Source organism: Heptranchias perlo, unplaced genomic scaffold (genome assembly GCF_035084215.1).
Source record: "Heptranchias perlo isolate sHepPer1 unplaced genomic scaffold, sHepPer1.hap1 HAP1_SCAFFOLD_129, whole genome shotgun sequence".
In the NCBI taxonomy this organism is placed as follows: Eukaryota; Metazoa; Chordata; class Chondrichthyes; order Hexanchiformes; family Hexanchidae; genus Heptranchias; species Heptranchias perlo.
This window is the reverse complement of record NW_027138527.1, coordinates 1,005,490-1,077,578: the sequence shown is the minus strand read 5'-3', so window position 1 is coordinate 1,077,578 and position 72,089 is coordinate 1,005,490. Positions and strand designations below refer to the sequence as shown.

At 44.8% G+C, this 72,089-nt stretch overlaps 10 non-coding genes across 10 annotated transcripts; 5 read left to right on the top strand and 5 right to left on the bottom strand.

The window, feature by feature from the left end:
- The first annotated feature begins 4,488 nt into the window (after window positions 1-4,488).
- On the top strand, window positions 4,489-4,571 carry trnal-cag (transfer RNA leucine (anticodon CAG)). The gene has a single exon. It is a non-coding gene; the product is annotated as a tRNA-Leu (tRNA).
- Window positions 4,572-6,987: 2,416 nt separating this feature from the next.
- On the bottom strand, window positions 6,988-7,060 carry trnai-uau (transfer RNA isoleucine (anticodon UAU)). Its single transcript has one exon. It is a non-coding gene; the product is annotated as a tRNA-Ile (tRNA).
- A 440-nt stretch (window positions 7,061-7,500) lies between these two features.
- Window positions 7,501-7,574, bottom strand: trnan-guu (transfer RNA asparagine (anticodon GUU)). The gene has a single exon. It is a non-coding gene; the product is annotated as a tRNA-Asn (tRNA).
- A 5,998-nt stretch (window positions 7,575-13,572) lies between these two features.
- On the top strand, window positions 13,573-13,645 carry trnav-cac (transfer RNA valine (anticodon CAC)). Its single transcript has one exon. It is a non-coding gene; the product is annotated as a tRNA-Val (tRNA).
- Window positions 13,646-16,047: 2,402 nt separating this feature from the next.
- On the bottom strand, window positions 16,048-16,130 carry trnal-cag (transfer RNA leucine (anticodon CAG)). Its single transcript has one exon. It is a non-coding gene; the product is annotated as a tRNA-Leu (tRNA).
- Window positions 16,131-17,395: 1,265 nt separating this feature from the next.
- Window positions 17,396-17,468, top strand: trnam-cau (transfer RNA methionine (anticodon CAU)). The gene has a single exon. It is a non-coding gene; the product is annotated as a tRNA-Met (tRNA).
- Window positions 17,469-22,909: 5,441 nt separating this feature from the next.
- Window positions 22,910-22,992, bottom strand: trnal-cag (transfer RNA leucine (anticodon CAG)). The gene has a single exon. It is a non-coding gene; the product is annotated as a tRNA-Leu (tRNA).
- Window positions 22,993-23,255: 263 nt separating this feature from the next.
- On the top strand, window positions 23,256-23,327 carry trnae-cuc (transfer RNA glutamic acid (anticodon CUC)). The gene has a single exon. It is a non-coding gene; the product is annotated as a tRNA-Glu (tRNA).
- A 17,712-nt stretch (window positions 23,328-41,039) lies between these two features.
- Window positions 41,040-41,112, bottom strand: trnam-cau (transfer RNA methionine (anticodon CAU)). Its single transcript has one exon. It is a non-coding gene; the product is annotated as a tRNA-Met (tRNA).
- A 22,789-nt stretch (window positions 41,113-63,901) lies between these two features.
- On the top strand, window positions 63,902-63,974 carry trnav-cac (transfer RNA valine (anticodon CAC)). Its single transcript has one exon. It is a non-coding gene; the product is annotated as a tRNA-Val (tRNA).
- The last annotated feature ends 8,115 nt before the right edge of the window (window positions 63,975-72,089 follow it).

The window sequence follows — 72,089 nt, the reverse complement described above, 5'->3', positions numbered from 1 at the left end:
ATAGCAGTATCCACCTTCATATACAGCACCAGAGAGAGAGAGGGAGGCAGACATGGTGAGAGAGACAGAGAGCGGTGAGACACAGTGACAGACAGACGTTAACAGTATTAGATCCAGACTGACCGGGAAAGTGCCGTTTTATCCAGAAAGATCGCGTTGGAGAGACAGAAGATGCAATCTCATCTCTCACTGATATTGTACAAGGGTCAGACACACTATTAATCCCACACTCAGGGACAGTACAGAGAGGGACAGAAACAATGGGTCACATTTAACCCTCTAATGCCTGTTGTACTATCTGCAGTTTTACAGCTCAGGGCTGTTCGATATTACTCTCAGTGACCTACAGTCTCACTCCGGTTAAATTAATCTGCGACTGTTGCTGCCTGATATTAACCCTACACGGTCCCAGCAAATACACCGACTTCCACTTTCCTCCCATGTTTCTCCAGGATTGGTTTGAGAAATCCTCTCTCAGTCACACATTATAGGGACCATTAATGAAGAGAATCCATTGGCTGATTTCACAGCCGCTCACTTTATCTCTGAAAGGCTCTTTACCATCAAAAGACCCCGAGAGAAACAGCAGGGATGGAAACATCTAGTTTAATAGTTGGAGATTGTAAAGTCAGTCTAGATTCCAGCGTTAGGCACTGGTGGAATCCCATCTGTTTCCCATTCTGGTGCCTGTTCCTGCACTGCCTGTGGACCCCATTCCCTCTGAGCTTTCCCCCAGACCCACTTCCTTTGCTCAGACTCGGAAAAATTCCAATTGGGGAAAGTTTCCATCGATTTTTGGATTGGGAATTGTGGGCGCCATTCCCTCAGTGAGCGGAAGAAGATGGTTTAAAACAGCCGGGAATGGAGAGATCACGGCCCCCGGGGGAAGGGAGCAAAGAGCAGCCTCGTTACAGCAGATCATCGCTTCGGGACCGTGTCCGCAGATGGGCTCAGAGATCGGCATTGAGTCCGGGGGAAGTTCAGCGGGAGTCCGGGGGGCTGTTTGTAAGAGGCGGAGTGGATCAGGAACTGGTCCCGGAACATGGAGTGTGAGGGGGAAGGGAGAGGTCATTCTCGGGCTGTGTGTGTACAGGGTGTGTCCAGGGGAAGGGAGAGAGAATGGGAAGAACCTGCTATTAAAATCATTGCTGCTTTCTCTCCCCAAACCAGTAATGAATGGCCCTGGTTTAGTTCCAGCCTCACCCTATTTATTGTGATTGGATAGTGAAGAGTGGAAACAGAGCCGGACAGTAAGGATGTGGGGAGTTATACAAAGAGCATCTATTGCAGGCTTTAGCTGAGAAGTGTGAAGGACACATTTTAAACAGCGGCTGTTTGGTTTCCGTTGAACGGTTAGTCCCATGGGAGAGGAGATTAGAAACCTGACCTGGACAAAGGTCCCTGCCCCATCGGGTCGTCCCATTCATGGATCGGTGCAGGGGTTGGGCCGTGTCTGGATGTCATTAAATTGTTGTAAAACAGCTCAACACACCTGGTATGCTGAAGCTGAGTGCTGCAGTACTGCAGTGGAGTCAGACACTGACACTGTTTGTATCACTGGATTTCATTTGTGGATATTCAAAATGATCATTAACAGAGATATTAAACTGATCACTTCTGTATTTTCTACCTCACGTGTTCCTGAGTAACAAGAGATAGTTTTCTTTCTCCAGGCAAACACTGGAACGATCCAGAATAAATGTGATGCTTCCTCCATCCGAGGCAGAAGGAACAATGCAGCCAGCTCCTTCTCACACACAGTAGGTATATTATCACTCACAGAGCACAGAGACACAGACAGGTCATCAGTTCCACAGTCTCAGACAGCAGAAGTAGTCAGTCCCACACTGATCACAATTTCCAGAGACACATTTTCAATCCAACAGTCAAGCAGAGTAGGTGAGGCTGGCACTGTTCCATTCCCCCTAACTCAGTCCCGCTGACAGGTAGATACAAAAATCCCAGTCCAAAATCACACTCTCAGAGTGAAAGGCACTGTGTCAATCTCACAATAGAGCAAAATTAGCTACGAATTAAATACCAGATAGAAATCACACATGGTACCCGATTCAAAGGTACAGAATGAATCCCAATAATGTACCCCGAGATTCAAATTGAATACTAGCCCAGAACTCTCACACATGACTTTAATACATGCAATATCCATTCGAAAAGTGTATCATATGATACACATTGCACACAAGTCCAAAACTCAGGTAGAGTATCAGATTGAGAAATATTGAAAGATAGTAAACCTGAGAAACAAATTAGATACTTGTTCAGAATGTACTCGTAGAATGAGATTTAAAGATAGATTGTCAATTCTATTAGTGCAGACTGAGATACACATTACATACCAGTCCAAAAATCTCATACAAGATTAGATTGAAAGATACGGTGTCAATTCTATTTCTACAGACTGATCTACACATTACATACCAATTCAAAAATGTCACCTTATCAGTTTGAAAGATACATTAATATCCACAACAGTACTCACAGAGATACAGATTTAATAGTACTCCAAAAAGCACACAAATTATCGGATTAAAACCTCCAGCATCATATCCTAAAGTATGTCCATATTTACCAATTAAACAATGAGTAAAACTATTTTAACATCGAGATATTAAAGCTACAATATTGAACGCCATAATGTAATCTGTACAGAATAATTACGTACAGATACAGAATGAATCTCACATTCAGAGACAGTACCAGAGACACAGAGACACAGAATGACTCCAACTCTCACAGATGCAGAAGGAATCCCAAACTCACATACAGTACAAGAGACTGACAGACACACAGTTAATCCCACACTCACACACAGTGCCAGAGACTGACAGGTACAGTATGAATCCCACACTAACATGCATTATGAGTAACTGCATATTTAGGATGAATTCAACTCCCACATACAGTACTGGAGACTGTATATACAGAATGAATCCCACAATCACATGCAGTATGAGTAACTGCATATCTAGGATGAATTCAACTCCCACATACAGTACTGGAGACTGTATATACAGAATGAATCCCACACACACATGGAGTACCAGAGACTGACAGATACCGAAAGATTCCCACACTAACACACAGTTTTATGTAAGGAATTAATCACAAACTCTCACACACACTGCTGACAAGATACAGAATCAATTCCAAACTCACACACAGTATCAGAGAGTGACAGATACAGATGAATCCCACACTTCACACACAGTACCTGAGACTGACAGATACAGAATGAATCCCACACTCACACACAGTACCAGAGACTGACAGATACAGAATGAATCCCACACTCACACACAGTACCAGAGACTGACAGATACAGAATGAATCCCACACTCACACACAGTACCAGAGACTGACAGATACAGAATGAATCCCACACTCACACACAGTACCAGAGACTGACAGATACAGAATGAATCCCACACTCACACACAGTACCAGAGACTGTCGCAGCATGAAATGGTCCTTATCAAAGTCACAATTGATACCCTATGTGACTACCACCATGATAAACTGTCCCTCCTCATCCTTCCCAAATACAATATCTCACCGTGCTGTTTTGCTGTTAGACTAGTTTCCTCTCTCTGCTTTTATTTGGAATGTGTTGCTTTTCCATCTGATAACACTTGGTATCATCGTATTATGTTAGTCCACAAGAGGAGATCATTCGGCCCATCGTGCCTGTGCCGGGTCAAACACACGTATTCGTTCAAGATTCGTTCAGCGATAGATTGAGTGCTTTGTTATCAGAAAAATGCCTGAACCCCCACAGTCTACAGCTTTCCTCCTCGCTATCAACCACACGGCCTATTTTTGTGTCACCCGCAAATGTCTTTATCATGCCTCCGACGTTTAAGTCCAAATCGTTCATGGATACCACAAAAATCAAAGGACCAAGTACCGAGCCCTGCGGCACCCCACTGGAAACAGCCTTCCAGCCGCAAAAACACCCGTCGGCCATTAACTTCCTGCCACTGAGCCAATTTTGGATCCAACAAGCCGCATTCCCTTGTATCCCATGGGCCTTTACTTTTTTGACCAATCTGCCATGTGGGAACTTTTCAAAAGGCTTGCTAAAATCCACGTCGACTACATCAATTGCGCTACCCTCATTGATCCTCCTTGTCACCTCCTCGAAAAATTCAATCAGGTTAGTCAGACACGACCTCCCCTTGACAAATCCATGTTGACTGTCCTTGATTAATCCGTGACTTTCGAAGTGACAGTTCATCCGATCCCTCAGAATTGATTGCAATAATTCGAAATGGAGTCTTTCTCCTGCTTGCTGCAATGACAGATCAGGCGGTGAACAATACTCAGGCCCGGCGAGCTCAGTCGGACAGAGCACTAAGCTCTTAATCGTGGGTTCGAGCCCGACTTTAGGCGAGTGCCATTTTAAACTTTTATGATGCTTTCACTGGCCAACAGTGCAGAAATGATGCAGAATGAAACATGAAATCGGTCGTCAGGATGGCCGAGCGGTCTAAGGCGCTGCGTTCAGGTCGCAGTCTCTTCTGGAGGCGTGGGTTCGAATCCCACTTCTGACATTTGTTATCTTTACTGTTACGTGGAAATATTTTATTTGTGGATTGGGCTGCAGCTGATTTTACTGCCAAGTCGATTTGCTCCTCCCACAAAAGCAACTGGCTTTGTCATGGATGTGTGACTTGAGAAGTTTCGAACGGTGAAATGGTTGACATATTAATGACCTGGACAAAGAAATAGAACAGCAGTGGGAAACATTTAAAACGGTGATCAATAGAGTCCAGGAGAAATATATCCCACTAAAAAGTAAGAACAAACTAGCCAGAAATGACACACCAGGGATGAATAAAGAAATAAGGGCAAAATTGAAACGAAAGAAAAAGGCCCACACTGGACAATAAAGGAGAGGGGGAACGTGAAAAGACTGGGAAAGAAGTCTAAAGAACCATTAGAAAGGCAAAAAGGAATATCAAAAAAAGCAAAGTATTCTGGACACATCAACAGCCAAAGAAAGTTTAGGATCGGAATAGGGTCACTAAGGGATACACACGACAAACTCACAGGCAATGACAGCGAAATGGCAGAAATATTAAATAATCACTTTTCTTCAGTATTTACCAGGGAGACCAGCATTGAGTGCATGACAGTGGAAGAAGAGATCAAAAAAATATAAAGACATTTAAGATCGAAAGGGGGGGAGATAATTGATAATCTCATCAAACTGAGAGGGGAAATTTCCTGTTAGGTGCCTAACCAGAGTTTCAAACCGCTCACCCACGCTAATTTCCGTATTACTGTTCAGATTCATTTCACAGGGACACGATTACTGTGCACCATATAGGGAGGCTCAGTGAAAGGCGGAAATTGACCTATTAATGGAATCATGGAATAGGACAGCGCCATTCGAATGCCATTCGTCCCATCGTGCCTGTGCCAGCTCTCTGAAAGAGCTGTCCAGTTAGTCCCACTCACCTGCTGTTTCCCCATAGCCCTGAAAATGTTTCCATTCAAGCGTTTATCCTATTCCCTTTTGAAAACTGTGAGTTAAAAAAACAATATTGAAAGGGGTGCTGGGGCCTCTGCAGCATCAATGTAGAGTGTGCGATGATTGAAGTTATCAAGATGTTTCTTTACACATGGTATGTTGTGCAATCATCCTGAAATATCTTCAATATCCAACACAAATTGAATTGCAAACCTGACGGACCAACACTGGAAAACAAGTCACGAGTGAACGCAAATCATCTGGGACCCGTTTTCAGCCTCACGGCACTTTAAGTAAAGTGAAATAACTTTGCATTGAAAAGATTTGGAACTTGCATCTGTGCCTTTATCTGTTCCATTTCTTAAAGTTGCTGGCGTCTGATGATGTACACGCCTCTGCTCCCTCTATTAGACAAGAAAGGAGGTGTTTGACGTTGACGGGACCTGTTAGTTATGAGCTCATCCTTTACATTGAGTGGGTTCGCGTCTTTTGAACGGCGTCAACTTTAGCCCAGCGGTGAACTTCACAACAAACAAGTTCATCACCGTCTCACCGCGGGCGCTGACTGACATGTTTATTGTTATTTCTTTCAGACCTAAATAAATAGTAACCGTGATTTGAAATTTGCACTAAGTGATTTTTAGGTAGTCGCCTTTAAATGTTTCAAAGGCGACTCCTAATTTATGATCGTCCGCCATTTCTCCAGCCGTTTTGAAAACAAAACATGTCTCTGCTTTTCGCGTCTTTTTTCGAAAGGGAAAAAAATATATTTCCCGTGACCTCTGAAGGATGGACAAGTACATTTCAGAAAGCAGAAGCAAGTTCACCGAGCTTAAATCGTCTGACCACGTTAAAGGCGCTATATACATATATATATATGTAATATATGCAAGTCGTTGCTGTCTGTTTCTGTGGCTGTCTTTTTTCTATGTGTGTCCATCTGCAGGTCAATTTTGAATCAATACCAGTGTTCGTGTCAGTTTGTTGCATGAAATAAATGAGAGTATCAGGCGCTCCCCTCCCTGCCATTGGGTCGGTACTGAGTCAGGGTTTAGACCAAACTTCTGGTTTTTTTTGTGAAAAAGCAATTAAAACCTTCATTCGGGAATTATCCAGTCTCATGTGAGCGGTGAAAGAAACAGTGACCCCGATGTGATGTGAACACGCAGCCTTTTGATCTGGAGTCAGACCTTTGCACCATGCGCTCTGAAGACATGATCCTGGATGTTATCATTTATATGAATGTTTCTCAAACACCGTTTCATTTCTCCCACCTTGGTTGAATCGATGGGGCTTATCAAATCTCCGCCAGATCCCACCAGGAATGAGACAGTATTGGAAGCAGCCTTCACCCCCACGATCACGCTGGCTTTCATCGCCTGCTCTCAGCGGACTGCATTAACAGGGCTGGGAGATATGGACTTTGTTCATATTATTCAGCAATGTGAATCGTTAAATATTTACTAATTTTTAATGGGAACAAGGTTTTAAAATGTTTCCGCCTGGTTTCGAACCGGGGACTTTTCGCGTATAAGGCGAACGTGATAACCACTACACTACGGAAACCTGATGCTGCCAACTCCGTGTTAGGGATATAACCCCTCAGCCAAACTAATTTCCGTATTACTGTCCAGGAGCTCATTTCACAGGGATACATTTACAGCGCTGTATTTCGGAAGGCTGCAGAGAAGGACAGGTGGTGATGGTCAGGCAGGGAATCTCAGAGCATCGCGCCGACACAAACATTTCACTGTTTTTTTTCATGTGCCTGATATCCGACCGCAGTGTAAATTATGGCGAATCAGGCATGCTCAGATCACATTGTTCACAGAATGCTTTCTTGCAGCCAAATCACACATTAGAAAACGTGAAATGAGATGAAGAGATCGGAGCCATTTAAAGTGCGGCCAGTGACTGCAGATCAGGAATGAAAAGCTGGCACCGGCTTCAGGGCGATCAGAATGAGGCAATGAATCCGAAAGTGGGAAGAAAAAAAGCGCAATTTGCGTCCCTGGGTGGGCTCGAACCACCAACCTTTCGGTTAACAGCCGAACGCGCTAATCGATTGCGCCACAGAAACCGCCCGGTGCTTTTTCTTGCTAGATACACTAAAGCAGCGTGTCACCGAGCCAAAGTTACATGTTGCAGCCACAGAAATGCAATTGTCCACTATCAGTCTTACTTTTCCAGAAATAAAGGATGGGACATTGTTTATGGAAACGGTCTGGTCTGGCTCACAGCATCGATATCACCGTCAACCAGCTCTCCTGCAACCGGCGCGCCCACTGGTGCTTTGTCTGTTATTGAGTCGGACTGTGGGAGAACCTTCGCCACACGGACTCCAGCGATTCGAGAAGGCGGCTCACCACCACCTTCTCAAGGGCAATCAGGGATGGGCAATAAATGCCGGCCTCGCCAGTGACGCCCACATCCCATGAACGAATGAAGAAAAAGTATTCTGAGCGTCCTGACGCTGTTATCAGGTTTTGATGCCTGATCTGCAGTAACTGGGAGCGCTTTAAATGGCTCCGACCTCTTAATTTCACCCACAACATCAGAGTAACTGTTCCAGGGCGACATGCCGACTCAACTGCGTCTTGGCCGCCTGTCTGCTCAGTCCTTTATTCGTCTCCAATTCCGTTTCCCAAAGCGTATCTACAGATACACAAAGCTCTTTGTCATTTCGGTTCCTTTCGATTTGTCCAGCTCCCGATTGGCAATAATTTGCAAACCTGGTTGCAGCCCTCCGCCTTCCATCGTGTCCAGGGATGGGTTATGTGGAGAGACTGGAGAAGCTGGGATTGTTCTCCTTCGAGCAAAAAAAAAGGTTATGGTGAGATTTAATAGACGTGTTCAAAATTATGAGGGATTTTGATAGAATGGATGGGGAGAAGCTATTTCCATTGGCAGGAGGGTCGATAACCAGAGGACACAACCTGCATTTATATAGCACCTTTAATGCAGTAAAACCTCACAAAGTGCTTCACAGGAAGAGTTTTTGAACAAAACTTGACACTAAGCCACATAAGGAGATATTGGGACAGGTGACCAAAAGCTTAGTCGAAGAGTTAGGTTTTAAGGTATGTGTTAAAGGAGAGAGAGGCGGAGAGGTTTAAGGATGGAATTCCAGAGCTTAGGGCCGAGGCAGCTGAAGACACAGCCGCAAATGGTGGAGCGATTAAAATCGGGGATGCGCAAGAGGCAAGAATTGGAGGAGCACAGAGATTTTTTTTATTCGTTCATGGGATGTGGGCGTCGCTGGCGAGGCCGGCATTTATTACCCATCCCTAATTGCCCTTGAGAAGGTGGTGGTGAGCCGCCTTCTTGAAACGCTGCAGTCCGTGTGGTGAAGGTTCTCCCACAGTGCCGTTAGGAAGGGAGTTCCAGGATTTTGACCCAGCGACGATGAAGGAACGGCAATATATTTCCAAGTCTGGATGGTGTGTGACTTGGAGTGGAACGTGGAGGTGGTGTTATTCCCATGTGCCTGCTGCCCTTGTCCTTCTAGGTGGTAGAGGTCGCGGATTTGGGAGGTGCTGTCGAAGAAGCCTTGGCGAGTTGCTGCAGCTGCAGTGCATCCTGTGGATGGTGCACACTGCAACCACATTGTGCCAGTGGTGAAGGGAGTGAATGTTTAGGGTGGTGGATGGGGTGCCAATCAAGCGGGCAGCTTTGTCCTGGATTGTGTCGAGCTTCTTGAGTGTTGTTGGAGCTGCACTCATCCAGGCAAGTGGAGAGTATTCCATCACACTCCTGACTTGTGCGTTGTAAATGGTGGAAAGGCTTTGGGGAGTCAGGAGGTGAGTCACTCGCCGCAGAATACCCAGCCTCTGACCTGCTCTTGTAGCCACATGATAGGATGGGGTAGCGAGGTTCTGGTGGGATTTGAAAGCAAGGATGAGAATTTTAAAATCAAGGCGTTCCCCGACAGGCGGTTTGACTGGAGCGTCACACCGTTCCCTCCCGTCTTTACTTCCACATACGTACATTGGGACAGGGCTTGGGCGGATTTTTCTGTGTCTCACCCGGGGCCGCTGAGTCTCCTGCAGTCCCCACGATCACCAACTCACCCAGTTTGTAAATTTAAACCGGAACAAGTGCCTCGCAAAGGGCAAGAGATGAAGGCAAGGCTGGAACCTCTGGCAAAAAAAAAATCTCTTGCCCTCCAGCGAGGTTTGTGTACCTGAATCGCTAACTCTTCTTTCAAAGTTTTGACATTCATTGGACGCCACGCGGCCCCTCCAGACTTGTCTCTTGCCCTCACAGTGAAGCGGAGGGCCGTTTTCCCTCGCACCGGCAGCAATTGTGATATCAAGAAAAAGATGGCGGAGAAATTCTCCATTTCAGCGAAAATGGAGCGCTGGGGTCCGCTCATGAGGGCAGCGTAAAAGTTGCAACTCGCACCCACGATCCCGAGGGGAATGCCTCTACCGACTGAGCTAGCCAAGCCTGAGGAAACTGTTACTTCCTTGTCTGTTGTGGCAGCGAGCCGGCTGTTGGCTCCGCTCCAAGGGTTCAGTGCAAACCATGAAACAGGTTCTCCTGAATTCCATGGTGTCGAAGGCAATCGAGTAACAAGTCGAGCAATGTATTCCGCTCAATGATTGATCATTCCATTCAGATCTTCTGCTTTTCAGCTGCACTTCCCCAAAACATTGCAAATAATTTTGCTCAGTATTTGTTTTGCTTGTTTAATATTTTGTTCTCCGGTTTTGCCAGATTTACATTTCATTTCAATTATCAATGACAGGGAGCAATGAACAATGAACGAGTGACCAATGGTCCGTTTATTATTAAAAAGCAGTGATTCCGAAATTATCCAGGCTGATATGAATGGTAAGATAAATAGTGATTTGGACATGATTTAAATATGCAGCCTTCACAATCTGGAGTCAGACGCGCTACCGTTTCTCCACGGGGTCTACTGATGGCATAGATTATATATGTATAAAAATTTATTATATCCTTAAATATATATATATTTGATGCAGTGTTCCCTTGTGGTTGGGAATAGTTCATTGCACAATAATAATTCAAGTCTGTGAGACATTTAATGTTTTCTTTAATCGCCATTAATACGTTCTGTTGCACACTGAAGGAAATGCTAACTTGTTTGCCAAGTGACAATTAAAATGTCAATAAATCTTTGAGCTTTGCAAGTCATGAACTTTTATCCCTTCCCATTTTACATACTGTATTTTAGGAGTCTGCTTAAAAATGTTTAGTGCTTATTATACCAGGAATCCGGTGCAGCCGCTGTTAAATTTAAAAAGGTTTGTCGCCCCGTTCACGCATGAACAAACTCGACCCTGGAGGTTTATGGGGAGCAAGTCCCAACAAAATGTTTCCCTCCGAGGTCAAATCGGGGCCTTTCTGCATGTAACTGGTGAACATGATAACCGCTACACTACGGAAAGGACAAACTTTTCGGTCTCAGGTCTGAAGGAAGTGTCTCGGGGAAACATGAACTGCCGAGTCTCTTCACACTGACTCTTTTCACGATTATTTCATCGATCGAAACTATACAAGTCACAGGGAAAAATGTCAAAGTCATTAAACTCCCGAATTAGCCCCAAAATCAATCAATCTCAGTTTTGCAATGTTCAATTGACCCCCGGCCTCAACAGCTTTTTGGGGGTGAGTGTTCCAGATTTCCACACCCCTTTGTGTGAAGAAATGTTTCCTGACATCACCCCTGAACAGCCGAGCTCTAATTTTAAGGTTACGCCCCCTTGTTCTGGACTTTCCCCACCAGAGAAAATAGTCTCTATCTGCCCTGTCAAATCCTTTAATCATCTTAAACACCTCAATTAGATCACCCCTTAATATTCTATACTCAAGGGAATGCAAGTCTGGTCTATGCAACCTGTCCTCATAATTGCTTATCAAGGATAGCCACCAAAAGGGGTTTTACGATGGCTGGCTTTTGAGTGCATTGGCTTTTGCCAATGGGCATGTTGGTCCAGGGTTATGATTCTCGCTTCGGGGTTGTTTGTCCAAATATGTGAGAGATCCCGGACGAGCCCTTATTTTACTTTTGATCTTGAACGTCCAAAGACAGAAAAGTACCCAAATCACCTCACATGAGTGAAACAATTCCTATGTTTCATACTATTACCTAGCACAACTGCCCAACTTGGTTCTGATGAAAGGTCATTGACCTGAAACATTAACTCTGTTTCTCTCTCCACAGATGCTGCCTGACCTGCTGAGGGTTTCCAGCATTTTCCATGTTATCAGAGTATCACTTCCCTCATCACCTAACTACACTCCTCCACTAGATGTCGCCTTATGTTGCAAACAGGCTCCTTCCACACAGCCAGGTGTTCTGCTTCAGACATTAATTATAACTATAACTTTTGAACTTGTTAGTTAAAACATATGGCCTTGCCAATTGACCAAAAAGCAGAATGGTGTTTATCTCTCACCAGTACAGCCCTTTCCCGCTCCGTCAGCTTGGAATGATACGTAGCATTCATACATATCTCACACCTCTCCTGCTTCCCTGTGAAACTGGTAAGATGAATAGCACACAATGCTCTCTGACACAGCTACACACCAGCTCTGAATGATTTAAAGGCCTTGTTATGATTGCCAGAGAATTGTTTATATCAAAAGGATGATTAAACTTACGAGTATTATGATATCAGCTGCAATCCAAGAATTTCTGGACTTCAGAATCTACTCGTCTCTATATTAATCATATGCATGCATATAAAATGAAGCAACTCTGTCTTATGATTGTCGTTTCATTCTCCCAACAGAGATTTATACTTCCTTACTTAAGAGGCAAAAGCGAAAGTTAATATTACTTCAATAAAGACTAATTATTTCCTTACACTACAGATACCCCAAACTAATATAACACCTCAAACTGATAGAGCTTCTCAATTTAAAACAGTACCTCAAACTAATACAGTACCTCAAACGGATAGAGAATCTGAAACTAATATAATACCTCAAGCTAATGCATCATCTCAAACTAATACAGTACCTCAAACGAATTCAACACCTTAAACTAATACAGCACCTCAAACCGATACAGAACCTGAAACATAATTTAATACCTCAACCAAATACAGCATCTCAATCCAATACAGTATCTCAAACTAATAAAGTACCTCAGACGAATACAACATCTTAATCCAATACAGCACCTCAAACTGATGCAGAATGTGAAATTAATATTTTTTTTATTCGTTAATGGGATGTGGGTGTCGCTGGCGAGGCCGGCATTTATTGCCCATCCCCAATGCCCTTGAGAAGGTGGTCGTGAGCCGCCTTCTTGAACCGCTGCAGTCAGTGTGGCGAAGGCTCTCCCACATTGTTATTTCGGAATAGACAAAGCACCGATTCGCACGCCGGTTGCAGGAGAGCTGGTTGGCGGTGATATCGAAGCTGTGAGCGAGATCAGACCGTTTCCATGTTTCCACAAAAAATGTCCCTTCCTTTATTTCTGGAAAAGTAACACTGATAGTGGACAACTGCATTTCTGTGGCTGCAACAGGAAACTTTGGCTCGGTGACACGTTTCTTGAGTGTATCTTGCAATCAAAACCATGGGACGGTCTCTGTGGCGCAATCGGTTAGCCCATTTGGTTGTTTATTGCAAAGGTTGGTGGTTCGAGCCCACTCCAAAACCAAAATTGCGCTTTTTTCTTCCCACTTTCGGATTCATTGCCTCATTCTGATCGCCCTGAAGCCGGTGTCAGGTTTTAATTCCTGATCTGCAGTAACTGGGAGCACTTTAAATGGCTCCGATCTCTCAATCTCATTTCAAGTTTTCTAATGTGTGATTTGTCTGCAAGAAAACACTCTGTGAACAATGTGATCTGAGCATGCCTGATTCGCCATAATTTACACTGCGGTCGGATATCAGGCACATGAAAAAAACAGTGAAATGTTTGTTTCGGCGCGATGCTCTGGGATTCCCTGCCTGACCATCGCCACCGATCCTTCTCTGCAGCCTTCCGAAATACAGCGCAGTAAATGTATCTCTGTGAAATCAGCTCCTGGACAGTAATACGGAAATTAGTTTGGCTGAGGGGTTATATCCCTAACACGGAGTTGAGCCGTCAGGTTTCCGTGGTGTAGTGGTTATCACGTTGACCACACACGCAAAAGGTCCCCGGTTCAAAACCGGGCGGAAACATTTTGAAACCTTGTCCCCATTAAAAATGATTAAATATTTAACGATTCACATTGCTGAACAATGTGAACAAAATCCATATCTCCCATCCCTGTAATTGCAGTGCGCTGGGAGCAGGCGATGAAAGCCAGCGTGATATTGGGGGTGAAGGCTGCTTCCAATACTGTCTCACACCCGGTGGGATCTGGCGGAGATTTGATAAGCCCCATCTATTCAACCAAGGTGGGATAAAAGGAACGGTGTTTGAGAAACATTCATATATATAATAACATCCAGGATTCTGTCTTCAGAGTGCGTGGCGCAAAGGTCTGACTCCAGATCAAAAGGCTGCGTGTTCACATCACATCGGGGTCACAGTTTCTTTCACCGCTCACATATTGGACTGGATAATTCCCGAATGAAGATTTTAATTGCTTTTTCACACACTAAAAAACAGATGTTTGGTCTAAACCCTGACTCAGTACCGACCCAGTGGCAGGGAGGGGAGCGCCTGATACCCTCATTTATTTCATGCAACAAACTGACACGAACACTGGTATTGATTCAAAATCGACAGAGACGACAGCAACTACTTGCATATATATATATATATGTATATATATATATGTGTGTGTATAGCGCCTTTAACGTGGTCAGAAGATTTAAGCTCGGTGAACTTGCTTCAGATTTCTGCAATGTACTTGTCCATCCTTCAGAGGTCACGGGAAATATATTTTTTGCCTTTCGAAAAAAGACGCGATGAGCAGAGACATGTTTTGTTTTCAACACGGCTGGTGAAATGGCCGGAATATCATAAATTAGGAGTCGCCTTTGAAACATTTAAAGGCGTCTATCTAAAAATCACTTCGTGCAAATTTAAAATCACGGTTACTATTTATTTCGGTCTGAAAGAAATAACAATAAACATATCAGTCAGCGCCCGCGGTGAGACGGTGTCGAACTTGTTTGCTGTGAAGTTCACCGCTGGGCTAAAGCTGACACCATTTATAAAATGTGAACCCACTCAATGTAAAGGATAAGCTCAAAATCAACAGGTCCCGTCAACGTCAAACACCTCCTTTCTTGTTCAATGGAGGGAGCAGAGGCGTGTACATCATCAGACACCAGCAACTTTAAGAAATGGAACAGATAAATGCACAATTGCGATTTCCAAATCTTTTCAATGCAAAGTTATTTCACTTTACTTAAAGTGCCGTGAGGCTGAAAACGGGTCCCAGATGATTTGTGTTCACTCGTGACTTGTTTTCCAGTGTTTGTCCGTCAGGTTTGCAATTCAATTTGTGTTGGATATTGAAGATATTTCCGGATGATTGCACAACATACCATGTGTAAAGCAACCATCTTGATAACTTCAATCATCACACACTCTACATCGACGCTGCAGAGACCCCATCACCCCTTTCAATATTGTTTTTCTTAACTCACAGTTTTCAAAAGGGAATTGGACAAACGCTTGGATGGAAACATTTTCAGGGCTATGGGGAAACAGCAGGCGAGTGGGACGAACTGGACAGCTTTTTCAGAGAGCTGGCACAGGCACGATGGGCCAAATGGCATCCGAATGGCGCTGTCTTGTTCTATGATTCTATTAATCGATCAATTTCCGCCTTTCACTGAGCCTCTCTAAATGGAGCGCAGTAATCGTGTCCCTGTGAAATGAGCTCCTGAACAGTAATACGGAAATTAGCGTGGCTGAGCGGTTTGAAACTCTGGTTCGGCTCCAAACAGGAAATTTCCTCTCTAAGTTTGATTACTTTATCAATTTTCTCCCCCCTTTCGATCTTAAATGTCTTTACATATTTTTTGATGTCTTCTTCTACTGTCATGCCCACAATACGGGTCTCCCCGGTAAATACTGAAGCAAAGTGATTATTTAATATTTCTTCCATTTCTCTGTCATTGCCTGTGAGTTTGTCGTGTGTATCCCTCAGTGGCCCTATTCTTATCCTAAATTTTCTTTGGCTGTTGAAGTGTCTAGAATACTTTGCTTTCTTTGATATTCCTTTTTGCCTTTCTCATAGTTCTTTAGACTTCTTTCCCAGTCTTTTCACATTCACCTCTGTCCTTTATTGTCCAGCGTGGGCCTTTTTCTTCAGTTTCAATCTTGCCCTTATTTCTTTATTCATTCCTGGTGTTTCATTTCTGGCTAGTTTGTTCTTGCTTTTTCGTGGGATATATTTCTCCTGGACTTTATTGATCACCGTTTTAAATGTTTCCCACTGCTGTTCTATTTCTTTGTCCAGGTCATTAATCTGTCAACCATTTCACCGTTTGAAACTTCTCAAGTCACATCTGCATGACAAAGCCAGTTGCATTTGTGGGAGGAGCAAATCAACTGGGCAGAAAAATCAGCTGCAGCCCAATCCACAAATAAAATACTTCCACGTTTTCGTAAAAATAAGTAATGTCAGAAGTGGGATTCGAACCCACGCTTCCAGAAGAGACTGCGACCTGAACGCAGCGCCTTCAACCGCTCGGCCATCCTGACGACGGACAGCATATTTCATTCTGCATCATTTCTGCACTGTTGGTCAGTGAAAGCAGCATAAAAGTTAAAAATGGCACTCGCCCAACGTGGGGCTCGAACACACGACCCTGAGATTAAGAATCTCATGCTTTAGCGACTAAGCTAACCGGACCTGACTGCTGGTACCCTCCTTATCTGTTATTGCAGCAAGCAGGTAGAAATACTCCATTTCCAAATTATTGGAATCAATTCTGAGGGACAGGATGAACTGTCACTTGGGAAGGCACGGACGAATCAAGGACAGTCAGCGTGGATTTGTTAAGGGGAAGTTGTGTCTGACTAACCTGATTGAATTTTTTGAGGAGGTGACAAGGAGGATCGATGAGGGTAGCGTAATTGATGTTGTCCACATGGATTTAGCAAGGCTTTTGAAAAATTCCCACATGACAGATTGGTCAAAAAAGTAAAGGCCCATGGGATCCAAGGGAATGTGGCTTGCTGGATCCAAAATTGGCTCAGTGGTAGGAAGCAAAGGGTAATGATCTTCGTGTGTTTTTACGGCTGGAAGGCTGTTTCCAGTGGGGTGCCGCAGGTCTTTGTAGTTGGTCCTTTGGTTTTTGTGGTATACATTAACGATTTGGACTCAAAAGTAGGGGGCATGATTAAGAAATTTGCGGGTGACACAAAAATAGGCCGTATTGTTGATATCGAGGAGGAAAGCTGTAGACTGTGGGGGTTCAGGCAATTTTCTGATAACAAAGCACTCAATCTATCTCTGAACGAATTTTGAACGAAATCGTGTGTTTGACCCGGCACAGGCACGATGGGCCGAATGGTCTCCTCTTGTCGACTAACATAATGCGATGATACTAAATGTTGTCAGACGGAAAAGCAACACATTCCAAATTAGAGCAGAGAGAGGAAACTCGTCTAACAGCATAACAGCACAGTGAGATATTGTATTTGAGAAGGATGAGGAGGGTTAGTTTATCATGGTGGTAGTCACATCGGGAGATTCAGCCTGGGTGCGGCCCCATCGTGCGCGGTGAGACGGAGATGGGGGTTGGGGAAGTGTCAGAGCTGGGGCTCACCAGTGGAAGCAGCATAAAAGTTTCAAACGGTACTCGCCCAACGTGGTGCTCAAACCCACTACCCTGAGAGATTTTAAAGAAATGGGGGAACAGCCACTGTTTGTCTCTCTTGCTGTGCTTGAAACAACACATTCCAAGTACGAGCAGAGAGAGGACACCATTCAGTTGCTCAATGTGTTCAACAAATTGCTATCAGTTTCCGTAGTGTAGCGGTTATCACGTTTGCTTCATACGCATAAGGTCCCTGGTTCGATCCCGGGCGGAAACATTATTTTGGAACTTGGTCTCCATGAACATCCAAATCGAATTTCTTCTCGTGCCAAAAAGGGAGACAGTGGCCGCACCCTTCTTCTTTCGAAGCTGCATTTTTCACTTCATTAAACAGATAAATTTGAGTGAGAGAAAACTGATTCTCAATGACGCTCATTTCAAGTTTTATTCCCTTTAAATCTGGAAGGCTTTGAACAGAGTGGCTTTTTAAAGGAGTTAGTATGGTGGGATCGACCAACTTTTTCCGCTGGTGGGAGACGAGGGAACCGAATCAATCACATACCAAGTTCTCCTAAATTATAAGTTGCAACGGGAAACCGACCAACAAAAGCCCTTTCATTGACCGTGGAGGTTCAGACAATTTTCTGATAACAAAGCGCTCAATCTATTTTTCTTGTCTGTTTCCCGATGTTTCCGGATGCTGTCTGCATCTCTGTCCTATATTTATCTCATTATGTGTCCACCTGCAGGGTGGTTTTTGAACTAAAACGTGTGTTTGTGTCTTCCGTTTGATGCATAAAATAAATGAGGTCATCAGGTGCTTCCCTCTCTGACACTGGGGAACCAGAGGCAGACTTCAGAGCAGGGTTCTGTTCATTGTGAAGACGCAAAGAAAATATTAATTGCAGAATTATACAAACCAGCTCCAAGGGAAAAAACTGTGATCTCACCGTGATTTAAACACGCAACCTTCTAACCTGGAGTCAGACAGGCTACCGTTGCGCAACGAGGCCTGAGTGCTGCAATCGGTGTTTGTTTCTATCAACATTTGTCAAGCACCGCTTTATAGCTAACAGATTGGGTTAGCTTTCAAATGCCCGCTCACTCCCACCGGATGTCAGGTAGCATCAGAAGTGTCCTTCACCTGTCAGCGGCAGCATGGCGCTCGCTTCCATCGCCTGCTGTCAGCGGACTGCAGCAAATCCAATTACATTCATCCTGCACCCAGAATTATCACATCACAGGAAACAGATGTGGGAAACTGCTCAAGATACATAACAGGAGGGAAAACTTCTGAAAAACACTTAGACTTTCGGTGTTTAGACTTCGATTAGAACTGCAAAAAAGAACGTGTGAAAATATAAACTGTGGGTGTGATGTTGATATATGTAGGAAACTGCTCAAAATACATAACAGGACGGGAAACGTTTGAAAAACACGTGGACTTTCGATGTTTGGACTTTGGCTGGAACTGCAAAAAAGAACGTGTGAAAATATAAACTACGGGTGTGATGTTTATATATAAAGTGAATGTTTGTTCACGGATTTGTCCCGTTACTGTGGTAACTATGGGTTGTTAATCCATCAACAATAACTTCCACTTGATTTTAGCCCGAGTGGTTACAAAATAGCAAGTTTAAGAGATTGACTTACAACAGAGTTGCACCACAGCTGTCTTCAACATTACATTCAACAGTATTATTATTGTAATACAACTGTCTACAGATTACATTAATGACAAGCAATCAACACAACCTGACCTGTCTGCGAATCCAGATATATCAGACCTGACCTTTGGGGACAGCCTGTGGCAATGGACTTCTGACTGTCCCCTATTGAGAGTTCTAACATTTGAGAAGGGAGCATGCCCTATCTTTATACGATTCGGCTGCATTGTTCTGTACGTAAGCACCACTGATCTTAACTCATGGTCGTAAACCATCCCACTTTGCTGACTCTCAGAAACCACCAAAGATTATTTAATGTCTTAGTGTTTATTTAGCCTTTCTCTGTCATCAGGTTTTAGATGCTGATACTAGGTTAGCACAACCTGGAGTTCAGGTGTCCAGGACACCCAAGTTTCTCTGGACATCAACATTTAATAGTTTCTCACCATTTCAAAAATGTTCTGTTTTTCTGTTCTTCCTACCAAAGTGAATAACCTCACATTTCCCCACATTATACTACATCTGCCACCGTCTTGCCCACACACTGAACCTGTCTATATCCCTTTGCAGACTCTTTGTGTCCGCCTCACAGCTTACTTTCCCAACTAGCTTTGAATCATCAGCAAACTTGGATATATCACACTCGATCCCTTCATCAAGTCATTAAAAGTCTTCCATAGGCTTATAAATAGTAAACGGGTCGTAAGCGGAGGGATAAGCCCGATGAGGGACCAAAAGGGAGATCTTCGCGTGAAGGCATCTGGCATGGCTGAGGTACTAAATGAGTATTTTGCACCTGTCTTTACAGAGGAAGAAAGTGCTGCCTAAATCACTGTAAAAGGGGAGGTAGTTGGGATTCTGGATGGGGTGAAAATTGATCAAGAGGAGATACTAGAAAGGCTGGCTGTACTTAAAGTCACCTGGTCCGAATGGGATGCATCCTCGGTTGCTGAGGGAAGTAAGGGTTTAAATTGCAGAGGTCCTGGCCATAATCTTTCAATCCTCCTTTGACACAAGTTTTGGTGCCAGAGAACTGGAGAATTGCAGATGTTCCACCCTTGTTCAAAAAAGAGTGTAAGGATAAACGCAGCAACTACTGGTCAGTCAGTTTAACCACGTTGGTGGGAAGCTTTTAGAAATGATAATCTGGGACAAAATTAATAGTCATTTGGACAAGTGTGGATTGATAATAGAAAGCCACTGTGGATTTGTTAAAGGCAAATCATGATTGAGTTTTGTGATGAGTTAACAGAGAGGGCTGATGAGGACAATGTGGTTGATGTTGTGTATATGGCCTTTCAAAAGGCGTTTGATAAAGTGCCACAAAATAGGCTTGTCAAAAGGGGCGATAGTGGCTGCTTCTTTATTCTTTAAAAGCGCTTTCTTTTATTTCACTCAACAGATAACTCTGAGTGAGCGAAAACTGATCCACAGTGACGCTTATTTCAAGTTTATACCCTTTTAATCTGAAAGGATATATTGTCCTTGGAAGGAGTGCAGCACAGATTCACCAGATTGTTACCAGGGTTGAGGAGTTAAATTATGAGAAGATGTTATATAAACTCGGCTTAACGTCACACAAGTCACACTGCAAAAAGTTTTCATTTTTGATACATACATTAATATCCTGCACTTGGATATACAGGGTATAATTTCAAAGTTTGCAGATGACACGAAACTCGGGAATGTAGCAAACAATGTGGTGGATAGTATCAGATTTCAGGAGGACATCGACTGCCTGGTGAAATGGACTTTATTAATAGAGGCATGGATACAAAAGAAACAAAGTTATGCTGAACGTTTATCAAACTTTGGTTGGGCTGCAGCTGGAGTATTGTGTTCACTTCTGGGCACCGCACTTTAGGAAAAATGTCAAGGCCTTGGAGAGGGTGCAGAGGAGATTTACTAGAATGGCAACAGGGATGAGGGACTTCAGTTATGTGGCGAGAATGGAGAAGCTGGGATTATCCCCTTAGAGCAGAGATGGTTAAGGGGAGATTTGATAGAGGTATTCAAAATTATGAAAAGTTTTGAGAGAGCAAACAAGGAGAAACTGTTTCAAGTCTCTGAGATGATTCTTTTAATTACCATTAATAAACCCACAACTTTCTGTTTCGCACTGAACGAAATGCTAACCAGTTTGCCGAGTGACTGTCGAAACGAGGCTCACTTTTCTGACTTTCATCCCTTCTCATTTTACGCACTTTATTTTAGGAGTCTGCTTAAAAGTGTTCAGTGGTGATGAGACCAGGAATCTGGTGCAGCCGTTGTTGAATGTGAAAGGATTGCAGCCCAATTCACACGAGAGAAAGCTCGCGCCTGGAAGTTTGTGAGGAGCAAGTTCCAGCAAATTGTTTCTGTCCCGGGATTAAACCGGGAGTTTTTCGTGTGTGACGCCATTACACCACGAAAAATTTATTTAGTCTAGCCCAGGTCAGATGGAAGTGTAAAGGGAGAAAGTGAACTGCTGACTCCCACTTCTGGGGGATATCACAAAGAGCTTCATAGAGGGGTAATCAAAAACATAGAATCATAGAAACACAGGCGGCCATTCGGCCCATCGTGCCTGTGCCAGTTCTTTGAACTAAATGGTGCAATTTTAAAGGGGCTGCAGGAATAGAGAGACCTGGGGGTATACGTACATAAATCTTTGAAGGTGGCAGGACAACTTGAATAGATTATAAAAAAAAGTATTCGGAATCGTTGACTTTATTCATGGAAGCCTAGAGTACAAAAGCAAGGAACTTATGCTAAACCTTTATAAATCACTTGTTAGGCCCAGCTGGCCACCACACAATTCTGCCCACCACACTTTAGGAAGGATGTCAAGGCCTTGGAGAGGGTGCAGAGGTGATTTACTGGAATGGTGCCAGGGATGAGGGAATTCAGTGAGGTGGAGAGACGGGAGAATCTGGTGTTGTTCTCCTTCGAGCAAAGTAGGCTAATGGGAGATTTAACAGAGGTGTTCAAAATCATGAAAGGTTTTGAAAGAATAAAAAAGGAGAAACTATTTCCAGTGCCAGAAAGGAGGTGACCAGAGGACACAGATTTAAGGTAATTGGCAACAGGGGTGAGATGAGGAGAATTGTTTAACGCAGCGAGTTGCCATGATCTGGAATGCACTGCCTGAAAGGGTGGTGGAAACAGATTCAATAATAATATTCAAAGGGGAACAGGATAAATACTTGAAGGGGAAAATTTTGCAGGGCTATGGAGAAAGGGAAGGGGAGTGGGTCTAATTGGATAGCTCTTTCAAAGAGTTGGCACAGGCACGATGTGCCGAATGGCCTCCCTCTGTGATGTTTCCATGCTGTGATTCAATGTTATGGAGGATTTTCTGATGCAGTGGATATTCGGGGCAGAGGACCAAGTGGGGATTGAGCTCGACGGCAAGTGTATACAGTTCGTTCAAAGGACTGAAGCCGATGGTTTCATTCTTCCCGTCGTTTAGCAGCAGGAAATTACTCGGCCATGCAGGCGACTTTTGTCTTTATTCATGGGATGTGGGTGTCAATGGCAAGGTCAGCATTTATTGCCCATCCCTAATTGATCTTGAGAAGGTGCTGGTGAGCCACCTTCGTGAACTGCACCTTTCATTGACCGTGTCATTGACATTTTGTGGATAGAGAGAAACTATTTCCGCTGTTTGGGGATTCTTGGACGAGGGGGCACAGTCCAAAAATTAGAGCCAGATCTTTCAGGAGTGAGATTAGAAAACACTTGGACACACAAAGGATGGAAGAAGTTTGGGACTCTCTTCCCCGAACTGCAATTGATATTTGCTTAATTTCTAATTTTAAATCTGAGATCGATAGCTTTTTGCCAACCGAAGGTATGAAGGGATATGGGCTGTTCTATAGTTCTCTCTATAGTTGTTGCCTTGTGTTTAAAGCATATTTTCGTTTAAAGCTCGGTTTAGAGTTGAGCCGCTTGGCGTCAAAACTTGCAGTGGATCGAGACCGGATTGCTTATTGCAGGAAAAGCAAATCAACTGGGCCGAAAAATCAACCGCAGCTCAAGCAACAAATAAAATAGGAGTCAAAATAACTGATGTGAGAAGTGGGATTCGAACCCACGCCTCCGAAAGAGACTGCGACCTGAACGCAGCGCCTTAGACCGCTCTGCCATCCTGACTGATAAATTATTTCTTCACTCGCCACCCTTTGCACATTGAGACCCCCCAGAGAAAGTTTCACTCACTCCAGTCCTTGGTAAGATAAATGCTGCTGGAAAGGCTCGGTGAGCGGGATGCCACCTCCCCGGGTTTTCCTGAGCCTATTGTACTTTATTCCTATTTAATCACGGGAATATCCGCAATCGGGAGCTAGAAAGAATTAAAAGCTGAATCACAGAGAAAGCGAAATCCATATTACACCTGATAAACCAACTAACAGAGCTCCCTGGTGGTCTAGTGGTTAGGATTCGGCGCTCTCACCGCCGCGGCCCGGGTTCGATTCCCGGTCAGGGAAGTAACTTTTGAACACTTGTCGCATGAACTGACTCAACGTCTGTGGGAAGAAAAAAAACAACCATTGTTTTCATCACCATTAATTAACCGATAACGTTATTTTCCAGAATGAAAGGCTACTGAGGGAAGTTGGAAAACTTTAATAATTTCTTTTGTGCGATGAACTTTTTATCCCTTCTCATTTTACACACTGTATTTTTAAGGGCTCGGTTTATAATGTTCAGTTCTCGTGAGACCACGAATTTGTGTTAAATTTAACAGGACCGGCTATTTCACAGAGAAAAAATAAATTTGCCCCAACATAATGCGGCTGTCCGAGATTGAACCGTGGACTTTTCACGTGTAAAGCGAACCTGACAACCGCTACACTACAGAAACTTCGGTTTTGGTTATCAGACAGAAGTTCGAATGACTGCATTGATTCTCTTTCACAACTATTCAATTGATCGAAGTTGCACAAGTCACAAAAGAATAATTTAAAAGGCTAACGGAATGTTCGGCTTTATCTCAGGGGGCGGGAATATAAAGAAGTGGAAGTTATGTTCCAGTTATGTTCATTTCAAAGTTATTAAACTCCCAAATGTGACCTGCCTTGTTTGGACAGGGTTGACCCTGACGTCACAGCCTCAACAAACCATATTCTCAACATTTCCATTGGGAATAGGAGGAGGCCATTCAGCCCCTTGAACCTGTTCCGCCCTTCAATTAGATCATAGATGATCTGTTCCTCAACTTCATTTCCCCGCCTTTCTCCCTATCCCTCGATACCCTTACCCAACAAAATCGATCGATCTCAGTCTTGAAAGCTTCAATTGACCCCCAGCATCCACAGTCTTTTGGAGGACAGAGTTCCAGACTTCTACTGCCCTTTGTGTAAAAAAGTGCTTCCTGATTTCGAACCTGAATGGCATGGTTCTAATTTTAAGGTTATGTCCCCCTCGTTCTTGATTCCCCAGAGGAAATTGATTATCTCTCTCTATTCTATCGAATCATTTAAACATGTTAAACACCTCGCTCAGACCGCCCCTCAATCTTCTATACTCGAGGGAATATGAGCCCAGTCGATGCAGCCTGTCCTCATAAATTAACCTTTTTAGCCCCGGTAACATTCTGGTGAATCTGCTCTGCACCCGCTCCAAGGCCAATCTATCCTTCCTGAGGTGCAGTGTCCAAAACTGAACGCAGTTACTCCAGACGCAGTCTAACCAGAGCTTTATATAACTGGAACATAACTTCCACTTCTTCATATTCCAGCCCCCTGAGATAAAGGCTAACATTCCGTTCGCCTTTTAAATTATTTTTGGACCCGTCCGTTAGCTTTTACTGATTTATGCAAAAGAACCGTTAATTCTCTCTGCTTCTCCACAGTTCCGAGCTTCTTACCATTTGGAAAATACCCTGAACATCGGTCCAAAGTGGATTACCCCACATTGAACTCCATCTGCCATAGTTTTGCCCACTCACTTAATCTATCAATGTCCCTTTGCAACTTTCCAATCGCATCCACACGACTCACTGTCCCACCTAACTTAGTGTCATCAGCAAACTTGGATATACGACTCTCTATTCCTTCATCAAAGTCATTGATAAATATGGTGACAAGCTGAGACCCCAGTTACAGATCCCTGGGGGACACCACTAGTCCCATCCTGCCAATTGGAGTATGTACCCATTATCACTACTCTCTGTCTCCTATCTCCTAACCAATTCTCTACCCATGTCAATACGTTGCCTCAAGTTCCATGCGCTTTCATTTTTGCCAACAGTCTCTTGTGTGGCACCTTATCAAATGCCTGTCGGAATTCTATATTAATAATATCATAGGAACATAGGAGCATCGGAACATAGCCTTTGTATGTAGAAGTGTTTTCTAATCTCACTCCTGAAAGGTCTGCCTCTATTATTTAGACTGTGCCCCCAAGTCCTAGAATCCTCGACCAGCGGAAATAGTTTCTCTCTGCCCATCGTGCGTGTGCCAGCTCTCTGAAAGAGCTGTCCTGGTCGTCCCACTCGCCTGCTGTTTCCCCATAGCCCTGAAAAAGTTTCCATTCAAGCGTTTATCCAATTCCCTTTTGAAAACTGTGAGTTAAGAAAAACAATATTGAAAGGGGTGCTGGGGCCTCTGCAGCGTCGATGTAGAGTGTGTGATGATTGAAGTTATCAAGATGGTTGCTTTACACATGGTATGTTGTGCAATCATCCTGAAATATCTTCAATATCCAATACAAATTGAATTGCAAACCTGATGGACAAACACTGAAAAACAAGTCACGAGTGAACGCCAATCACCTGGGACCCGTTTTCAGCCTCACGGCACTTTAAATAAAGTGAAATAACTTTGCATTGAAAAGATTTGGAACTTGCATCTGTGCCTTTATCTGTTCCATTTCTTAAAGTTGCTGGCGTCTGATGATGTACACGCCTCTGCTCCCTCTATTGAACAAGAAAGGAGGTGTTTGACATTGACGGGTCCTGATGGTTATGAACCCATCCTTGACATTGAGTGGGTTCGCGTCCCTGAAACGGCGTCAGCTTTAGCCCAGCGGTGAATTTCGCAGCAAACAAGTTCGACACCGTCTCACTACGGACGCTGACTGATATGTTTGTTGTTATTTCTTTCAGACCTAAATAAATAGTAACCGTGATTTTTAATTTGCACCATGTGATTTTTAGGTCGTCGCCTTTAAATGTTTCAAAGGCGACTCCTAATTTATGATAGTCCGGCCATTTCACCAGCCGTGTTGAAAACAAAACATGTCTCTGCTTTTCGCGTCTTTTTTCGAAAGGCAAAAAATATATTTCCCGTCACCTCTGAAGGATGGACAAGTACATTTCAGAGTGCTGAAGCAAGTTTACCGAGCTAAAATCGTCTAACCTCGTTAAAGGCGCTATAGATATATGCAAGTAGTTGCTGTCTGTTTCTGTGGCTGTCTTTTTTCTGTGTGTCCATCTGCAGGTCGATTTTGAATCAATACCAGTATTCGTGTCAGTTTGTTGCATGAAATAAACGAGAGTATTAGTCGCTTCCCTCCCTGCCACTTGGTAGGCACTGAGTCAGGGTTTTGACCAAACTTCTGTTTCTTTTTGTTGAAAAAGCAATTAAAACCTTCATTCTGGGATTATCCAGTGTCATGTGAGCGGTGAAAGAAACACTGACCCCGATGTGATGTGAACACGCAGCATTTTGATCTGGAGTCCTGGATTTTTATCACACATATGAATGTTTCTCAAACACCGATTCATTTGTCCCACCTTGGTTGAACAGAAAGGGTTTATCAAATCTCCGCCAGGTCCCACGGGGTGTGAGACAGGATTGGAAGCAGCCTTCACCCCCAAATGCACTGGCTTTCGTTGCCTGCTTGCAGCGAACTGCAATAACAGGGCTGGGAGATATGGACTTTGTTCACATTGAATCAGCAGTGTGAATCGTTAAATATTCACTCATTTTTAATGGGAACAATGTTTTAAAATGCTGCCACCTGGTTTTGAACCAAGGACCTTTTACGTGTGAGGCGAACGTGATAACCACAACACTACGGAAACCTGACGGCTCAAGCGCCGTGTTAGGGACATAAACCCTCAGCCAAACTAATTTCCGTATCATTGTCCAGGAGCTCATTTCACAGGGATACATTTACTGCGCTGTATTTCGGAAGGCTGCAGAGAAGGATCGGTGGCGATGGTCAGGCAGGGAATCCCAGAGCATCGCGCCGAAACAAACATTTCACTGTGTTTTTTCATGTGCCTGATATCCGACGGCAGTGCAAATTATGGCGAATCAGGCATGCTCAGATGACGTTGTTCACAGAGTGTTTTCTTGCAGACAATTCACACATTAGAAAACTTGAAATGAGATTAAGAGATCGGAGTCATTTAAAGTGCTCCCATTTACTGCAGATCAGGAATTAAAACCTGGCACCGGCTTCAGTGCTATCAGAATGAGGCAATGAATCCGAAAGTGGGAAGAAAAAAAGTGCAATTTTCGTCCCTGGGTGGGCTCGAACCACCAACCTTTCGCTCAATAGCCGAATGCGCTAACTAATTACGTCACAGAGACAATCCGCAAGATGCACTAAAGCAGCGTGTCACCGAGCCAAAGTTACATGTTGCAGCCAGAGAAATGCAATTGTCCACTATCAGTGTTACTTTTCCAGAAATAAAGGATGGGACATTGTTTGTGGAAACATGGAAACGGTCTGGTCTCGCTCACAGCATCGATATCACCGCCAACCAGCTCTCCTGCAACCGGCGCGCCAACCGGTGCTTTTTCTGTCAGTTCTTTGGACTGTGGGAGAACCTTCACCACACTGACTGCAGCGGTTCAAGGAGGCGGCTCACCACCACCTTCACAAGGGCAATTGGGGATGGGCAATAAATGTCGGCCTCGCCAGCGACGCGACGCCCACATCCCATGAAGAAATAAAGAAAAAGTGTTGTGAGCGTTCTTGCGCTGATGTCAGGTTTTGATCCCTGATCTGCAGTAACTGGGAGCGCTTTAAATGGCTCCGACCTCTTAATTTCAAATACAACATCAGAGTAACTGTTCCAGGGGGACATGCCGACTCAGCTGCGTCTTGGCCGCCTGTCTGGTCAGTCCTTTATTCGTCTCCAATTCCGTTTCCCTAAGCGTGTCCGGGGATGGGTTATGTGGAGAGACTGGACAAGCTGGGATTGTTCACCTTCGAGCAAAAAGAGGTGAAGGGGAGATTTAATAGAGGTGTTCAAATTATGAGGGGATTTTGATAGAATGGATGGGGAGAAGCTGTTTCCATTGGCAGGAGAGTCGATAAGCAGAGGATACAACCTGCATTTATATAGCGCCTTTAACGTAGTAAAACGTCACAAGGTGCTTCACGGGAGCGTTATTAAACAAAACATGACACGAAGCCACATAAGGAGATATTGGGACAGGTGACCAAAAGCTGAGTCGAAGAGGTAGGTTTTAAGGTATGTGTTGAAGGAGAGAGAGGCGGAGAGGTTTAGGGAGGGAATTCGAGAGCTTTGGGCCTCGGCAGCTGAAGGCACAGCCGCCAATGGTGGAGTGATTAAAATCGGGGATGCGCAAGAGGCCAGAATTGGAGGAGCACAGAGATTTTTTTTATTCGTTCATGGGATGTGGATGTCGTTGGCGAGGCCGGCATTTATTGCCCATCCCTAATTGCCCTTGAGAAGGTGGTGTTGAGCCGCCTTCTTGAACCGAGGCAGTCCGTGTGCTGTTATGTAGTGAGTTCCGGCGACGATGAAGGAACGGCCGATATATTTCCAAGTCTGGATGGTGTGTGACTTGGAGGGGAACGCGCAGTTGGTGGTGTACCCATGTGCCTGCTGCCCTTGTCCTTCTAGGTGGTAGAGGTCGCGTGTTTGGGAGGTGCTGTCGAAGAAGCCTTGGCGAGTTGCTGCAGCTGCAGTGCATCCTGGTACACACTGCAGCCACAGTGCGCCAATGGTGAAGGGAATGAATGTTTCGGGTGGTGGATGGGGTGCCAATCAAGCGGGCTACTTTGTCTTGGATCGTGTCGAGCTTCTTGAGTGTTGTTGGAGCTGCACTAATCCACTCCTGACTTGTGCCTTGTAAATGGTGGAAAGGCTTTGGGGAGTCAGGAGGTGAGTCACTCGCCGCAGAATACCCATCCTCTGACCTGCCCTTGTCGCCACATGATCTGGGAGGGGTGCAGAGTACAGAGGTAGGGTGGGGCGATGGCCATGGTGGGATTTGAAAGCAAGGATGAGAATTTTAAAATCGAGGCGTTCCCGGACAGGAGGTTTGACTGGAACGTCACACCGTCCCCTCCCGTGTTTACTTCCACAAACGTACATTGGGACAGGGCTTGGGCGGATTTTTCTGTGTCTCACCCGGGGCCGCTGAGTCTCCTGCAGTCCCCCCGATCACCAACTCACCCAGTTTGTACATTTAAACCGGAAAAAGTGCCTTGCAAAGGGCAAGAGATGAAGGCAAGGCTGCAAACTCTGACAAAAAATTGATTATCCACCAGCGAGGTTTGTGTACCTGAATCGCTAACTCTTCTTTCAAAGTTTTGACATTCATTGGACGACACGCGGTACCTACAGACTTGTCTCTTGCATTCACAGTGAAGAGGAGGGCCCTTTTCACTCGCACGCCAGCAATTGTGATATCAAGAAAAAGTTGGCGGAGAAATTCTCCATTTCAGCGAAAATGGAGCGCTGGGGTCCGCTCATGAGTGCAGCATAAAAGTTGAAACTAGCACCCACGATCCTGAGGTGAATGACTCTACCAACTGAGCTCGCCAAGCCTGAGGAAACTGCTACTTCCTTGTCTGTCGGGCCCATCAATGTGTCAGAATCAAGCACCCGGGCGTTTAAGCAACAACCAACTGAACTAAGACGGTTCACTCACTTGTCCCAACACCTGCTGTGCCTTAACTTGCTCACCGCTACCAGTAGTTTATTTTGAAATGACGCTTCCCTCCCTGGCACCGCAGAACTGGTGACCAAAGTTCCGTTTATTGTTAAAAAGCATTAATTCCGAAATTATCCAGGCTCCTATGAATGGTAAGATAAATAGTAACTTCGACGTGATTTGGACACGCAGCTTTCTGATTTGGCGTCAGATGCGCTACCGTTGCGCCACGAGGTTAACTGATGGCATAGATTATATATGTAAATATACTTATTACTTACTTAAATATATATGATTGATGCAATGTTCCCTTGTGGTTGGGAATAGTTCATTGCACAAAAATAATTCAAGTCTGTGAGACACTTATTGTTCTTTTCAATCACCATTCATACGTTCTGTTACACACTGAAGGAAATGCTAACTTGTTTGCCAACTGACAATTGAAACGTTAATAAATCTTTGTGCTTTGCATTTCATGAACTTTTATCCATTCCCATTTTACATACTGTATTTTAGGAGTCTGCTTAAAAATGTTTAGTGCTTATTATACCAGGAATCTGGTGCAGCCGCTGTTAAATTTAAATAGGTTTGTAGCCCCTTTCACACTTGAAGAAACTCGACCCTGGAGGTTTATGGGAAGCAAATCCCAACAAAATGCTTCCCTCCGAGATCAAATCGGGGACTTTCTGCGTGTAACTGGTGAACATGATAACCGCTACACTACGGAAACGACAAACGTTTCGGTCTCAGGTCTGAAGGAAGTGTCAAGGGAAAACATGAACTGCTGACTCTCTTTACACTGACTCTTCACGAACATTTCATCGATCGAAACTATACAAGTCACAGGGAAAAAATGTCAAAGTCATTAAACTCCCGAATTAGCCCCCAAATCTATCAATCTCAGTTTTGAAATTTTCAATTGACCCCCAGCCTCAACAGCTTTTTGGGGGAGAGAGTTCCAGATTTCCACTCCCCTTTGTGTGAAGAAGTGCTTCCTGACATCACCCCTGAACGGCCAAGCTCTAATTTTAAGGTTACACCCCCTTGTTCTGGACTCTCCCCACCAGTGGAAATAGTCTCTATCTGCCCTGTCAAATCCTTTAATCATCTTAAACACCTCAATTAGATCACCCCTTAATATTAGATTCTCAAGGGAATGCAAGTCTGGTCTTTGCAACCTGTCCTCATAATTGCTTATCAAGGATAGCCACCAAAAAGTGTTTTACGATAGCTGGCTCTTGAGTGCATTGTTTTGTATCCGTGGGCTGGTTCATCCAGGGGTTGATTCTCGCTTTGTGGTTATTAATCCAAATATATAAGAGGTCCTGGTTTAAATCCCGGAGGAGCCCTTATTTTACTTTTGATCTTGAACTTCAAAGACTGAAAAGTCCCCAAATCAGCCCACATGAGTGAAACAATTCCTATGTTTCATACTATTACCTAACACAGCTGCCCAACTTGGTTTTGATGAAAGGTCATTGACCTGAAACATTCACTCTGTTACTCTCTCCACAGATGCTGCCTCACCTGCTGAGGGTTTCCAGCATTGTCCATGTTATCAGAGTATCACTTCCCTCATCACCTAACTACACTCCTCCACTAGATGTCGCCTTGTGGTGCAAACAGGCTCCTTCCGCACAGCCCGGTGTTCTGCTTTAGGCATTAATTGTAACTATAACTTTTGAACTTGTTAGTTAAAATATATGGCTTTGCCCATTGACCAGAAAGCAGAATGGTGGTTATCTCTCACCAGTACAGCCCTTTCCCGCTGCATCAGCTTGGAATGATACGGAGCAATCATACAGATGTCACACCTCTCCTGCTTCCCTGTGAAGCTGTTAAGACGAATAGCACACAATGCTGTCTGACACACATACACACCAGCTCTGAATGATTTAAATGCCTTGTTATGATTGTCAGAGAATTGTTTATATCAAAAGGATAATTAACTTACGAGTATAATGACGTCAGCTACAATACAAGAGTTTCTGGAATTCAGAATCTACTAGTCTCTATATTAAACAAATGCATGCATATAAAATGAAGCAAATCTGTCTTATGGTAGTAGTTTCATTCTCCCAACAGAGATTTAGACTTCCTTACTTCAGAGGCAAAAGCTAAAGGTTAATATTCCTTCAATATAAAGACTAACTCTTTCCTTACAATACAGATATCCCAAACTAATATAACACCTCAAATTGATAGAGGTTCTCAAACTAAAACAGTATCTCAAACTGATACAGTACCTCAAACGGATAGAGAATCTGAAACTAATATTATACCTCAAGCTAATACTTCATCTCAAACTAATAAAGTACCTCAAACCAATACAGTACCTCAAACAAATAAAACACCTTAAACGAATACAGTATCTCAAACCGATACAGAACCTGAAACTAATATAATACCTCAAACGAATACAGCATCTCAATCTAATACAGTATCTCAAACTAATAAAGTACCTCAAACTAATACCGCACCTCAAACGAATACAACGCCTTTATCTAATACAGCATCTCAAATTGATAAAGATTCTGAAACTAATCTAATACCACAAACTACTAAAACACCTCAAAGTAATACAGTACCTCAAACGAATACAGCACGTCAAACTAACAGAGCACCTCATACTAATAGAGCACCTCAAGCTAATACAACACCTCAAACTTGAGCCTTGAGGAAGAGTTTATTGAGTGTATTAGGGATGGATTTCTTGAGCAGTATGTAATTGATCCTACAAGGGGGCAAGCAACCTTGGACCTGGTCCTGTGTAATGAGCCAGGATTAATTAATAATGCCCTAGTTAAGGATCCCCTTGGAATGAGTGACCATAACATGGTTACATTCCATATCCAATTAGAGGGTGAGAAGGTTGGTTCTCAAACAAGCGTACTGAGCTTGAATAAAGGAGACTGTGATCGTATGAGGGAGGAATTGATTAAAGTGGACTGGGAAAATAGATTAAAGGGTAAGACGGTACATGAGCAGTGGTGTTCATTTAAGGAGTTATTTTACAACTTTCAAAACAAATATATTCCACTGAGGAAAAAAGGGTGTGAAAGAAATAACAGCCATCCGTGGCTAAGTAAAGAAATTAAGGATAGTATCCGATTAAAAACAAGGACATATAAGGTAGCCAAACTTAGTGGGAGGATAGAAGATAGGGAAGTTTTCAAAAGACAGAAAAAAGTAACTAAAGGATTGATTAAGAAAGGGAAGATAGATTATGAAAATAAATTAGCAAAAAATATATAGCAAGAGTTTCTATCGTTATTTTAAAAGAAAAAGGGTGGCGAAGGCAAACGGAGGTCCTTCAGAGGATGAGACCGGGAAATTAATGGTGGGAAACATGGAGATGGCAAAAATGCTGAACAAATATTTTGTTTCAGTCTTTACGGTAGAGGACACTAAGAATATCCCAACACTGGACAAACAGGGGGCTTTAGGGTGGGAGGAGCTAAATACGATTAAAATCACTAAGGAATTTGTACTTAGTAAATTAATGGGACTCAAGGCGGATAAATCCCCTTGACCTGATGGCTTATATCGTAGGGTCTTGAGGGAAGGGGCAGTGGGGAGTGTGGATGCTTTGTTAATAATTTTCAAAAATACTCTGGACTCGGCAAAGGTCCCGGCAGATTGGAAAACTGCTCATGTAACACCCTTATTTAAAAAGGGTAGTAGACAGAAGGCTGGAAATTATAGACCAGTTAGCCTATCATCTGTGGTGGGTAAAATTTTGGAGTCTATTATTAAGGAGACAGTAGCGGAACATTTGGATAAACATAATTTAATAGGACAAAGTCTGCATGGCTTTACGAAGGGGAAGTCATGTCTGACAAATTTGCTTGAGTTCTTTGAAGACATAATGTACAGTGTGGATAAAGGGGAACCAGTGGACGTAGTGTATTTGGACTTCCAGAAGTCATTCGACAAGGTGCCACATAAAAGATTATTGCTCAAGATAAAGAATCACTGGATTGGGGGTAATATTCTGGCATGGGTGGAGGAATGGTTATCAAACAGGAAGCAGAGAGTTGGGATAAATGGTTCATTCTCGGACTGGCAACCAGTAGCCAGTGGTGTTCCGCAGGTGTCGTTGATGGGTCCCCAACTCTTTACAAACTATATCAACGATTTGGAGGAGGGGACCGAGTGTAACATATCGAAGTTTGCAGATGATACAAAGATGGGAGGGAAAGAAGAGAGTGAGGAGGACATAAAAAACCTGCAGGGTGATATGGACAGGCTGGGTGAGTGGGCGGAGATTTGGCAGATGAAATACAATATTGGAAAATGTGAGGTTATGCACTTTGGCAGGAAAAACCAGAGAGCAAGTTAGTTTCTCAATGGCAAGAGACTGGATAGTACTGCAGTGCAAAGGGATCTGGGGGTCCTCTTGCAAGAAAATCAAAAAGTTAGTATGCAGGTGCAGCAGGTGATCAAGAAGGCCAACGGAATGTTGGCGTTTATTGCTAGGGGGGTAGAATATAAAAACAAGGAGGTATTGCTGCAGTTATATAAGGTATTGGTGAGACCGCACCTGGAATACTGCATACAGTTTTGGTCTCCATACTTAAGAAAATACATACTTGCTCTCGAGGCAGTACAAAGAAGGTTCACTCGGTTAATCCCGGGGATGAGGGGGCGGACATATGAGGAGAGGTTGAGTAGATTGGGACTCTACGCATTGGAGTTCAGAAGAATGAGAGGCGATCTTATTGAAACATATAAGATTGTGAAGGGGCTTGATCGGGTGGATGCAGTGAGGATGTTCCCAAGGTTGGGTGAAACTAGAACTAGGGGGCATAATCTTAGAATAAGGGGCTGCTCCTTCAAAACTGAGATGAGGGAAACTTCTTCACTCAGAGGGTGGTAGGTCTGCGGAATTTGCTGCCCCAGGAAGCTGTGGAAGCTACATCATTGAATAAATTCAAAGCAGAAATAGACAGTTTCCTGGAAGTGAAGGGAATTAGGGGTTACGGGGAGCGGGCAGGAAATTGGACATGAATTTAAATTTGAGGTTAGGATCAGATCAGCCATGATCTTATTAAATGGCGGAGCAGGCTCGAGGGGCCGATTGGCCTATTCCTGCTCCTATTTCTTATGTTCTTATGTTCTTATGTAAACTAATAGAACACCTCAAACTGATAAATCAGCTCAAACTGATACAGCACCTCAAGCTAATACAGTACCTCAAACTAATATGTTACCTCAAATTAGTACAGCATCTTAAAATAATACAGCACCTCAAACTAACGCAACACCTCAAACTAATACTGTAGCTCGAATTAATACAGCACCTCAAACAAATACAGTACCTCAAACTAATACCGTACCTCAAACTAACACTGTACCTAGAATTAATACAGTACCTCAAACAAATACAGTACCTCAAACTAATACCGTACCTCAAACTAACACTGTACCTAGAATTAATACAGTACCTCAAACAAATACAGTACCTCAAACTAATACCGTATCACGAATTAATACAGTACCTCAAACAAATACAGTACCACAAAATAATACCGTACCTCGAATTAATAAAGTATCTAAAACAAATGCAGCACCTCAAACTAATAGTGTTCCTCAAACAAATACAGCACCTCAAACTCATAATATTCATCAAACTAATCCAGCACCTCAAACTAATCCAGCACCTCAAACTACGACTGTACCTCAAACAATCCAGCACCTCAAACTAATACAGTACCCCAAAACTAACCATAAACTGAAATGTCAAAGTCCGAACAGGAGAAGTAGGTTGATCTTGACAGGCAGCGGATCTGTTAAGAGGATATTAAGCTGTAGGAGAAAGTCCCGTTCAGGAACTGCAGATGTATTTCTAAATGAATTTTTTGCATCTGTTTTCACTATGGAGAAGGACGATGTAGACATAGAAATACGGCAGGGGGACTGTGATATACTCGAACATATTAACATCGAGCGGGAGGAGGTATTGGCGGTTTTAGCAGGCCTAAAAATGGATAAATCCCCAGGCCCGGACGAAATGTATCCCAGGCTACTGTGTGAGGCAAAGGAGGAGATTGCGGGGGCTCTGACACATATATTCAGAACCTCTCTGGCCACAGGGGATGTGCCAGAGGACTGGAGAACCGCTAATGTAATACCATTATTCAAGAAGGGGAGTAGGGAAAAACCGGGGAACTACAGGCAAGTGAGCCTAACATCAGTGGTAGGAAAATTATTGGAAAAAATTCTGAAGGACAAAATTAGTCTCCACTTGGAGAAGCAAGGATTAATCAGGGATAGTCAACATGGCTTTGTCAAGGGAAGATCATGTCTGACTAATTTGATTGAATTTTTTGAGGGGGTGACTAGGCGTGTGGATGAGGGTAACGCAGTGGATGTGGTATACATGGATTTCAGTAAGGCCTTCGATAAAGTCCCCCACAGTAGACTGGTCAAGAAGGTACGAGCCCATGGAATCCAGGGTGCCTTGGCACTTTGGATACAAAACTGGCTTAGTGGCAGAAGACAGAGGGTGATGGTCGAAGGTTGTTTTTGTGACTGGAAGCCTGTGGCCAGTGGGGTACCACAGGGATCGGTGCTGGGTCCCTTGCTGTTTGTGGTCTACATTAATGACTTGGATATGAATGTAAAAGTTATGATCAGTAAGTTCGCTGATGATACAAAAATTGGTAGGGTGGTAAATAGTGAGGAGGATAGCCTCAGTCTGCAGGACGATATAGATGGGTTGGTCAGATGGGCGGAACAGTGGCAAATGGAATTTAACCCGGAAAAGTGCGAGGTGATGCACTTTGGAGGGACTAACAAGGCAAGGGAATACACAATGAATGGGAGGACCCTAGGCAAGACAGAGGGTCAGAGGGATCTTGGTGTGCAAGTTCACAGATCCCTGAAGGCGGCGGAACAGGTAGATAAGGTGGTAAAGAAGGCATATGGGATACTTGCCTTTATTAGTCGAGGCATAGAATATAAGAGCAAGGAGGTTATGATGGAGCTGTATAAAACACTGGTTAGGCCACAGCTGGAGTACTGTGTGCAGTTCTGGTCGCCACACTACAGGAAGGATGTGATCGCTTTGGAGAGGGTGCAGAGGAGATTCACCAGGATGTTACCAGGGCTGGAGCGCTTCAGCTATGAAGAGAGACTGGGAAGATTGGGTTTGTTTTCCTTGGAGCAGAGGAGGCTGAGGGGGGACATGATTGAGGTGTACAAAATTATGAGGGGCACAGATAGGATGGATACTAAGGAGCTTTTTCCCTTCGTTGAGGGTTCTATAACAAGGGGACATAGATTCAAGGTAAAAGGCGGGAGGTTTAGAGGGGATTTGAGAAAGAACTTTTTCACCCAGAGGGTGGTTGGAGTCTGGAACTCACTGCCTGAAAGGGTTGTGGAGGCAGGAACCCTCACAACATTCAAGAAGCATTTGGATGAGCACTTGAAATGCCATAGCATACAAGGCTACGGACCAAATGCTGGAATATGGGTTTAGATTAGACAGGGCTGATGGCCGGCACGGACACGATGGGCCGAAGGGCCTCTATCCGTGCTGTATAACTCTCTGACTCTATGACTCTATGATTCGAGCAGAGAAACACGTGGTACGTAATATCACCGCAGGGCCTTCCATGGTCGGCCTAATTCAGTACACCATCCCCAGTACATTTCGTCTGAAGCTCATCACTGGATGCCTTTCAAGTAACCTTTGCTGATTTGTTGCAGTTCAGTTTGGGTTTGAATAGAGTTGTTTCTTTACCAGCATAGCTTTATTGGGGCGAGGGGTATTTGAGTTTGTACCGGGAAATTTGTAGCTGTCAATTGCTAATTGATCTTCAATTGACTCAATACATTTCAATTAAACTATCACAAAAAGACGGACTATTCCTGCACCCACTCCCCGCCCCCTCCCAGTGTTCCAACTTACTCCACTTCTCCATCGCTGCTTCTGCCAATCTCTAACTCTGTCTCTAATTATAAATCTGCCTATCGTGCTCTCTTTCTACTAATTTTATTTTCCTTTATCTCTTTCAACTATATCCATTGTTATTTTCACCTTATTAAAAATCAGTATAAATCTCCTTCGACCGATTCGTATGTATCATTGTCTCTCCACTGCTTTAAATGTATCTATCTATCTATATATTTATCTAACCATCTATCTATCCTTCTATCCATCTATCTCTCCATCTATCTGTCTATCAATTCATCTATCTCACTATCTTTAAATCTCTCTATCCATCTATCTCTCCATCCATCTGTTTAAATATCTATCTATCTATCTATCTATCTATCTATCTATCTATCTATCTATCTATCTATCTATCTATCTATCTATCTATCTATATATCTCCCTATCCATCTATCTATCAATCTATCCATCCATCCATCTATCTATCCATCCATCTATCTATATAATCTCTCTATCTATATATCTCTCTATCCATCTATCTATCTATCCATCCATCTATCTATCTATATATCTCTCTATCCATCTATCTATATATCTATCTACCGATCGATCTATCTGTTTCTATCCATCCATCTATCTATATAACTACCTATCTATCTACCTTTATCTCCCTATCTCTCTATATCTGTTTCTCCCTCCACCTGTTTATTCCCCTGTTGTTGTTTCTATATCGCTTTCTGTCTCTCCTCCTTCATTACTCAAGTTTATCAAATAATTTTCTAATCTTTATCAAAAAAATGCAATATTAAAGCATGAGCATGAGGTAAATGAGCAAATTACAAGGTGGGGTGGACTCAGTATGTCGGTCTGTGAGGACGTCACCGAGCCCTCTTCCTTCTTCAGGCTGCTGATCACAGAAGTCTCCCTGAGCAGCTTCTGGAAGAAGAAGCGCGAGCACTTCTCGTCCTGCTCCAAGGAGCGGACTCTGGAGCGAAAGATCATCTTTGAGGCCCCTTTAACTGGATGGATCACACCGTGAGATCACAAGGTGAGGTCCCTTTAACTGAACGGTTCACAGCATGAGATCACAGGATGAGGCCCCCTGAACTGGACGGTTCACACCGTGAGATCACAGCATGAGGCCCCTTTAACTGGATGGATCACACCGTGAGATCACAAGGTGAGGCCCCTTTAACTGGACGGTTCACAGCATGAGATCACAGGATGAGGCCCCCTGAACTGTACGGTTCACACCGTGAGATCACAGCATGAGGCCCCTTTAACTGGACGGTTCATACCGTGAGATACGGTCTGTATTGTACTGTATTGCTTCGAAATAGTGAAATTAGTTTTAACTCTCTGTATACTTAAATTTTATGCAGTAATATATGTTTTGTAATAAAAAAAATTCGCAGAAACTTTCGAATCAAACCTCCAAAAGTTATCCATTGCTCCACTGGCCCAGTTTTCAAAAAGCATGCAGTACCTCACATTCCCACAGAGCTGGAAAATGAGCAGTCACCGAGTCAGTCTCGGTCATGCCCACGCGATTCCACGAGTCCGGGCGTGTCAAAAGGTGCACGGTGAACAATCACCAAAGAGAGAGACATGAGCTGCTTCCTTTCGATCGCTCAGCTTGTCGAGCGGTGGACTATAGAACAATTAACAGATCAAAGTTTGCTGGTTCGAAGTAATAAACGAGCTTTTGGAGTAAGTAGCTCCAGGCCATTCTCTTAACTTTACAGGCAGCCTGCAGCTTAACATGTTGGCGCTGAGGCACAGGAGACCACTTTTCCTTTGTCAAACCTTAAAGCTTTCTGTGTCTGTCAGAACACGGCTGTTTTGCTCGAGCATTTGGCCCTGCTCACCAGCAGGGAGTGCCTTTGAGTAATAACACGTCAAACCGCTTTCAGGCAAAAAAGTCCTCGATCAGTCAGACAGACAGGGCTCTCGCTGCTCCCTCAAGCTCGGGGCCGCTGTTCCTTTCCTGTGATCTCGTCTGCCTTCCGCAGCCTCGGGCTCTTCTCAGCATCATTCACGATTACTGTGGCTTCCCGTTCTGCTGTTGCTCACTTGCTCACGCTCGATACCGCGAATTGGAGCAAAGAATTGATTGTCGTCAGGGAGGGGGCCAACCCAAGGCGAGATTTCTCTGCTGATCGTGGAACTGCTTGGAGGCGAGTGCAAAACAACTACTGTGAAGGGCATTGAATAAAGAGGGCAGTAGCAACATGGATACAGAATCGGCTAAGGGACAGGAAACAGAGTAGTGGTGAACGGTTGTTTTTCGGACTGGAGGGAGGTGAACAGTGATGTTCCCCAGGGGTCGGTGCTGTTACCACTGCTTTCCTTGATATGTATTAATGACTTGAACTTGGGTGCACAGGGCAGAATTTCCAAATTTGCAGATGACACCAAACATGGAAGGGTTATGTACAGTGAAGAGGATAGTGATAGAATTGAAGAGAATATATGGCCGGACACGTGGCAAATGAAATTTAACGAAGAATAATGCGAATTGATGCATTTTAGTAGGAAGAACGAAGAGAGGCAATATTAACAAAAGGCCGCAACTCTAACAGTGATACAGGAACAGAGAGATCTGGGGGTACATGTGCACAAATCATTGAAAGTGGCAGGGCAGGTTGAGAAAGCGGTTAAAAAAGCATACGGGATCCTGGGCTTCATAAATAGAGGCAGAGAGTACTAAAGTATGGAAGTCATGATGAACCTTTATAAAACACTGGTTCAGCCACAACTGGAGTATTATGTCCACTTCTGGGCGCCGCACTTTAGGAAAGATATGAAGGCGTTAGAGAGGGTGCAGAAGAGATTTACTGGAATGATTCCTGGGATGAGAGACTTTAGTTACGTGGATAGACTGGAGAAGCTGGGATTGTTCTTCATGGAATGGAGACGGTTGCGAGGAGATTTGATACAGATTTTCAAAACCATGAAGGGTTTAGACAGAGTGTATGGAGAGAAACAATTCCCATTTGCAGAAGGGTGAAGGACCAGAGGACATAGATTTAAGGTGATTGGCAAAAGCACCAAAGATGACATGAAGAAAATCGATGGGGCGGGGGGTGGGACTAGCTGGATTGCTCTTGCATAGAGCTGGTGTGGACTCGATGGGCCGAATGGCCTCCTTCCGTGCTGTAACATTTCTATGATTCTGAAAGAGTGCTCGCTGAGCAAGTGAGAGATAGCAGGATAGATTCTTGCATTCTCCACTCACCTTTTGACTTGGGTCAATTGTCCAGAAACAAAAGTGGCGTCAGTTTTCAGCGAGCCCATGGTCCATGTACTTCTTAAGCTTCACTGCTTGCTACGGTACAGAGAGGTCAAGGGGCAACAAATCTTTTGGCGTGCTGCAGGAAGCAAAAATTCTTGATTTTGGTCTTGAGCAAAGATGGAAAAAAATAGCATAACGATGCCTTCTCTGAGGATTGAACTCAGGACCTTCAGATTATGAGACTGACGCGCTGCTTACTGCACTAAGAAGGCACTTGATGTATAAAACTCCAGGCAGCTCTACCAAGTAGGACAGTTTGCAAGGTGTAAAATCATAAACTCATCGGCAGTTTGCAAAAACTCTCTATCCAGGTGGAAATCGAACCAACAATCTTCTGAATTTTGGTCAGACACGTTCCCCATTGCTCGACTGGCCAAAGGTGTGTCGAGTAAGTCGGAGCTCACACGCTCACAGCGCCGCGGTATGAGCAGGTACCGAGTCAGTCTCGGTCATGCCCACGCGACTCCACGAGTCCGGGAGTGTCAAAAGGCACACGGTGAACAATCACCAAAGAGAGGGAACTTTGCTGCTTCCCTTCGATCGTTCAGCTCGCAGTGTGGAAAACTTGTAGAGATTCAAACTTGAAAGCACAATCACTCTTAAATCGTTGGTTTAATTCTGGCTCAAAATAATGAACGCGCTTTTGGAGTAAGCGGTATTGAGCTCAAGGCCGCATTCTTAACTTTACAGACTGCTTACTGCTTCAAATGTTGGCATTTGTCCTTTCTCAAACCTGAACGCGTTCTGTGTCTGTCCGAACACGGCTGTTTTGCTCGAGCATTTGCCTCTGCTCACCAGCAGGGAGCGCCTTTGTGCAACAACACGTCAAACCGGACTCACTTTCAGGCAAAAAAGAATTCTCTCAGTCTTTCGGACAGGTCTCTCGCTGCTCAAAGGAGTGCGGTTGAGCGGCAATTTTATTTTCAAAATATACTTTATTTCATAATATTTAATGATACCTGCAGTTCAGGGTAAGAATCGCAATTTCAATTCAAAACAATACAAAACAGATCGCACTCACTATGATCCCGTTATTTCAATACAATACACAGTGTATACAAAGTACAGGACATATCTTATAATACATTCCGTATAATAAAAGGTGGGATGGCTTTACACGGTGCTCTTTCCCCATAGGGCCCTTGCGTAGGCCGCAACGCGCCTCAGTGTATCCCGCAGCATGTTCTCCTGGACCTTGGAGTGTGCCAGTCGGCAACACTCGGTCGTGGACAGCTCCTTCAGCTGGAAGACCAGCAGGTTTCGGGCGGGCCAAAGGGCCTCCTTCAACGAGTTGATGGTCTTCCAGCAGCAGTTGATATATGTCTTGGTGTGCCTCCTGGGGAACAGTCCAGAGAACACAGCGTCCTGTGTTACGGAGGTGTTGGGGATGAACTGGGACAGATACCAACGCATCTCTCCCCACACATTCTGCATGAAGGTCCAGTCCACCAGGAAACAGACGACGGTCCAATTCCCGCAGCCTTGAAGGCAGCTCGAGGTGATGCTGAGTTTCCATGCATGTTGGAAGGACTGCACTGGGAGGGCCCTTCTCACCACCATCCAGGCCACATCCTGGTGCCTGTTGGTCAGTTCTGGCGACGAGACGTTCTGTCAAATGGCATGAACCATCTGGTCAGGGAACTGGTCGATCGGATCCACCCTCTCCTTTTCCTGCAGAGCCCCCTGAACGTTCCACTGTCTGACGGCCTTGTGGTCGAAGTGGTTCCAACTCAGGAACTTCTACACCTGGGACAGGTGGGGGGGGGGGCAGTCCAGCTGAACGGGACCTCCTGCGTCTGCTCGGTTGGCTGGACCCAGTTTTCTCAGTGTGTTGTACATGGTGTCCCTGTGGACGCATTCTACTTAGGACATCCAGACAAAGTGGAAGAAAGCTCGGGTGTCTGTGGTGACGGAGCTGTGGTGAATGGACCAGACCTGGGCCACGTAGAGCAACACCGCGAGTACCTCACACTTTATCACCAGGTTCCTGTTGGTTATGGAGAGGGATCGTCCCCCCACCATACCAAGCTTCTGTTTGGCCATGGCGACGCGCTCTTCCCATTTATTGGTGGAGTCCTGGGGCCCCCGAACCCGATCCCCAACACCATCAGGTAGTCGGACCTGACGGTGAAGGGATCAAAGGATCGGGTCTCCCACCTGCCACAGAACATGGCCTCACTCTTATTGCAGTTCACTCTGGACCCCGAGGCCAGCTCGAAACGATCGCAGATGTCCATCAGTCTGTGGATCGACTGCTGATCGGATCAAAAGACGGTGACGTCATCCATTTACAGGGAGGCCTTAACCTGAGAGCCTCCGTTGCCCGTGATCGTCACCCTACCTAATTACTCTGTCCTTTCTGATGGACGCAGCAAATTGCTCGACACAACGCATGAACAAGACCGCAGAGAGAGGACAACCCAGTCGGACTCCAGATCTGATCGGAAAACGCTCTGACTCCTGCCCATTGATTAGGACTGTGCAATGGATGTCCATGTCGAGCAGTCGGCTCCAATCGCTGATTCCCTCCCCAAACCCCATTTTGGATAGCACGTCAATCATGTGTGCGTGGGATATTCTGTCGAAGGCCTTCTCCTGGGGCAGGTGTTCAGCTCTCTGTCCTGCACGTAGGCGATCGTATCCCTGAGCAGCGCAAGGCTATCAGAGATCTTCCTGCCGGGTACACTACAGGTCTGATCCGGGTGGATCACCCGCCCCAGAACAGATTCGAGCCTGTCGGCGATGGCCTTCGACAGAATCTTGTAGTCAGCATTTAGCAAGGAAATCGGTCGCCAATTTCTGATTTATTCCCTTTCCCCCTTCTGCCTGTAGATGAGGGTGATGATGCCTTTCCTCGTGGATTCTGACATGCTGCCTGCCAGAAGCATACCCCCGTTCACTTCCAGTAGGATTGGGTCTATCCAGTTCCACAGAGCCGAGTACAAGTCAACGGGTAAACCATCGCTCCTAGGAGATCTACTCTTCTCGAAGGACCAGACGGCCTTTGTCAACTCGTCCAAGGTCAGTGACCAATCCAGGCTCTCCCGCTCGCTCTCCTCCAAGAGAGAGAGGACAGGAAGGATTGGGAGGTCGTGTTGTCTCTGGGCTTCGCGTCATACAGCCCGGCATGAAAGGACTTGCTGATCCACAGCATGTCGGTCTGTGAAGATGGCACCGAGCCCTCTTCCTCCTTCAGGCTGCTGATCACCAGAGGTCTCTCTGTGCAGCTTATGCCGAATTTTTCTGTACAGAGTCTGAACAGAGATCAGACATCCCACACGTAAAGCACAGATGCAGGTCCCATCCCTATTTTTACATACTGATGAGTTAATTTAAAATGTTGAATAAAGGTTGTGCACCATTAAATCCCACATCCTCCAAATCTGCATGCTGGACCTCACCAATCCGCCGGTCTGAGAGTCCGTGCACCAAGGTTCTCTGCTGATTCACCAGAGGCCTTGGTGCAAGAGGTGGACTGACGAGTGACATCCTATATCTGCGGAGGGCAAGATATCCTCCAGACATACACCCAAAAGGTCGTGGGAGGCAGTAGAGGATGAGGTCAATGCCAGGCGCACAGCATCATGAACATGGATGCAGTACAGGAAGAAGTTAAATGCTTTGACATGAGTGGTCAAGATGAGTGAGGTCAACTGTCAAGTGGCGTCTCCTACCAACTACACATATAGCTGCACCCATTGCTCCATGAACTACACCCCCCATCACCCACATAACAACAAACTATTTCCATCAGTACTCAACCTTCTCACCCTTACCCACCACCACCGTTGCAAGCCGCCCACCCACAACTCACAGGCCACATACACTGGCAGCTATTCAAACATGATAGGAAAATTACCCAGACACACTCGGCACTTTCTTGCAGGAGAAGCTGGCACATATCAGGAGGCAGCAAGTGGCGGTGGCATTTTGCTCCTCGAGCCTTTTCCACCATTCGATCAGATCAGGGTGGACCTGTGACCTAATTCCATATACCCGCCGTAGCCCCATATCCCTTGGTTCACAGAAATCCATCAATCTCAGATTTAGAATTCTCGATTGAGCTAACATCAACTGCCGTTTGCAGAACAGCGTTCCAAACTTAACCCACCATTTGTGCGTAGAAGCATTTCCTACCTTCACTCCTGCACGTCCTGGCTCGAAGTGTTTGGCTAAGTCACCAGGTCCTAGCTGAGGTACTCAATGAGTTCTTTGCATCTGTCGTTACCAAGGAAGAAGGTGCTGCCCAGTCAAAGAAAAAAGGGAGGTAGTTGAGATACAGGATGGGCTAAAAATTGATAGAGGAACCACTCGAAAGGCTGGCTGTACTCAAATAAATAAGTCACCCGGTCCGGCTGGGATGCAACCAAATTGCTGAGGGAAGTAAGGGTGGAAATTGCAGAGGTTCTGGCCATAATCTTCCAATCATCCTTCGATATGGGGGTGGTGCCCGAGGACCGGAGAATTGCAAATGTTACACTCTTATTCAAAAAAGGTGTAAGGATAAACCCGGCAACTACAGGCCAGTCAATTTAACCTCGGTGGTGGGGAAGCTTTTAGAAACGATAATCCGGGACAACATTAACAGTCACTTAGACAAGTGTTGATTAATAAAGGAAAGCCAGCACGAATTTGTTAAAGGCAAATCGTGTTTAACTAACTTGACTGAGTTTTTTGATGAGGTAACAGAGGGTTGATGAGGGCAATGCCGTTGATGTGTATATGGACTTTTAAAAGTAGTTTGATAATGTTCCACATAATAGTCTTGTCAACAGGTTTGAAGCGCAAGAATTGAAGGGGCAGTGGGAGCATGGATATGAAATTGGTTAAGTGAGAGTAAACAGAGAGTAGTAGTGAACGATTGTTTTTCTGACTGGAGGAAGTGTTTCCCGTGGGTCGGTGCGGGGACCACTGCTTTTCTTGATATATATCAATGACTTGGTATTGGGTGTACAAGGCACAATTTCAAATTTTGCAGATGGCTCAACGATTTTTTTTTCATTCGTTCACGGGATGTGGGCGTCGCTGGCAAGGCCGGCATTTATTGCCCATCCCTAATTGCCCTTGATAAGGTGGTGGTGAGCCGCCTTCTTGAACCGCTGCAGTCCGTGTGGTGACGGTTCTCCCACAGTGCTGTTAGGAAGGGAGTTCCAGGATTTTGACCCAGCGACAATGAAGGAACGGCGATATATTTCCAAGTCGGGAAGTGTAGTGAACAGTGAGGAGGATAGCGATCGATTTCAAGAGGACATAGACAGGCTGGTGGAATGGGCGGACACGTGGCAGATGAAATTAACGCAGAGAAGTGCGAAGTGATACATTTTGGCAGGAAGAGGAGAAGCAATACAAACTAAATGGTACAATTCTAAAGGGGATGCAGGAACATAGAGATCTGGGGGTGTATGTGCACAAATCTTTGATGGTGGCAGGATAGTTTGAGAAATCTGTTAAAAAAGCATGTGGCATCTAGGGCTTTATAAATACAGACATGGAGCACAAAAGCAACGAAGTTATGAGGAACCTTTATAAAACACTGGTTCGACCACAACTGGAGTATTGTGTCCAATTCTGGGCTCCACACTTTAGAAAGGAAGTGAAGAAGATAGAGAGGGTGAAGACGAGATTTACTAGAATGTTCCCAGGGATGAGGGACTTCAGTTATGTGGAGAGTCTGGAGAAGCTGAGGTTGTTCTCCTTAGAGCAGAGAAGGTTAAGAGGTGATTTGATAGAAGCGTTCAAAATAATTTAAGGTGATTGGCAAAATAACAAAAGGCGACATGAGGAAAACAATTTTTAATGCAGCGAATTGTTATGATCTGGAATGCGCTGCCTGAAAGGGTGGTGGAAGCAGATTCAATCATGGCCTTCAAAAAGTATTGGATAAATACTTCAAGTGAAAAACTTTGGAGGGCTACAGGGTAGAGCGGGAGATTGGGTCTAACGGATTGCTCTTAAAAAGAACCGCACGGGCTCGATAGGCCGAATGGCCTCCTCCTGTGCTGTAACAAATATAGAATGCTCCGATTTTGAAGTGTAGACACTGTGGTAATGTAGGAAATGCTGCAGCCAATTTGTACACAGCAAGATCCCACATACTGCAATGAGATCAATGACCAGAAAATCGGTTTTAGTGAGGGATAAATATTGCCCAGGACACCGGTGAGAACTCGCCTGCACTTTCTCGAATCGTGCCGTGGGATCTTTTACATCAACCTGGGAGGGCAGATGGGGCTTCAGTTTAACGTCTCGTCTGCAAGGCGGCATCCACAACAGTGCAGCACTTCCTCAATACTACCCCTTCAACAGTACAGCGCTCCTTCACTACTGACCCTCCGACAGTGCAGCACTTCCTCAATACTACCCCTTCAACAGTACAGCGCTCCCTCACTACTGACCCTCCGACAGTGCAGAACTACCTCAATACTACCCTTTGGAGAGTACAGCGCTCCTTCACAACTGACCCTCCGACAGTGCAGAACATCCTCGATACTGCCCCTTCGACAGTACAGCGCTCCTTCACTACTGACCCTCCGACAGTGCAGAACTACCTCTATATGTCCCTTCGACAGGATAGCGCTCGCTCCGTACTGATCCTCCGATAGTACAGCACACCCTCAATACTGCTCCTTCGACAGTTTAGCGCTCCCTCCGTACTGATCCTCCGACCGTACAGTGCTCCCTCACTACTGACCCTCTGACAGTGTTGCATTCCTGCAGTACTGACCCTCTGACAGTGCAGCAGTGCGTCCATACAGCCCCTCCGACAATGCATCCCTCCCTTAGTATTGACCCTGCGACAGTGCAACACTCCCTCAGTACTGACCCTCCGACAGTGCAGCACTACCTCAGTATTGCCCCCCTGACAGTGCAGCGCTGCCTCAGAATGGCACTGTTGTGTCTGCCCGGATTATGTGTTCATGTCTCAGGAGTTGGATTTTAATTCACAACCTTCTAACTCAGAGGCGAGACTGCTACCACTGATCCACGTCTGACACCTGAAAGGGGGAGAGAGAGATGGAGCGACTTAGGTTGGGCTTTCTGGAACGTTGAGATGGCTTAAGGCACGGCTGTCAAAAGTATGGCAAATGGACTGCGGATGCACAAGCGGCCAGAGGTGGAGGAGCAGAGTGTTTGGGAGGGGGTATCGGAATGGAGGAGGTGACAGAGACAGGGAGTGGTGAGGCTCTGATGGATTTGAATGGAAGAAAGAATAAAAATAAGCGACAGGCTTTGGAGACTAGAATCCAACGCAGGTCAGTAAGGGCTTTGGTGATTGGTGAGCAACTCACCAATCAAAAAGCCAGCGGTGGGGATGGAATCTGTGGCAAGGATGTGAAGATTTTGGGGCCAAAGATCATGACTTCCCAATTTTTAACTGGAGGAAATTGTGTCTCATCTCAATCAGGGTGTGGGTGTGACAACACAAAGACATTGGAAGGGTCAAGGGAGGCGGTGGTTTTGTCAGCGTCCATCTGAAAGCTGCTCCATGTCTGTGGACTGTGTCACCAAAGGGCAGCATGTAGATGATGAAAAGGAGGGAGCCAAGGATTGGGAAGAGAAGCTTCTCCTGACTATGATCAGATAGGTGAGTGGAACCAATTGAGGGTAGTCCCAGCAAAAGAGGCCAGTGTCTGGAGAATGAGGAGGTAACTGGATGGGTTGTCTGTCGGTAAGGCGGGGTGGGCCATGGAGGGATCTAATCCCAGGAATAAGAATTTTAAATTTAAGGGATATGGAACTGGGAGTCGGTGAGGGTCAGGGAGGCCGAGCAGGACCTGGTGCTGGTTGGACACGGATTACACAGTTTTGGATGAGTTCACGTTTATGGAAGGTGGAGGTTGGGTGGCCGGCCAAGAGTGCCGGAGGAATGGAGTCTGTTGGTGGGGGGGTGCAGGGAACAGAGGCATTAATGAGGGTTTCAATGGCAATGGGCTGAGGAAGGAATAGAGGCGGGTGAGGAAATCACGGGGCCTTTGTGAAGGAGGTCAAATCGGGTCATGAGCTGATCTCGGTGTTGCACGGGGACAATTTTACTGGAGCCGTTAACCAATGTGGAATAAACGAGTAAACATCTGCAGTAAAATAGCGGAGAGAAGAATGTCAATGGGACACGTTCAGTGTCCGTCCCCTAATATCACCCACAGTCATTTCTGTCAAAGACTCACAATTCATATTCTAACTGGGGAAACTGCAGGAACAGAGTGAAACGGGTCTGCTTTTGTCCCTGGATTCAGTCTACACAGCGGAGAAATCGGTCTAAATTACAACTGAATCTCCAGGAGTGAACATGGTCAATACAATTATATAAAAACTGTAAATGGAGCTGCTCATTATTGTTGGATCAGTCCAGTATGAGATCAGATTTAAACTTTATTCCTGAGAGAGATCTGATTAAGTTAATAACCTGGGCTTTGAGATGTTTGTGTTCCATTCACCACATTATTTACATCGGAGTCAAAGCTGCTAATATAATGTGTTTGTTAAACTGACTGTAACTAATAGCAATGATCAGGGGTAAAACCGTGTCAGTGGAGAATTATCCCCTGTATAAATCAGGGCTTGTTGGAATGGATCAGCTCAGAGTGCCTGCCGTGGCTGCGGTTTCCAGGCCAACAGAAGTCAGTGCTTCTCACAGAAATGGGATATCCAGTGATGGTTCAGATAGAACGTATTTATTATCCTGTTCTTGCAGCCGTTGGAGTTCCGGGTAAGCCGTTCTTTCAGCTGTTAATGGTGTAAATCGGTGTTAACTCTGCTGCTGTACTTGGCAAATTGTTTTTCCCCCTGCATATTTCATAGTCACCTGTTCTGTACTATTGGTTGAATGGTGGAATGTCGGAGGTGCATTATATCTGTCATGAACTTTGTATATCCAACACTGGCATTCTTACTGTATCATTCTCTGTACTGAATATATTGGAATCTGGATTCTGGGCGAAGAGTTGGTATCAGACTATCAGGAGCTGTTAAGGTTTTCTTGTTGTGGAACTAACCTGCCCTGGAATATGTTTTCATCAATGTGTTTTCAATGATTGATAATGAGACAGCTCACGGTCTCAGTGTTACAAGGAGGCAGTGCAGTGTCCTCCCTCCCCAATAACATGCTTCAGTTTAACTGGGATTTCAATGTATTTATTGGTGATCACTGTTATGAAATGTTATTTCATTATGTGTGTATCTGACGCCGTTTCAGATGTCTGGTTACTGAACTGAGTTTTCTGCTCACTCTTTCAAATCTCCTTCTCTGCTTCACTGTGGATGAATTCACTGACTGTCACTGGACTTCACTGTAAAATGAAATGTTTTGATGTTTTGTTGTCTCAATTTGCACTGTCCCTGTTGGAATCAGCAGCCCTTCCATGTACCTGTAGGTTATAAGTATGATGTTGGCGTTTTGTAAATTGAACAATCCCGCCATCTATCACTTTACTTTATAATTACAGGAGAAGGAATCTCAATTATTGTGAGATCAGCCTTGGAGAGGCATTCGATTCTGTTTATTCCATGATTTGTAGATGAAGTGAACAGTGTTGTTGAACAGGTGGAGAATTGAATGATCTGTAGAAACATTAAACTATTCCACAGAGGCTTCACTATTTAACAAACTAACACTGAGAATAGGATCGGTGGAACACGGGGCTGGTGAACAGAATGCAGGCACAGGATGATAGGATTTAATCGGATATGAAAATGGACTTGAGATAGTGATTAGAGTGAGTGATAGAGAGGGCGACTGAGAGGGAAAGCGAGAGGCTGTGGTCTGAATAATTCATCAGAATGAACTGCTTAAACTTCCAGGACAATTAAACAGAGAAAATGTGATTTGAAGGTGTTTTTATGATGTGGTCAGATTGGGTGAGTTTTTACTGTCGGACTCGCTCCTCATGTTCATATCATTGTCAGGTCCTCAGACTGTTTTTGTGAATGTTCCTTGCTTTCCAACTTAACAGTAAACATAATTAAAAATTTACTTCAAAAATAGAATCAGAAATTTCTTGATTGTAATCAATTATTCGGAAACTGTTTTTTTCAAGCTCGGATAAGTTCAATAACAACGTGATTAATTTTATTAATACTTTTCATTTTAATTTTCATTGAATTTGCAAATTAAATTTATTAAACACATTTTGTACCAAACACAGGTTCCCTGACACCAATAACTATAGAAATGAACTGTTAAATGTAATAGTTGGATTGTGTACAGTCCCTCGATCTGAATCCCAGCCTCTGCTCACGCTGCAATGAATCCTCTGTCTCGTCGGTTCCTTCAGTTTGTCCGTTCTCCCAAACCATCTAATCCTGACTCCTCTCCAGCTCCGACACGTTCATGTACACTACTCTTTTCCTTGACTCCCTCCCAATCTCACTCACTATCGACTCTCTTAACCCAGAGCAACACACAAGCTGCACCTCCCCCTGTCCCCCACCTTCCGTCACTTCTCTCTCTTTTCCATCCGTCTGGAGCCCAAATCTGGCTTTAATCCGCTGGATTCCCGGTGTGTAAAACCCCTTCTCCCTTCCCCACCGGCACTGCGCCCTCACTCAGCCCTTCAAGTGGATCCGGTGCTCACTTTATTCACTTTCTGTATCCATCTCCCAATTCATTGTTGATCATTGTGTTTAAAAACATCTCTCTGCCCGAAAGCGCTGCCCAGGTCAATCAATCACTTTCCACCCTTCGATGCAGCAACAAAGCTGGAAATTTCACCCCAGATCCTCTCAAACTGCTGCTTTGTCTCCAGGTCTGATCAGTAATTTCTCTGTTCCCTTACAGTTAACTTGGTGGCGATTGTGATCCTGTCCCGAGGAAAGTGCGGTCTCTCCAGATGTATCAGTGCCTACCTGGTGGGAATGGCAGTGGCCGATCTCCTGGTCGTTATCATTAGTGTGATATTGAATTGGATTGGTCTGATTTATTTCAGAGATTCATTCCTGCTCATTACTCCAGTGTGTAGTTTTCTTGCCTCCTTGAGTGCTGCAGTCACTGTGGTTTCTGTGTGGTTCACAGTCGCTTTCACCTTTGATCGATTTGTGGCCATTTGTTGTGAGAAGCTGAAAACTAAATATTGCACCGAGAGAACGGCGGCTGTGGTTCTGGGAACAGTGAGTGTGCTGGGCTGTTTGGTGAATGTCCCCACGTACTTTACATTTGAACCTTACGTTATAATTGATAATGTTCCCTGGTTTTGTGAGGTTAAACCGAGCTTCCGTACTTCCCCCGCATGGTCCGCATTTGAGATGTTTCACCTCATTTTAACCCCTTGTGTCCCGTTCTGTCTGATTTTGCTGTTCAATGTTCTGACGGTCAGGTGTATTTTAGTGTCCAGTCGAGTCCGCAGGGGATTACGGGGCCGCAGTAATGGAGAGAATCAGAGTGATCCAGAGATGGAGAACCGAAAGAAATCCATCATTTTACTCTTCAGTATATCGGGCAGTTTTATACTGTTGTGGCTGACAAAGGTTGTATTTTTCATTTATATGCGAATTGCAGACATTCGGTATTTTTACTCCTTCATCGACCCTGGTTATCTCACAGATCACACATCAAAGATGCTGCAGCTTCTCAGTTCCTGCACAAACACGTGTATTTATGTCCTGACCCAGACTAAATTCAGAGAGGAGCTGAAGAACGCGGTGAAATACCCGCTCAATCTAATTGTTAAATTAATGAAATCTTAGAAAGAGCTGAAGGGTTTCAAGCACTAGAACTAAATCCCATTTCATTCTCCATCCCCTACACTTCCCGGGGGATGGAAAGTACATTTTATATTAGCAGCACAGAAATATGAAATGATCTTAAATCTAATTCTGAGATTATATTTTATTGATAATCTCACCCATTGAGGCAGGGTTTGCTTTGCAGAAAACACATGAATTGTTGCTCAAAATGGCGGCATTAAAGAGCTCAGCTGGACTTTAATTAACTGACTGCAAGACAAAATGGGCAAAGCTGGAAATCAAAGTCATTTCTGTGGACCTGATCAGGATGTGTGTACTTCACATAAATGGTGAGAGAGAGGGAGAGAGGAAGGGAGAGAGGAAGGGAGACAGAGGCAGAGAGAGAGAGGGACAGAGAGAGAGAGGGAGGGGGAGAACGGGAGACAGAGAGAGAGTGAGAAAGAGCGAGTGAGGGAGCGAGAGAGAGGGAGAGAAAGGGCGAGGCAATTAGAGAGAGACAGAGACAGAGAGAGGGAGACAGAGAGAATGAGAAAGGGAGAGTCAGAGACAAAGAGAGTTGGAGAGAGACAGAGAAAGAGAGAAAGAGAAAGAGAGACAAAGGGGAATAGAGTGGGAAAGGGCAAGGGAGGGAGAGAGGGTGGGAGAGAGAGAGAGAGAGATAAAGAAGGAGAGGCAGAGAGACAGAGAGGGAGATATAGAGAGTGGGAAGCGAGGGAAAGAGAGGGACAGAGAGAGAGTGAGACAGAGAGAGTGGCACAGAGAGAGACAGAGATTGAGACCAGGAGAAAGACAAAGAGAGAGGCAGGGAGAGAGAGACACAGAGAGAGTGAGAGACGAGAGCCAGAGAGAGGGATAGACAGAGAGAGAACATAAGGACAAAATATATGTACCAATTAGAAAAGTGCAGAAATAAAGAAGGGCAGAGAGAGTTACTCAGAGACGGAGAGAAATAAAGAGTAAATTATTAAGACAAGAGAGAAAAATGAAGAGAGAAAGAAAGTATTTATATATATATATATATATATATATATATATATATATATATATAATGAGAGAGAGAGACACTGCCAAGTAATTACAAAGTGATTGGAGAGGATAGGTAAATAGACAGATGAAATCAATTCAAAATAACTAGAGACTGAGAGAGAGTCAGAGCAGGAGAGTGTCGGACATAAAACGAAAAATAGAAAGAGAAAAAGAGGAACAGAAATCAGGGAGAAAATAGAAAACAGGAGAGAGGAGGAGAAATACAAATATTAAAACAGAGACTGAGAAAGATGGAATGAAATACAGTAACAGATGCAAAGAAGAGTTCGAAAAGTCAAATAGAAACAGAGAGAAAGAAGTAGACAGAATTAGAGCTGGAGAGATTGAGAAGCAAACAGAATGAAATAAAGACAGATGGAAAGGGAAGGAGGAAGAGACAGATCGAAAGAAGGAAAAGGGAAAAGTAGATCCACAGAGAGAAACAAAGAGAGAGGTGATGCCGGGAGGCTGCTCAATAAAGTCACTCAGTCTTGTGTACCTGACCCTGACCATTACTTACTGCAGGAGTTTCCCAGCTGCTCTGTGTCGTAAAAAAAGTCATCTGATAAGCGAAAGCCTGAGACTAAATCGGCTTCAGCATGTCTGAAGTAAAAGGACGATTAAAAGGAGGAAGGGCTGTTAGAAGGATTGTTAATGACACATTGTAAAAGACCACACAACAGAGGATAGGTCACCATAGTAATAATAACGATTCCAGGAGGGCTGGAGATGGTTTGAACACCTGCCGGCTTGACTTGGTTACGTTGTGGACACTGAGAGAAAACAATCGTGGGTTGTATTTGTAGGAACCTATTTTTGATAAGCCACCGTCCCCAGAGGTGTGGTTCGATGTTACAAAGCAGCTGGGCAGAAGTTGAGTGGGGAGAGACGCAGATCCACCAATGCTGCTCCAAACTCACCTTTCGCTTCCTCGCAGCACCACCTCACCTGGAATCTTCATGACTGCTCGCTACCTCCCAGCTTGATGCCTCGATGCTGGTTCACAGATTGCCTGTGAAGCAGATGAGCTGGATACAAGACAAAGACAGGGTACACTATAACGGTATCCATCAAAATACCTGGAATCTTCCAGGCAAGCTTGAGTCAACCATAAGGATATAACTTTCGTTATCAGCTTCGTCGAAGATAGACATTGGATTTCCAAACGGTTATGCATTTTGGGAATTCGGAATGTGTTGTTTTATTTGTGTTAAAGCAATTCTAAATCGGACAGAAATCCAACGTGTTGATTAAATTGAAATGTAATTTTTTCTAGTGTATTCAGAATAATAAATGATTGTTTTGTTCATAAAGCCATGGTTTGTGACTGATGTTTCTTTAGGATAAAGAGCCCATTATTTATATGTAAAATTAAACCTTGTGAAGATAAAAAGGAATTGCCCCAAATTAAAGTGTAAAATCACTTTGCACCTTTTTGCTCCTCCATCTGGACCATGTGTAACTTTCCCAGTGAGCTGCTGGATTCTGTAATAAATCACAATGTACTCTTACCCCTTCTGCTGTGTTACTAAACTGGACAGGGTCCCTCAGCACTCTCCTGACCTGTTACTGTTACAAATACTGTTATTGTTTCAGATTAAAGAAAAATATGAATAATAGAGAATTAAACCAAATCCCAGATCAGAACTACATTCAGATTGAGTCCAATTTTACGTTGATATATTTAATACAAGCAAGAATTGCATTCTCTACACCAAATGGCTCATTTGACCTTTCCTCCGAATGTCTGGTCTCTCCTTCTCTGTAAGAATTAAGTCCAAATAACCAAATATTAATCCATTTTTTTGCAGAAGTTCACATTTTGGTCTTTGATTCCCTCACTGCACCGCTGTCTTTGTGTTAAACACCAGCTAGTTCCAGTCTCACTCAGTTTGTATCTTTAACTGTAGTGCAACAGTGATTTAACAGGAACAGCAAATGAACCCTCTCCGTGTGTCTCACTGCAACAAGCTCCACCTTGTCCTCAGTAAGATGGCTACCTTATTGTCGGCCATTATGTTTCAGGATCAGGGCCGCCATTTTGTTTCAGCTTCATGGCGGACAATTTGTTCAATATGTCTATCTTGCCCCCCAGTAAGTTGGCCGTCTTTCCTCAAAGTTAAATGGCCAACTTGCCCCTCAGTTAATTGGCCGCCTTGCCCCTCAGTTAAATGGCCGCCTTGCCCCTCAGTAAGATGACTGCATTGCTGGTGTCAGTTTAGTTTCAGGTTCATGACATTGAAGTTGTTCATAGATTCATTGTTTCATGGTCGGTACAGCACAAGAGGAGGCCATTCGGCCCACTGTGCATGTGCCAGCTCTTCGAAAGGGCTGTCGAATTAGTCCCATGTCCCCCTCTGCTCTTTCCCCACAGCCTTTATGGGGGCTTTGTAATAGTAGTTGTGTTATGGAAATACATATATATGTATAGATGCAAATTGATGTTGTCGTTGTTGCTCTAATATATAAATACAAGTTGTTGTTGCCGATAGATTGTCTCTCAATCTTTTACTCTTCAGATTCTTCTCCTTTATAAACTGGGCTTTGTTTCTGTGTAAGTGAATGTTGCTGAGAGATTGTTTCTGTAACTGAGTGAGGGATCTTGTTTTTTATTAGTTTTTAAAAAAAACATTTTTACTTTGGCTGTTTTGAATGTCATGAATTTGTTTGAACTCTTTGGTTAATTGGAAAAAGCCACAAACTGTAAGTTGACCACAAACTATAGGCTTTTTGTCCACTGCTAATTAAAACAAGAGAAAAGAGCAAAGGTAAAGTTCGTTCACCTTTGCAAACTGCAACATAAAGGGTGAAGTAGCAAAATATGGCCACGCTTTTTGTCCCCTGCTCCAGGAACAGAAGAGAAAATGAGCACAGGGTCAATTTGGACACTGCAGCAAACACAGGCAGACAGACCAGCACCTTTTAGGGGAGGGTTGGTGAAGGCCGGGGGTGGGGGTGGTGAGTGAGGCAATGAGTGGCAAAACAGGAGAGAAAACCCTGCAAACTTGTATTAGAGAGAGAGTGAAGCAACTTGTGCTCTTCAGTCTGCCCTGAGTGTTTTTCTGTCTCTCTCTTTCTCCCAACTTTTCTCTCTTTTCTTTAGATTTTCTGCTTTGTAACTGGGGAGTTTGTTTGTCAGTGGTATTTGCTGTGGGATTGCTGCCTGTGTAATGGAAAGAGTGAGTGAGTTAGTGTGAAAGTGTGTGAGTGAGTGAGTGTGAGGGAGCTCTATGCTCTAGCTGAGCAGTTTTAATCGCTTGTTTTGTTTCTAATCAATCCCTTTTCACTATCTCTCTCTCCCTCCAGAGGACTTTTTTTGTGGAAATGCTGTAAGATGAAGATGTGGAAAGAGAATTTTTGGGAGGAGGTGGAATCCTTGGACAAGGAGCTTTCTCTCCACATGGGACAGACTGAGGCCTTCACCACAAGCTGCACACAATGGGGCTCATGTGAGTTGTATCTGGGTCACTGTGGGATCAACGGGCGTGCTGTGGGATCACTGGGACACTGCAGGTTCACTGGGACATTGTGGGATCAATGGGACACTGTGGGATCAATGGGATACTGTGGGATCACTGGGATACTGTGAGATCACTGGGACATTGTGGGATCAGTGGGACACTGTGGGATCAATGGGACACTGTGGGATCAATGGGACACTGTGGGATCACTGGGACACTGTGCGATCAATGGGACATTGTGAGATCACTGGGACACTGTGGGATCACTGCGACACTGTGAGATCACTGGGACACTGTGAGATCAATGGGACACTGTGGGATCAGTGGGACACTGTGGGATCACTGGGACACTGTGAGATCACTGGGACACTGTGAGATCACTGGGACACTGTGGGATCACTGGGACACTGTGAGATCACTGGGACATTGTGGGATCACTGGGACACTGTGGGATCAATGGGACACTGTGGGATCAATGGGACACTGTGGGATCAATGGGACACTGTGGGATCACTGGGACACTGTGGGATCAATGGGAAACTGTGGGATCAATGGGACACTGTGGGATCAATGGGACACTGTGGGATCAATGGGACACTGTGGGATCAATGGGACACTGTGGGATCAATGGGACACTGTGGGATCACTGGGACACTGTGCGATCAATGGGACACTGTGGGATCAATGGGACACTGTGGGATCAATCAGACACTGTGGGATCACTGGGACATTGTGAGATCACTGGGAAACTGTGGGATCAATGGGACACTGTGGGATCACTGGGACATTGTGGGATCAATGGGACATTGTGAGATCACTGGGAAACTGTGGGATCAATGGGACACTGTGAGATCACTGGGACATTGTGAGATCACTGGGAAACTGTGGGATCAATGGGACACTGTGAGATCACTGGGACATTGTGAGATCACTGGGAAACTGTGGGATCAATGGGACATTGTGAGATCACTGGGAAACTGTGGGATCAATGGGACACTGTGAGATCACTGGGACATTGTGAGATCACTGGGAAACTGTGGGATCAATGGGACACTGTGGGATCACTGCGACAGTGGCGGCCATTTGGTTTAAGATGGCCGCCTTACTGGCCGCCATTTTGTTTCAGCTTCATGGCGTTACAGGAGAAATTTCTATACCCATTCTATGTCATATATAAATATTATAAACATGTATATATACATGAAATTTTATGTACACAAGTTGTTGTATAAAAGAAACCCTATCAAACATTTGCACAAATGCAGTTTGGATACTGGGACTTCTGGGTGCACTGTGGGAACACTGGGTGCATTGTAGGATCACTGGGATCACTTTGAGAACACTGGGACACTCTGGAATTACTGGGACACTTTTCATCACTGAGGCAATATCACTGGGTGCACTGTAGGATCACTGGGTCACTCTGCGGTGACTGTGGGGCCACTGGGTGCACGGTGGATCACTGGGACACTGTGCATGTCTGGTGCACTATCACTGATTGCACTGTGGGATCAGTGGGTCTCTCCGCGATCACTGTGGGATGACTGGGTGCACTGTGGGATCACTTGGTCACTGTGGGAACACTGTGGGATATTTATTTATCCAGTTGGGCCGAATATCCCCTGATTCTCTGCTGTACATTCGATGTAATTCTATGTAGTATACAAATATATATAATGCTGTTGTTGTCGTGAAGCAGGGACTCCCGGACAGACTTCTTTACCAGATGGGCCGAATGGCCTCTTTCTGTGCCGTGCTGTAGTCCATGCTATATATATGGATAGATAAATATATTATATGTACAAGAACATGTTGTAAAATAGAAATAGCAGTTTGGCCGAATGGCCTCTGTGCTGCATTGTGCTGTACTGTACATTCAATGTAAAATATATGTGACTATGTAACTATAAAATATATTATTTTATACTGCATGTTCAAGAATTTGTTGTTGTTGTCAAATGAGGAATTCAGGGGAAAATCTTTACCCAGATGGGCCGAATGACCTGTTTCTGTGACGTGGTGCATTCTATGTAATATTTATGTGAAGATATATTATATTGTATTATACGTACAAGAAGTAGTTGTTATAAAATAGAAATAGAAGTCGGGCCGAATGGCCTCTGTACTGCTCTGTACTGTACATTCGAAGTTAAATATATATAAATATATAATTAGATTATATGTTTTATTATATTTTCTACTCCAGAAGTTGTTGTTGTCAAATAAGAAATTCAGAGGAATTTCTTTACCCAGATGGGCTGAATGGCCTGTTTCTGTGCCGTGCTGTATTCTATGTAATATATATATATAAATACATGTACGGGGTTAAATTCGATAACCCCCGAATCCGGGCGCGGGGGTCGATTAACCCCCACGTGATTAACCTGCACCCAGTCTTTGAGATGCAGACAGCCCGTGAGATTGGTGCTGCCTGGTGATTTACCTGATTCCTGCGAGCAGTCAGTCCTGGCTGTGCTGTTGAGCGGCTTCTCAGCAGCAGGGGGTTCGATGTTGCGTGAGTGGTGAGCACCTCGTGAAGGCAGGCTGCACCTCTTAAAGGCAGGCTGCACCTCACAAAGTCAAACATTTGATTCAGATACAAACCAACAGGGTCATTTCTTCTCCTACAGTTTTGATTGGCAGCTTCTTTTGAATTAAACAGACCATTGCTTAAAATGACTGGCTCCCAGTCACTGTTTTGAAGGCATGTATCTGCCTGTCTTTTTGAAACCGGTGAGTCTGTTTGGAATCTCTGAGAATGTTAATCAAGTCGACAGCTTCCATAGGTTGTGAGAAAAAGACAACAAAGAACCAGGATGTTTGAAAGTTCGGTCACAGTTTCGTATAGTATTTGTGAATTATTTATTATTTTCTTTTCCAATAAGGATCTGGTTGAGCTTTACAGTAAAACTGTTGTCTTACTGCTACTATTCTGTTTATTCTCTTACTGTTTCATCAATTTGTTTGGCAGTTAAAGTCTAAAACAAGCTCGAGTGCAGTGTGAATCTGTCACCCGCTGAAGAGCAGGCACTATTAGGCACTGGATAGAACGAGTGGGCTGAGATAATCTGAAGGGGTTTTACTGTTCATTCCCTGGAGCCCTTCAAATGTTACATTGATATCAGGACAAGCGGAAACATTGAGATATTGGGAGTGAAGCCTCACCTAACAGAGGAGCTGCTTTTTCAAGCTTAGAAATACAGCTGATTTTAAATCAGCAAAATTTCACTTCATTAAAGTTGACAAAAAGGCAACTATCTCTGAACTGTCTCCACTATCTGAAAAACACGGACATTTTACTGACCGTGGAATAATGATCTTGTTGAAACTGTACAAAATAAAACTCAATTGTAATCTTTTTACAATAACGATCTGATATAAAGCATTCTCCAAACAAACAAAAGCACCAAGCATCCCCGGGACATTGAGAGATTATGTGAGTGGGCAAAACTGTGGCAAATGGAGTTTAATGTGGGGAAATGTGAGGCCATCCACTTCGGATCTAAGAAAGATAGATCAGAGAGTTTTCTAAATGGTGAGGAGCTCAGAACTGTGGAGGAGCAGAGAGATTTAGGGGTCCAAGTACAGAAATCATTAAAAGCTAGTGGACAGTTACAAAAATAATTGAAAAGGCTAATAGAATGTTGGCCTTTATTTCAAGAGGGCTGGAACATAAAGAGGTGGAAGTTATGTTCCAGCTGAACAGAGCTCTGGTTAGAGCCCATCTGGAGGACTGCATTCAGTTCTGGGTACTGCACCTCAGGAAGGATATATTGACCTTGAAAGGGCTGCAGCACAGATTCACCAGAATGATATCGGGGCGAAATGGGTCAAATTGTGAGGACAGGTTGAATAGACAAGGCCAGTATTCCCCTGAATAAAGAAGATTAAGGCGTGATTGAATTGAGGTGTTTAAGATGATGAAAGGAGTTTTTAGGGTTGATAGAGAGAAACTACTTCCTCTGTTGGGGGAGTCTCGAACAAAGGGGCATAACCTTAAAATTAGAGCTCGGCCGTCCAGGGGTGATGTCAGGAAGCACTTCTTCACACAAAGGGTAGTGGAAATCTGGAACTCTCTCCTACAAAAGTCTGTTGAGTCGGGGCGTCAATCCGAAATTTCGAAACGGAGACTGATAGACTATTGATAGGTAAGGGCGTTAAGGATTAAGGAACCAAGACAGAGCTAAGATACAGATCAGCCATGATCTAATTGAGTGGCGGAACAGGTTGAGGAGCTGAATTGTCAACTCTTGTTCCTATGTAACAGGCTCCAGGGGCTGAATTGTATCCTCTTGTTCCTATGTAACATGCTCGAGGGGCTGAATGGACTCCTCTTGTTCCTATATAACATGTGCGAGGGGCTGAATGGCGTCCAGATCCTGTATAACAGTCTCCAAGGGCTGAATGGCCTCCTCCTGTTCCAGTTCAACAAGCTCGAGGGGCTTAATGGCCGAGTCCTATTCCAGTGTAATAGGATCGAGGTGCTGAATGGCCTTCAGTTCCAGTATAACACGCTTGAGGGGCTGAATGGCCTGCTGCTGTTCCTATGTAACAGGCTAAAGGGGCTGATTGGCCTCCAGGTCTGATGTAACGGGCTCGAGGGGCTGAATGGCCTTCAGTTCCAGTATAACACGCTCGAGTGGCTGAGTGGCTTCCTCCTGTTCCTATGTAACAGGCTTGAGGGGCTGATTGGACACCAGATCTGGTGTAGAGGTCTCGAGGGGCTGAATGGCCTCCTCCTGTTGATATCTGACAGGCTTGAAGGGTTGATTGGCGTCTAGTTCCTGTATAGCAGGCTCGAAGGACTGAATGGCCTTCAGTTCCCAGATAACAGGCTCGACGAGCTGAATGGCCTCCTCCTTTTGCTATTTGACAGGCTTGAGGGGTTGATTGGCCTCAAGTTCCTTTTTTAAAGGCTCGAAGGGCTGAATGGCCTCCTCCTAATTCTATGTCACAGGCTTGAGGTGATGATCGGCCTCCAGTAACGAGGTAACGGGCTTGAGGGGATGAATTACCTCCTCCTTTTCCTGTGTAACAGCCTTCAGAGGCTGAATGGCCTTCAGTTCCCATATAAGAGGCTTGATGAGCTCAATAGCCTCCTTCTGTTCCTGTCGAACAGCCGCGAAGGACTGGCCGCCATTTTGTCCAAGATGGCCGCCGTACTTACAGCCATTTTGTCCAAGATGTCTGGCGAACTTGCCACCATTTTGTCTAAAAACTAGAGCAGGACCTTTCAGGAGCGAGATTAGAAAACTTTTCTACACACAAAGGGTGGTAGAAGTTTGGAACTCTCTTCTACAAACGGCAATTGATACTCGCTCAATTGCTAAATTTAGATCTGAGATAGATAGCTTTTTGGCAATGAAAGGTACTAAGGGATATGGGCCAAAGGCGGGTTTATGGAGTTAGATCACAGATCAGCCATGATCTTATCAAATCGCGGAGCAGGATCGAGGGGCTGAATGGCCTACTCCTGTTCCTATGTTCCTATGATATTATTTATGTGGAATTCCGACAGGCATTTGATAAGGTTCCACACAAGAGACTGTTGGCAAAAATGAAAGCGCATGGAACTTGAGGCAAAGTATTGACATGGGTAGAGAATTGGTTAGGAGATAGGAGACTGAGAGTAGGGATAATGGGTACATACTCCAATTGGCAGGATGTGACCAGTGGTGTCTCCCAGGGATCTGTAACTGGGGTCTCAGCTTGTCACCATATTTATCAATGACTTTGATGAAGGAACAGGGAGTCGTATATCCAAGTTTGCTGATGACACTAAGTTAGGTGGTACAGTAAGTAGTGTGGAATGCGATTGTAAAGTTGCAAAGGGACATTGATAGATTAAGTGAGTGGGGAAAACTATGGCAGATGGAGTTCAATGTGGGGTAATCCACTTTGGACCGATGGTCAGGGTATTTTCCAAATGGTAAGAAGCTCGGAACTGTGGAGAAGCAGCTAGAATTAACGGTTCTTTTCCATGAATCAGTAAAAGCTAACGGAAGGGTCCAAAAATAATTTAAAAGACTAACGGAATGTTAGCCTTTATCTCAGGGGACTGAAATATAAAGAAGTGGAAGTTATGTTCCAGTTATATAAAGCTCTGGTTAGACTGCGTCTGGAGTAACTGCGTTCAGTTTTGGACACTGCACCTCAGGAAGGATAGATTGGCCTTGGAGGGGGTGCAGAGCAGATTCACCAGAATGTTACCGGGGCTGAAAAGGTTAAATTATGAGGACAGGCTGCATGGACTGGGCTCGTATTCCCTCGAGTATAGAAGATTGAGGGGCGGTCTGAGCGAGGTGTTTAACATGTTTAAATGATTCGATAGAATAGAGAGAGAGAATCAATTTCCTTTGAGGAATCAAGAACGAGGGAGACATAACCTTAAAATGAGAACCATGCCATTCAGGTTCGAAATCAGGAAACATTTTTTTACACAAAGTGCAGGAGACTGAGGATGCTGGGGATCAATTGAAGCTTTCAAGACTGAGATCGATAGATTTTTGTTGGGTCAGGGTATCGAGAGATAGGGAGCAAAGGCGGGTCAATGGATTTGCGGTTCAGATTATCTCGGATCTAATTGAAGGGTGGAACAGGTTCAAGGGGCTGAATGGCCTCCCCCTGTTCCCAATGGAAATGTTGAGTATATGTTTTGTTGATGCTGTGATGTCAGGTTCCATACCTGTCCAAACAAGGCAGGCCACATTTGGGAGTTTAATAACTTTGAAATGAACATTTTTCTTTTGTGACTTGTGCAACTTCGATCAATTGAATAGTTATGAAAGAGACTCAATGCCGTCATTCTAATTTCTGTCTGCGAACCAAAGCAGAGGTTTCCGTAGTGTAGTGGTTATCACGTGCGCCTCACACGCGAAAAGTCCCCGATTCGATCCCGGGCGGAAACATTATGTTGGGGCAGATATTTTTTTCATCTGTGAAAGAGCCGGTCCTGTTAAATTTAACACAAATTCGTGGTCTCACGAGCACTGAACATTTTAAACCGAGCCCTTCAAAATACAGTGTGTAAAATGAGAAGGGATAAAAAGTTCATCGCACAAAATAAATTATTAAAGTTTTCCAACTTCCCTCAGTAGCCTTTCATTCTGCAAAATAACGTAATCAGTTAATTAATGGTGAATAAAACAATGATTGTTTTTATTTCTATAATGCGATTAATATAAAAAGAGTTCAAAAGTTGCTTTGTTGACAGGGAATCGCACCCCGGCGGTAGTGGTAAAAGCGCCGAATCCTAACCACTAGACCACCAGCGAGTTTTATTTGGAGTGTCATCAGATTTAACATGGATTTCTCTTTCTCTGTGATTCAGCTTTTAATTCTTTTTAGTTCCTGATTGCGGATATTCCCGTGATTAAATAGGAATAAAGTACAATAGGTTCAGGAAAACCCGAGAGGTGGCATCCCGCTCACTGAGCCTGTCGAGCAGCATTTATCTTACCAAGCACTGGAGTGAGTGAAACTTCCTCCGGGGGGGCGGGGGGTCTCAATGTGGAAAAGGTGGAGAGTGAAAGGGCCCTTTATCAGTCAGGATGGCCGCACAGTCTGAGGTTGTAGTCTTCTTTCGAGGCATGGGTTCGAATCCCACTTCTGATATTGGTTATTTTGACTCCTATTTTATTTGTTGCTTGAGCTGCGGTTGATTTTTCGGCCCAGTTGATTTACTCTTCCCGCAATAACCAACCCGGTCTCCGTCCACGGCACGTTTTGACGCCCACCGGCTCATCCCTAAACCGAGCTTTGAACGAAAATATGCTGGAAGCACAAGGCGGTCATTCAACAACTGTGGAGAGAACAGAAACTTGGGGAAATGCACCATCGGAATAGGAGTAGGCCATTCAGCCCCTCGAGCCTGCTCCGCCATTTGATATGATCATGGCTGATCTGTGATCGAACTCCATATACCTGCCTTTAGCCCATATCCCTTAATACCTTCAGTTGGCAAAAAGCTATCTGTCTCAGATTTAAAATTAGCAATTGAGCGAGCATCAATTGCCGTTTGCGGAAGAGTGATCCAAACTTCCACCATCCTTTGTGTTTAGAAGTGTTTTCTAATCTCACTCCTGAAAGGTCTGGCTCTAATTTTTAGACTGTGCCCCCGAGTCCTAGAATCCCCAACCAGCGGAAATAGTTTCTCTCCATCCCGAAAATGTCAATGACACAGTCAATGAAAGGTGCAGTTCACGAAGGCGGCTCACCAGCACCTTCTCAAGAGCAATTAGGGATGGGCAATAAATGCTGACCTTGCCATTGACACCAACATCCCATGAATGAAGACAAAAAATGTCGCCTGCATGGCCGAGTAATTTCCTGCTGCTCAACGACGGGAAGAATGAAACCGTCGGCTTCAGTCCTTTGAACGAACTGTATACACTTGCCGTCGAGCTCAATCCCCACTTGGTCCTCTGCCCCGAATATCCACTGCATCAGAAAATCCTCCATAACATAGAATCTCAGCATGGAAACATCACAGAAGGAGGCCATTCGGCCCATCGTGCCTGTTCCAACTCTTTTTTTTATTCATTTATTGGGGTGTTTATATTGTAAATGTGTTTTCTGGAGATTTATTTCTCTATGTCTTATTTTTCATCACACACAAATACATAACACAGATACACAGAGCTGTCATGACAACCACCACACAGTTGCACCCACATGTATTTATAAGTGTCACAGATGCAATTATATGTATTTATAACAAGATATATCATGTTGTAAAAATAATCAAAATAAATTGATAAATGGCACACATAACATAAACACTCACTTTATAAAGAAGCATGTCATCCATTCATACACATCCATAGTTTAAATTTTCACACCGTCCCGTTAGCAGTCCTGAACAAAGTCCAAACACAGAAAGTCTCAGCGTTTTTTCAGATGCTGTCCGTCCAGTTCCTTTCCTGTGATGTGATGATTCTGGGTGCTGGGTGTGTGTAATTGGATTTGCTGCAGTCATGCTGCCGCGGACAGGTGAAGGCTGCTTCTGAGGCTGCCTGACACCTGGTGGGAGTGGGCGGGGATTTGGTAATCTGAAATAAATCAAACGGTGCATGAGAAGCTTTCATAAAGGTCAACATCAAGGTCCCTGCCATTAGACCTCCAGGTGCAATAGCGACGCGTATCATTCAAGGTTGCGTGTTCAAATCACGTCGGGGTCACACTTGTTCTTAACGTTGTTCGGAGTCTGAATAATTCCGGAATTCATATTGCATTCCCTTTTTCACAATAAACATGAACCCTGCTCTGAATTCTGCCTCACTAGTTCCCCATTGTCAGGGAGAGAAGCGTCTGATTCCCTCATTTATTTATTGCAAGAAACACACACAAACACACTTATTAATTCAAAATCAGCCTGCAGCTCCACACGCACAGAGATGAACACAGCGAGAGAGACAGGCAATAGACAAACCGGTTTCTCAGAGAATTGCCTGTACCTCCACGGCTTTTGTTGTTCGCTTTCGTTCCACACCTTGGAATTCAGGAGAATCTGGTACATGGTTTGTCGGACAAGGCACGGGCGCGATGGCCCGAGTGGCCTGCTTCTGAGCTGCATCCTTCTCCGATTCTGAACTCAGCCCCTTGCGCGGAGCCAGCAGCTGCCTCGCTGCAATAACAGACCAAATGGAGATGTATCAGCAGGACTGGCTATCTCAGTCGGTGGAACATGAGACTCTTAATCTCCGTGGTCGTGGGTTCGAGCCCCACGTTGGGTGAGTTCTGTTTCAAACTTTTCCGCTGCTTTCACGAGTGAACCCTCCGCTTGCTTGACGGTCAGTGCAAGAGACGATTCTGTCAGTGCCGCCTCGTGTGCAATGGTCAAAACTTTAAAAGAAGCAGGAAGGTTATTAGGGGTTCAGATACACAAACCTCTCTGATGAGCCTGAGATTTTGTCAGAGGTTGCTGCCTCCCCTACATCTCTTGCTCGCTTTCGAGGCACTTGCTCCGGTTTCAATTTACAAACTGGGTGAGTTGGTGATCGGGTGTAGGAGAGCTGGTTTGTGATCTGAGTGGGAGACTCAGCGGCCCCGGGTGAGACAGAGAAAAAAAAATCAGTCCAGGCCCAGCCGCAATCTGTGGATGTGGAAGAAAACACGGGAGGAGGGTGCGGTGTGAGGTCCCAGTCAAACCAACTGCCCGAACAAAGCTGGCCACAGTCACAGAATCAGAATGGCTACCTCCTGACCGGGGCTGGGGGGAGGCCGGTTCATGTGGAAAAGGATCCGGACGAGAATGATCTGATTCATAAGATGAGGGGAGGGAAATTAGGGAGCTCCGTCGGAACGTTAATTACTTGAAAATGCAGACTTTTTCCTGTGTAACTTGTGTGGTTTTGATGAATGAAATGTTTGTAAAAAGGCATCCGTGGAGGAGGATTGAGAGCTTTTCGGACCAGAGGGGAAATGAGGAGATTTTGTTTCACACAGAGGGTTGTTCCGATCTGGTAGCCACTCCCTGAAAGGGTGGTGGAAGCAGCTTTCATCGGAACTTTCAAAAGGCAATTGGACAGGTACTTGAAGAGGACTGATTTGCAAGGTTACGGGGAAAAGGCTGGGTTTTTTGGACTAAATTGGACAGCTCTTTCAAAGAGTAGGCAGGACAACACGGCCGAATGGCCTCCTTCTGTGCTGTAATATTCTAGGATTCTATTCCATGAATTTAGTGTGGGACAGGAGAGATGTTGTTTAAAGAGAAATAAATCTGTCCCAATCAGAGCAGAGAGAGTTGACTGGTCAGTTCCCCTAAGTCACCAGCGTTTTTTTTTGTGGTGCAGTGGTAACCAGTTCGCTCAAAAATGACTTAGATGAGGGGACCGAGTGTAATGTATCCAAGTTTGCTGATGATACAAAGGTCGATGGGAAAGTAAGCCGTGAGGAGGACGAAAAGGGAGGTGGACAGTTTAAGTGATTGGGAAAGAAGGTGGCAGTCGGAGTATAAGGTGGGAAAATGTAAAATTGTCCACGTTGGTAGGAAGAATAGAAAAGCAGAATATTTTTTAAAAGGTGAGAGTCCAATAAATGTTAGTATTCAGAGGGCGTTGGGTTTACTTTTAAACAAATCACAGAAAGTTAACATGCAGGTACAGCAAGCAATTAGGAAGAAAAATTGTATGTTGGCCTTTTTGCAAGGAGGTTGGAGTCTAAGATATGGGTACGGTAGCATAATGGTTATGTTACTGGGCTAGTAATCCAGAGGCCTGAACTAAAATCCAGAGTCATGAGTTCAAATCCTGCCACGGCAGCTGGCGAATTTAAATTCAATTAATTAAAAATAAAAATCTGGAATTAAAATACTAGTATCAGTAATGATGGCCATGAAACCACCGGATTGTCGTAAAAACCCATCTGGTTCACTAATGTCCTTCAGGGAAGGAAGCCTGCCACCCTTACCCGGTCTGGCCTATATGTGACTCCAGACCCACAGCAATGTGGTTGATTCTTAATTGCCCTCTGAAATGGCCTAGCAAGCCACTCAGTTGTAAAATCTCGCTACGAAAAGTCATAATAAGAATAAAACCGGACGGACCACCCGGCATCGGACCACGAGGCACCGGACACGACAACGGCAAAACACCAAGCCCAGTCGACCCTGCAAGGTCCTCCTTACGAACATCTGGGAGAGCTGTCCCACAGACGAGTCAAGCAACAGCCTGACATAGCCATACTCACAGAATCATATCTTTCAGCCAACGTCCCAGACTCTTCCATCACCATTCCTGGGTATGTCCTGTCCCACCGGCAGGACAGACCCACCAGAGGTGGCGGTACAGTGATATACAGTCAGGAGTGAGTGGACCTGGGAGTCCTCAACATTGACTCTGGACCCCATGAAATCTCATGGCATCAGGTCAAACATGGGCAAGGAAACCTCCTGCTTATTACCACCGACCGTCCTCCCTCAGCTGATGAATCAGTCCTTCTCCATGTTGAACACCACTTGGAGGAAGCACTGAGGGTAGCAAGGGCACAAAATGGACTCTGGGTGGGGGACTTCAATGTCCATCACCAAGAGTGGCTCGGGAGCACCACTACTGACCGAGCTGGCCGAGTCCTGAAGGACATAGCTGCTAGACTAGGCCTGCGGCAGTTGGTGAGCGAACCAACACGAGGGAAAAACTTACTTGACCTCGTCCTCACCAATCTACCTGTCGCAAATGCATCTGTCCATGACAGTATTGGTCGGAGTGACCACCGCACAGTCCTCGTGGAGATGAAATCCCGTCTTCGCACTGAGGACACCATCCAACGTGTTGTGTGGCACTATCACCGTGCTAAATGGGATAGATTCAGAACAGATCCAGCAGCTCAAAACTGGGCATCCATGAGGCGCTGTGGGCCATCAGCAGCAGCAGAATTGTATTCCAGAACAATCTGTAACCTCATGGCCCGGCATATTCCTCACTCTACCATTACCAACAAGCCAGGGGATCAACCCTGGTTCAATGAGGAGTGTAGAAGAGCATGCCAGGAGCAGCACCAGGTGTACCTAAAAATGAGGTGCCAACCTGGTGAAGCTACAACTCAGGACTACATGCATGCTAAACAGCGGAAGCAACATGCTATAGACAGAGCTAAGAGATTCCACAACCAACGGATCAGATCAAAGCTCTGCAGTCCTGCCACATCCAGTCGTGAATGGTGGTGGACAATTAAACAACTAACGGGAGGAGGAGGCTCTGCAAACATCCCCATCCTCAATGATGGCGGAGTCCAGCACGTGAGTGCAAAAGACAATGCTGAAGCGTTTGCAACCATCTTCAGCCAGAAGTGCCGAGTGGATGATCCATCTCAGCCTCCTCCCGATATCCCCACCATCACGGAAGCCAGCTTCGGCCAATTCGATTCACTCCACGAGATATCAAGAAACGGCTGAGTGCACTGGATACAGCAAAGGCTATGGGCCCGGACAACATCCCAGCTGTGGTGCTGAAGACTTGTGCTCCAGAACGAGCTGCGCCTCTCGCCAAGCTGTTCCAGTACAGCTACAACACTGGCATCTTCCCAACAATGTGGAAAATTGCCCAGATATGTCCTGTCCACAAAAAGCAGGACAAATCCAATCCGGCCAATTACCGCCAAATCAGTCTACTATCAATCATCAGCAAAGTGATGTAAGGTGTCATCGACAGTGCTATCAAGCGGCACTTACTCACCAATAACCTGCTCACCGATGCTCAGTTTGGGTTCCGCCAGGACCACTCGGCTCCAGACCTCATTACAAAGTTGGTCCAAACATGGACAAAAGAGCTGAATTCCAGAGGTGAGGTGAGAGTGACTGCCCTTGACATCAAGGCAGCATTTGACCGAGTGTGGCACCAAGGAGCCCGAGTAAAATTGAAGTCAATGCGAATCAGGGGGAAAACTCTGCAGTGGCTGGAGTCATACCTAGCACAAAGGAAGATGGTAGTGGTTGATGGAGGCCAATCATCTCAGCCCCAGGACATTGCTGCAGGAGTTCCTCAGGGCAGTGTCCTCGGCCCAACCATCTTCAGCTGCTTCATCAATGACCTTCCCTCCATCATAAGGTCAGAAATGGGGATGTTCGCTGATGACTGCAGTGTTCAGTTCCATTCGCAACCCCTCAATAATGAAGCAGTCCGATCCCGCATGCAGCAAGACCTGGACAACATCCAGGCTTGGGCTGATAAGTGGCAAGTAACATTCGCGCCAGATAAGTGCCAGGCAATGACGATGTCCAACAAGAGAGAGTCAAACCACCTCCCCCTGACATTCTACGGCATTACCATCACCGAATCCCCCAGCATCGACATCCTGGGGTTCACCATTGACCAGAAACTTAACTGGACCAGCCATATAAATACTGTGGCTACGAGAGCAGGTCAGAGGCTGGGTATTCTGCGGCGAGTGACTCACCTCCTGACTCCCCAAAGCCTTTCCACCATCTACAAGGCACAAGTCAGGAGTGTGATGGAATACTCTCCACTTGCTTGGATGAGTGCAGCTCCAACAACACTCAAGAAGCTCGACACCATCCAAGATAAAGCAGCCCGCTTGATTGGCACCCCATCCACCACCCTAAACATTCACTCCCTTCACCACCGGCGCACTGTGGCTGCAGTGTGCACCATCCACAGGATGCACTGCAGCAACTCGCCAAAGCTTCTTCGACAGCACCTCCCAAACCCGCGACCTCTACCACCTAGAAGGACAAGGGCAGCAGGCACATGGGAACAACACCACCTGCATGTTCCCCTCCAAGTCACACACCATCCCGACTTGGAAATATATCGCCGTCCCTGGGTCAAAATCCTGGAACTCCCTTCCTAACAACACTGTGGGAGAACCGTCACCACACGGACTGTAGCGGTTCAAGAAGGCGGCTCACCACCACCTTCTCAAGGACAATTAGAGATGGGCAATAAATGCTGGCCTCGCCAGCGACGCCCACATCCCGTGAACGAATAAAAAAAATACTCTGTCCAACAGTATAACTGCTATTAGGGAGCCTGTGAATTATTCCCACTGTGTTTTTTGCCCCTTGTTACTTTTTATTTCCAACCGTACTGATTCTACGTCCTCATCTTCCGAGCCAAGATCCTTTCTCACTACTGCCTTTATCTCATCCTTTTTCACAGGGTTACGCCCGCTCCTTTTCCATTTTGTCTGTCTTTTCCAAAAATCACGTACCCTGGAATACTTTGGTCCCACTCTTGGTCAGCTTGCAACCACTTCTCAGTAATGACGACTAAATCAAACCCATTTATCTCTCTTTGTGCCATTAATTTGTCTATCTTGTTCCAAATATTTCATGCATTCAGATGAATCACCTTTCGTTTTAACTTTTTACTCTTTACTCTTTTCCACTGATTTGACCTTATTCACTGATGCTCTATTACCATTAAAGCCTCTGTACCACCCTGACACACTATAGTTATCTTTACCCAAATCACTACACTGCTCGATGGCCTTGACTTTTCGCCATGAATAGAAGCCCCTGTCTCCCACACCACTCCTTGAGCCACGCATTTAACTCTCTGATCTGT